This window comes from Crinia signifera, chromosome 1 (genome assembly GCF_055691185.1).
Source record: "Crinia signifera chromosome 1, ASM5569118v1, whole genome shotgun sequence".
Lineage (NCBI taxonomy): Eukaryota > Metazoa > Chordata > Amphibia > Anura > Myobatrachidae > Crinia > Crinia signifera.
This window is the reverse complement of record NC_139217.1, coordinates 262,676,100-262,748,188: the sequence shown is the minus strand read 5'-3', so window position 1 is coordinate 262,748,188 and position 72,089 is coordinate 262,676,100. Positions and strand designations below refer to the sequence as shown.

Genomic DNA, 72,089 nt, shown 5'->3' with positions numbered 1-72,089 from the left:
TATTTAATTTCTCAGTTTTTGATGGATTCTGTTTTTCCACCGTATTTCTACAGTTGATGCACAAGCCGCATCGATAAAAACCCTTTGATCTGTTATATCCTTTTCTGATTTGATCTCCTGTGTACAGACTATTTGTTAATTTGGTTTTTAAATTATCCGATTTTCTATATATATGTTTTGGTTTGCTGGGTAAGAGGTCTCCAATTATTGGGTCTTTTTTAATTATAGGCCAGTGTTTTTTAAAAATATTTTCTATTTTTTTATGCTGTGAACTGTATTTCGTTATAAAAGCCCATTGTGTGTCGGCTTTAGTTTCCTGATCTTTCGGTTTGGAAATTAATAGATTTTTTCTGTCCACTTTATTGGCCTCATCTAATCCTTTATTGACTGTTTCCTTGTTATAGCCGCATGCCAAGAAAGATTCCTTCATTGTCTCTGCCTGTTCTTTGAAGGTTTCAATTTCAGTACAGTTGCGTCTTAATCTTTTAAACTGTCCACCTGGAATGTTGTTCAGCCAGTTTGTATGGTGGCAACTGTCAGCATAAATATATGATGTAGAGTCCGTAGGTTTTTGAAAGGTTTTTGTACACAGTTTTCCATTTTCAATATAGATCGTGAGGTCCAAATAATTAATACTTTTTTTGTCAATCATATAACTGAGCTTTATACCATACGTATTGTTGTTTAAATATGTGCAAAACTCCAAAGATATCCTCCTTGCAAACCCCAACACAACACTACACAGGGAGTGCACGACCCAAACAGGTGAGGGAAGAGTACATGGCCTACTTTAATGGGGAGGGCGCTGTGGATTGGCAGGAGGAATCAATTAGATAGCCAAAAAAATAGACTCACTGATGCAGACTGCGAATTCTCCTCCTCCTGCGCCGTGACTTCTTGGTTTTCCTGTTCGACCATCAGGACTACTCCTGTCCTCATCGACTCCTGGCTGAGGGTGAACGTCAACCTATCATAGTACCAGAGCGATGTTTGATACATCTCGTCGACTCCAGCACCAGACTTCTTTGCAGCCTCCACCTTCTTGTGTTCCTTTAAGAACACCGTGCGCAGATTCTGGATGCGTTTCCTCACCCATTCAACATTGGCCTCTGGGTGAAATGGGAGACTGTAGCGAGCCAAGTCCTCCAAGGCTTGGTTTCTTTTCATTTTGTTTGAATATTCTTTGGATTTTGTTCGCCACAGGCATTCGTGTGAACGATATTTTTCTATAAACCCTTCTAAAAACTCTTGTTCCTTTGCGTTGGACATTTGGACTGTAAAAAGATAAAACCATTTTAGTTGTTATAGTTATATCCATGTTTTGTTTCATATTTAAATTTTTATAGTTATATCCATGTTTTGTTTCTGATTTAAATTTTTATAGTTATAGTTACCAGTTTACCTAGTTCTTATGTTTTAAGTATTTAAAATGTTAATAAACTTTTATGAAAACCACTATACATTTTATTGTGCAGATTGCTATTCACACACACACACACAGGTGAATGGGGCCTAGCAGAGAGGAGTGCATGGAATACTGCAATGGTGGACAATGGTTATATGTATATATACACAAACAAACACACACACAGGTGAATGGGGCCTAGCAGAGAGGAGTGCATGGAATACTGCAATGGTGGACAATGGTTATATGTATATATACACAAACAAACAAACACACACACAGGTGAATGGGGCCTAGCAGAGAGGAGTGCATGGAATACTGCAATGGTGGACAATGGTTATATGTATATATACACAAACAAACACACACACAGGTGAATGGGGCCTAGCAGAGAGGAGTGCATAGAATACTGCAATGGTGGACAATGGTTATATGTATATATACACAAACAAACACACACACAGGTGAATGGGGCCTAGCAGAGAGGAGTGCATGGAATACTGCAATGGTGGACAATGGTTATATGTATATATACACAAACAAACACACACACAGGTGAATGGGGTCTAGCAGAGAGGAGTGCATGGAATACTGCAATGGTGGACAATGGTTATATATATATATATATATATATATATATATATATATATATACACACACACACATGGGGCCCACCCGAGCAAACAGTGACATGGTCGGGTGCACGGTTGACAAACCAGTGCTCTATACACACTATATACATTGGTGGCAACAGTGGGCATGCATAGGAGAGCATTGGGAGTGCAAACATACCAGGTTGTTGTTCTGGGAGATGAGACAAGAAGGAGAGTCCAACTGCTGCGCCAGCGCTGTTTGCTATGTGGAAAAACATGGCGCCGGGGGAGTGTTTAGGAAATGCCACTCAAATAGGCTGGATCAAACGACGGACGCACCGACGGACGGACGACGGAGGCGGCAAAAAACACTCACGATCTGCATACGATTGATTGGATCTAAATTGACAGAATCGGGCCCTAGTCGTCCTGGTGTGTACCCAGCATAAGGGATCGCGCATTCAATCGGGCCTGCTGTCAATCACATGCAATTTGAGCACTTTTCATGTGATCGCTACAATCTCCTAAAAAAGTGCACAAATTGCATGTAAATCGCCAAGGGCATAACTACCATAGGTGCAAGGGGTGCAGCTTGAAGGGGGCCCATCCTAACTGTCTAAGTCAGGGGTGTCAAACTCAAATTCATCGGGGGCCGCATCAGCAGTTTGGTCACCCTCAAAGGGCCGGTTGTATCTATAGGACTATGGCCGATATGTAATAGGGTGCGATTTTTGGACTAGTCCAAAAATCGCACCATATCGCACAAAATCGCACCTTTCCAAATCGCATTTTTTGCCGCAAATTCGCATGCTGATAGTCCGGGGCTGTCCTCCATGCCCCTGGGCTGTGGGCATGGAGCTGATGATTTGTGTAAAAAAAAGAATGAAAACTATTGTTTTACACTGGCGAACTATGAGTCCCAGCAAGCCTACCCCGCATGCTGGGACTTGGGGAACCACAAGTCCCAGCATGCGGGGCATTAAAGGGCCCGCTGGCACTTGTAGTTCTGCAGTGAAAAAAATAGTGCACAAAATCACACTGACACCCTGTAAAATAAAACTTTAATACACACAAAACACACACACACACTGATACTTACCTACCTTGAGCCCGTAGGTCGGTCCCTGGATCCTGGGTCCGGGCTCCAGGGCAGAAGAGTCCGGTTCCGGGGCCTTGGTCCTGGTTCCGGGGCTGGTCCTGGGGTTCCGGGGCTCCTGGCGTGAAGAATCCGGGGTCCGGGATCCGTGGTAGTCCCCAGGGGTACCTAAGGAGGCAAATCCTACTCACCTGCTCCCCGGCGGCGACCTCCGGTGACAGCGCTGCTCCAGACTGGTACCCGGCTTGCAGGACTTTGCCCGGCGCTAAGATGTTTCCTCCTCGCCGTCTCTGAACAGAATGATTTCTCAGCCAATCAGGAGCCGAGAAAGTCGGCTCCTGATTGGCCAGAAATCATTCTGAATACAGACGCCGACGAAGTAACATCTCCGCTCTGCATTCAATTATTGTATACTCAGCAGTAGCATTTCCCTCCTGCTATTGCTGTGAACTGCAGTGCATTAGGGCACACGCTGCCTGCACAGGGGAGCAGCACTCAGTCTTAGGGCATATGTCCTGCTTATTATCATGGGACACACAGGCGCATTTCCCCCTTCCTCCAGTAAGTAGCGCTCCTCACACTATCTATCCAGGAGTGGGGGGCAGTGTGCTCCTGGTCACTGTGCAGTGCACACTCAGCAGTAAGTGACCTGGAGCGCACAGCAGCAGCAGCACCATTCACCACGACGGACCTGCTCTTTCCTCTCTCTGGCTCCTATACAGCAGGTGGGAGCGGAGGAGGGGTTGACGACCGGCGGCACTGCGCTAGAGGGCAGACGTTCTCTGGCTTGTAGGCTGCCGCGCATGCGCTGAAGAGGTGGCTTTCTTGTTTAAAAAATAAATCGAGAATAAAAGGTGAAGGCTGGCGGCAGCGGCTGCGCGGGCCACATGAAGAGGTCTGGCGGGTCGGATTTGGCCCGCGGGCCTTGTGTTTGACACCCCTGGTCTAAGTAATATGTTTTACATACATGTATAACCATCAGTTGCTAAATAGGGGGCCCTTACAAACTTTTGCTATGGGGCCCTAAGAATATCTAGTTGTGCCCCTGTAAATCGCTCTACTGTATGGGGATCTTTACATTGACTTAAGTGATACAAGCATTGGTGCCTTACATTCTGTCATGCCGGTCATTATTTGGGATATATGGGTGGGAAATGTCTATTTTCAGAGCCCATTAGCAGGTGGCAGATGGCCAGATTGTGTGCAATTTGTCCGCCCAAGTGTGAGGGCATATGGCCAAGTTCCAGCCATGAATTAGGCCAAATGGAATAGTTATACCAAAATATTTAACAATGGGTCATTTATTAGCTGAGTCGTAAAAAAAAAAAAAATGTGTTCTTCAGATTTGAAAGGTTATAGCTAAAAAAAAAAAAAATGATTTACATATAGCCACACGTGCACACTGGTTCAGCTGCAATGAAATTAAGGAAAGGAGTTGGGAAATATTTTCCTTCTAACAGTATATGGTTTTACAACATGATTTCATATACACCCATATGCTTGTCAGCATACTTCATGTTTATTGCACAATATTTTATCTTCTAGTTGAGCTATTTGTGGCTTGTTCAAGTGTGTTCAAACACATAACACTGACACACCTAATATCACCATGGTTTTAAGTTGTCTGCCAATAAATACAAACTCCCTGTCCTGTGTTTTTAATTGTAGAAAAAAAAAAGTTAGACCGTTGCAAAACACAGAAAAACAAATAAAAGTACAAACTAAAAATAGAACACACAACTAGATGGCAGCAACAGTCCACAGATCAACAGTGTCAAACACCTAACAACATTGTGACAATATAACTGGAATGAGAACGAACTGAAAAAAGAAACCAACCATGTAATAAAGTGTAAAATTGAAGGCAGCGAGACACACAAGGAAGTAACATGAGGGTTAGTGATAAGAGAACTCTTGGTCTATTTTGTAGAGCATCAAAGAGCCCAAAATCTATCCTATTTCAAGTGTATATAAACTTTTCATGAGGGACCGTAGCATTCACTAAACCTATACAGAAAGTGCAAGCAGGGGGCTGGTGGAGCCATCCAGGTTCTATACACACCTTAGCCAAGGTAAGAGGAACTGTGACGCATTTGTCTGTAAATGATTCAATGCATCCGCAAGGCACAATACAAAAAGTCTAAGGCCTGGTACACACCAGAACGATCCTGATTGTTAGTAGATTGTTAGCAGATTGTGTGATGCTCGCACGATCTGTTGGAGCACACAATCTGCTAACGATCTGCATCCAATCTGATCCCAATCCAATCTGAGTCTGTATCCAGTTGAATGGATCTTTTACAGATCCTCACTGCAGCAGGTAGGATCTGTAAAATGACCAAACGACAGCGGGGACGCGCGTCGGATTGGAATCAGATCGGAATTGGTCCTAAACATGCCCAATCTACATACAATCTGCATCCAATCGGTCGGAATTGGATCCAGATTGATGGAATTGAGCCCTAATCGTTTTGGTGTGTACCCCCCTTAGAGAAGACAGATCTATATTCCAGAATCCATTATGCAGGCCAGTACAGAAGGAGAGAATTCCCCACTTTAATTACTGGCTTGGTGTTCTGCTGTACAGTATGCTAAGGTGTGCAGTATTCCTGAGGGACAGCTTTAAATGCCCTCTTGATACATCTGTTCTAACTGCTTTACGCCTTAATGGTTCTTGGGCTAAGATGCAAATAAATGGTAGTGACCTCTTTTCTGTTCAATTTTTCACAATGGCACCCGTTCTGCTGTTTCAAAGGTTACCCTGTCCCAAAATGTCTTCCTAACCTTATTGGTCTTTTTTGGTTCAGTAGGCTGACAATACTATTTGTGTGTGGTTGAAATGTAAGCATGTGCGTATGTGTTTTTAACATGGTGCCTGTTGGCCAGAACGGCCGGGAAGTGACGAGCTCCCGGCTGCAGCTTGCCTCTTCCTGGCCGCAGCTCGTGGCCACACCCCCTTCTCGTCCCACTGAAGGTGGGACATTGAATCCCGTCTGCGTTTTCTCGGTTGAGCAGACCGAGAACGGGACAGGGTAACGGCTGTCGGGTCAGCTCGACAGCCGTGGCCCATGATTGAATACCCCCCTAAGTCTCAGTTATGTAGCACATTCCATTATTAGTAGCTAGGGCAGTGCCCAATCAAGATCTTAATGGGCCTGGAGCTGAAATTTATCAAGGGCCTATTATGCATAATAGGGGTTGTGGTCAGCACCTAATAATGTGGGGGGTGTGACCAGTGTTCTGCTTGTGCAGTTTAATGCATATCTTACAAATTACAACACTCACAGGATGCAGGGAGATATATTGCCGGGTGCACTCCAGAGGTGCACCTGCAGGACGTCTGTGTCCTAAGATACTTGCGGGGTGAGGGGGCACTCCAGTCATAAAAAAAAATACTGAAAGCCGAAACTTGGTAGACAACATTTCAGCACCTTTTATGTGGTCACCTAAGTTTAGCACACCATATACCCCTTATACAAATCATGTAACACAATAGTAACTCCCTTGTACTTTACTTGCCTCTTAGACATTATGCCACATGAAATGAGCCAAAATTCACACTGACTGAGCCAAAATGTACACTATGGCACACGGATATAGTCAAAATTGACGTTATGCCACACAGATGAAGGCAAAATACACATTTTGCTACATGGATTGAGCCAAAATACACACTATACTAAACGGATTGAGCCAAAATTCACAATATGTGTCACAAACACTTTGGCTCGCAGTAAAAATTTAGACCATAATGGCCATTACATGTTAAGCCACACACCATAATGTCCCTTATGTATTATGCCAAACATCATAATGCCTATTAAAAATTATGCTACAGAAGTGCTGCTTACCTACATGCTCATTGCCAGGGGTTCCATGCTCGTTGCCATATGGGATTACATGCTCATTGCCAAACAGGAATACATGCTCGCTGTAACTGGGGGACAGCCACCGCCGGGCAGAAGTGACAGCCAGGCAGAGAGCGGGGAGTTTCCCAGCTGTATTCAGAGCACTGCAGGCCCAGGCTATTTAAAATAATAACCCTTTCACACCAGAAAATGCAAGGAATTACCCAGGAATATGGTCGCAGGATCATGCAGGGACATTCCCCGGCTGGCCCTTTTTACACAAGCCTAGTCCCTGCATAGTCGCCCCCCCCCCCTTTTACCGGCTATATCATTTAACGGCTATATCTTCGGAATCAACTGACCCATTTATAGTATCATATTGAAGAACTTTTAAGTGGGCTTCAAATGATTTTGGTTACATGAAACTGGGCCATTTGGTTCCAGAGAAATCTGCCCTCAAAGAACATGAACAGCCATGAAATTATATTTCAGAAATAAAACAATTGATTTACCCACATTATCTCAGAACCAATTAACCCATATGAACCAGCCTAGTATCAGATTGAAGGCCCAGCGATTTGGGTTTGAAAGAGCTGTCAGAACTGGGTGAGGGTCGGAATTAGGGGGTCCCATGTTATCCTATCGGGAAAACGTTCCAGCTTTGCCCGGTGGTATCTCCGGTTCCTGGGGGGCTAGAGATGCGGGGCTGGGCTCATTGGAAAACTCTGGTCCTCATCTACAAAATGGACATGGAGCTGCAGCTCCATCAGGCCCATTGTTAATCCTGCCCTGAGCTAGGGTGTGTCCCCTCCTCCTGATTCAACTTTAAAAACTATACAGTCTATGGGTGGTACTCAATCCTCGTCATAAATTGCCAAACTGTCGTGTTGACTTGTTTTCATTTTGCTTGCCTGTCAAGTCTTAACTCAAGTCAAGTCTCCCACCTATTCACAGTTTGAATTGGTCATAATGCCTCCTGTCGAGTTTGGAGCAATGTGGCCAAAAATAAAATGAACTCCCCACGCCTCGACAGGTTCTATATAAATCCCTGCTCCGTATGGTTTGGTGCCATTTTGTCTAACTGCAGAGTTGTAATAGGAGCTATGGGGGGGACCAGAACTGGAATCAGATTAAGAACTGGGACTAGAACCGGGACCAGATTTGGAGCAGGATTGTGGATAGGTCGGAGAATACAAATCAATCAAATTATTGACATACATAGACTTATCCCAACAGAAAAAACTGTGCAGTTCAAATTGTCGAAATCATGACTAAAAACTGTCAAAAACAATTCGACAACTTAATATTGAAGTGGTTCATGACATTTTTCTAAACTCGACAAAATGGTAAAAAACACACATTTTGACCACCGACAGGATTCTTCCGGGATTGAATAACCCCCTATGTATTAACTGTGACACTGCTGTAATTTATTAACTGTCAGTTTCTGGGGGGGGGGGGGGGGGCAAGTTGGGGGAGCCAGTGATTATTACTGATTATATACAGCCACAGATCCCTGAGTGGATATTGTGCACATGCGCACAGCATTTAACACTGCGGAGAGGACAGAGGCTGCCTGGAGAGTGCTGTGCATGCGCCTCAAATGATGAAAAGGGGGAGGTTATGGAGATAAGCCATGTTCCCTCCTACAAAAGGCATAGCCATCCTTCCCCCCCAAGGCTCTGTCCCCTTTTCGTTGAGAGGTATGTGACACCGTGTACAGTGTCAGGTATGGGAGCTGTCCAGTAGCTGCAGGAGAGAGATTGTAAAGCAATTATTTTCCCATCATTTTCTGAAAATTGCCTAGGTAAATAGGCCACAATAGGCAGGGCGGCTATGAGAGGAGTACTACCAGGACTGCAGTCCTGGGATTGGACAAAAAATTGGGCCTGGGTGGCAGCAATGTGACTTTGGCTCGCAGCCAACCACCTGCAACCAATCTGAGTTGGTGCAGCAGTGGAACAAAGGAAAGACTTCTAGCATAGTTGCCTACCCTCCTGCATTCTGCAGGAGACTCCCTGAAATATCAGCAATCTCCCTCTCCCTCCATATATGGAGAGATTGGGAAAAGAGATTGTGAACGTGGCCCCTAGAAGCGTGGGTGTGTACTGCTACATCTGAGAGGAATCTTTTAAAATGACTTATATCCAAAGGTAGATGATCCCCAAAGCAGTTAGTAAGAGATACTATACTTGTTAAAGTGCTGGGAAATGGTGCAGATGATTCAATGTAAATGTATCTCTAGCTCTCATTCCTTTTTTCCCCAAAAAAATGTAACAGTGTAATGTGGGCTAGGTGAAATTAGGGAGATTGCTAGACTAATGAGGGAGGGAGGGAGATTGCTGTTATTTCAGGGAGTCTCCTGCACAATGTAGGAGGGTAGGCAGCTATGTATTAATGCCATATTTGCCTACTTTTGAAAACTAGTTTCAGGGAGATTTTAGCCATCTCATCGCAATGTTTCAATACCATTGATTTTTTTCCAATGGTAGTATTTTTATCATTCGATGGCGGCATTCCAATGTTTGTCGCCATCAAATGGTAAAATTTGATGTTGTTCCGATGGCCTAGATAGCTGTGTGGGCCTATACTCTTATGCAGCCCACACATGCACCGATTCCGGCGTGCGTTGTGGGCTTAACTAGCACACACAGCATCGCATCGTATGCCTTGTGCATACGATGTGCATGCGATGCGATGCTGTGCTAGAAAAAGCTAGTACAAAAAGTATGTGCAGCACATACTTTTTGTACTGTACGATGAGGTGCCGCGGGAGCGCGCACCCCATCGTACAGCATCGCACCGCCGGCATCGGCGCGCGTGTGGGCTGCATTAGGTTTTTTTAAGGGGTCAGTCACTTCCAAGGTATGGTTTTGCCTTTGGCTGGCATCCTGCAGGGCCGCCGGACTCCCATCACAATACATCAAGCCCCATGTCTGATAACCTGACAACCGCCCACCTCATCTCTCATTGAAAACCACTTCTGGAACCAATCACTATGATATGACTCCCTGGGATACAATAAGGAAGATGGGCGGCCAGGATGCTGGAAATCCCGACAGGTATAGTTGTACTTAACCTCCCCCTGCCCCCGCTAACCCTCCTTTTATGCAGCCCAACCCTACCCCCCACCTGCAGCCGACCCTAACACTCCCAATAGTGCCAAAACCTAACCCCCCCACATCCATTATACGTACATATATGTATATAAACCCCCCACACACAATCCATTAGATATGTATATATAGATATGTATATATATATATATATATATATATATATATATATATATATATATATATAAAACAATAGTCGCTGGTGGCAGCATACCTGTATTGTGGATACTGTCTCCGGTGCTTTCCAGGTCACTCAGAACGGAGTGAATATGTAGATAGTGGGGTGGCGGCACTTAGCTAAATAATCAGGATAACAAGAAAAAGTACAACACATACCTTATATCACCCCCACCACCAAGTGCAAATGCCCACGGGAAGCAGTGCCAGGGGAATGCGCCCACAGATTACGTCATCCCTCCCCATCGGTTACCATGGAAGTCAATAAACAAAAGATGCGGCAACAAGCAACAGACAACAGTGTCCATGATCATGTGCATAATAGCTGTCCTGTTCGTGCGCATACTATGCAGCTTGCCACCGTACCCGCAGCGAGCCCGCAAGGGGCTTCATTGCGCTCCCCCCGCTGTGCAGTCGGGATTCTGACGTCGGCGTAATGTCTGTCGGAATCCCGACTGTCGGTGTGTCATACCACACCCTTATACTGTATATTGTAACCTACATTGTGGTTCTGCCTGAGGCTGGGAGGATCCAGTCTCTGGGGCTGGAAGGATAAGCTCTGTCATTGGCCCCCATGTGGGAGTAGAGTCAGCCAGGCAGATGAGGAAGACGGGGATGGTGAAGGCTGAGTATCCTCCTCTTCCCTGGGGAGCGCAGTCACGGAGCTGCAGCCTGCCGGGCGTGTGCAGGGTGGAGGGTCCCCAGCTGATTATGGCTGCCCACTCTAGGCTGAAGGGGCAGCTGTCACCCTGCACTGTCAGCCGGACCAGGTAGCAGCAGCAGGCAGCGGCAGATAGACCTCTTGCTGCCTGTCAGAGAAGCCCCAGCCGCCGCTACCCATAAATACACTAGTGCCGGCTTCTAAGTAAAGTGAGTTTACGCGTCCCAACTTTAAACATTTGACAAGTTACCTCCTCGCGCATGCGCAGTCTAGGTTTCCGCGCTGGGACCCGCAAAAAACGGGAGGTTGATCAAGGTTTTGCGGGGCCCCGGGAGACTCTGGGCAACTCTGAACCTGCCCTTTGGGTGGAGCATGACACGCTCTCTCAATGGGGCGCTGTGCAAATATCTTTTACCAACTATAATCTCCCTGAAACTAGTTTTTAAAAGTAGACAAGTATGCTTTAGTGGAAGTGGGTCATGGTTAGTTAAGTTTGCTGCAGGGACACAGGGGAAGGAGAGAGGCTGCAGGTGGGACACAGGGAGAGGGGAGAAGTTGCTGCGGGGGGGGGGGGGGGGGGGTGCCTGCCTATTTTGTCAGTCCAGGGCCCCACATTTTCTGATGGAAGCCCTGCCAACTGGAACTTAAAGAGGTGCATTTTATAGCATAATGAAGTTCTGTCTAGCAAGCAATGCATGTGCACATTTGCAAGCATAGGTGCCAATTTATGTTTTTGCTGGTGGGTGCTCAAGCCAAAAAATGAGGGGAGTGGCTTCATGGGGAATGGGCGTGGCCACAAAATAATGCCAATTTATATTACGCAGCACAGTTGTCTACAGGGCCGGTGCAAGGCACCGGAGCGCCCCAGGCGAGTCGGGGTGGGGGCGCCCTGGTGCCGGGGGGATGGTACCTGTGGAAAAAACTTGCGCCCCGGCGTCCCTGCAGTGCTGGGGCGGTCAGGGGTGTCCGTGCCGTAGGGGTACCTGCGGCGTCGTCATGTGTATAAAGCTGGCTGCGGCCGGCGGGGTCCCTGCAGTGAATAGAAAATAACTTGCGCTTCCCGCCCCGCCGCGCGCATAGCGCTAGTTATTTTCTATTCACTACAGGGACCCCGCCGGCCCCTGTGCATCAGACACCGGTGCCACACAGCACGCACAGAGCACGCACAGGTTGGCCCGCCCCACGTCTGCATATTACTCCGCAGATGGAATACACTCTTCCCGCAGTCCCAGCATACTGTTTCCCAGGCGGCGGGTCTGGCGATTAGCAAGTTAATATGGTGGCCCAGCAGCGCGACTCGGGCCCGTGGGTGCTCATCAATTTCCGTGGGTGCTCGAGCCCTTGAGCACCCACAGAATCGGCACAGACATGGTGAAAGATTCAGCAGCAGCACATACAAGCTGAAGCCTGACCTAATTGCATGCAGTGATTAAAATGCTAAATAGCCATGCAGATATTTTTAAAATGGATGTGACACAAAATAAAATGCCATTGCACATATTGTCCACTGGATGGCATCACTAGAGCCATTGTCAACAGAGAATCCTGCAGCATAAGCATAATTATTTACAGAAAGAATAATAAAAAACAATTTTAAAATAACTATCTGCATGGAACAAATAGACAGGCCTAAATAATACAGACTTTTCCAGGGAGAAAGGACCTTGGGAATATTTTAGCAATGTAAGTCAGTGATCAGGGCAATTCCTAGGGATAGGGCCTATGATTGTAACTTCTGTAGGGGACATATTAACTAGTAAGCCCGCTCAAAGCAAAACCTTCAAAATCTAGTCTGCTACCTTCAGTATTTGTGCATGTGTGAGAAAGAGATGTAGTTTCACTCTCTGCCAGCAGATGGCAGTGTTTTGGAGACTCACGGACCCTAGACATATATAGAGATGATCTGGTTGTGCTCGGAGGTGCGTACACACTATGCAATATTTTAAACAATATCACAAATTTTGGCCCTACTGAGCTATATCAGCTGAAATATCGCGCAGTGTGCACGCTACCAATGACAAGCGATGCATGCTCCTACTGGTTGCTAACATCTTTCCCTCATCTGTACATGCAGCTCAATTTGAAATATTGTCAATGACTGAATGTACGGAGTGGGGACCTGAAGACGTCACATAACTATATCGTTAATGATATCATTTAGTGCGTATGCCCCAGATCATTCACCAGGAGTTTAAAAGAAAACAGTAAAGATATCGCTCACGGGGCCTATTTAACAAGGGTCACTATTTAAAGAATTTGCAACCTCAGCGATTATCAAACAACTGCATGTCTGATTTTCATTGCGCATGCGTGTACATATATTTAAAATAAATATATTTATTTTTTTATTAACAGTTTCTTATATAGCGCATACATATTCCGCAGCACTTATGCATATTAGTTTCATTTTATGGACTAGAACAGTGGTTCCCAACCTGGGGTACTAGTACCCCTGGGGGTACTCTGCATACCAGTTGGGGGTACTTGAAAATAATATTGATAATGGCGGAAGATGAAAAAAAGTATTTCATTGGCAGAAGAAGACCCATTGCCATGGTGAAGAACCATGTTTTGTCACTTATGGTTCTGTCTTTAGCGGCATCAGCATCATCAGTGTCTCCTGGTGCTTTTGCCTGACCAGCAATCCACGGGGAGCTTCCCATGCTGCCCTCAGACATCAGCAATCATCTGCCCTGCTCTGACACAGATGGAGGAAGCAGCGGCATTAATCCTACAGGTGTTAGTGGGAACCCTGGAGACAATATACAAACAGCGGCAAGACACAGAAGGGCACGATTCCTGTCCGTTACTCCTTAATAAGTATATGCATAAGGATACGCATACCGCTCACTTCCTCTCCACTCATAAGTACTGTCTATCTTTCAAATTGAGAGGGGGTACTCTTCAATAAAAAGCCTAATCAAGGGGTACAGGAGAGAAAAAAGGTTGGGAACCACTGGACTAGAACAAGGCATTTTTGGGGTGGTTCTCTGATCTCAGAGATGACCATTTCCAGCCTGGTTCTTTAGCAGATTAGTGAAAGTCTTAAGCCCCATACACTTGGGGTGATCCTGCTAAGCAATGTATGCGCATGCTCATAGTCCATTATGCGCATGTGCATCTACTGTGTGTGAGCGTCCACGGCGGATAGATTATTCGCTGGGCGTTAGAACACAACAGGTGCAGGTGGGGCCTGTGGAGCGGCGGCGGGCAGGGGGATTCGCCCATGGGAACACCCAGCGTTCATGGGTGTTCTCATGGTAATTCCCCAATCATGTGGGGGGGGGGGGACTGCTTCCCGCACAGGGGAGCCCACAGATCTGAGACACCACAGTGGTGTCTCAGATCTGTGAGTGCTGGAGAGTCGCCGACCATCGAATGATTTCTCCCCCCACACCCAAGGCTGCAAATGGATGTAAACATCCATTCACAGCCATCCATGGGGGACGGCTGTGCAAGCATCGTCTGGGGGACTCGCAAGGCTTTCTCCCTCTCTCTCCTGCCGTGGCATTGCAGCGGCACCAGCATTTCCCCCTCTCCCTACCTGTAAGCATTGCGCGATGGCTGTGAAGGCAGGTTTGGGGGTTGGGGAGGGACCCGGGACTGTTTCCAAGTGGACTCTCACTGCTCCGCATCAGGTGCTTTGGTTATTAGTTATAAAAGCCACCTGATGCAGAAGCTCTAATATCTGAGCTGACAGTTGTGATCGCGGGTAGCTCATGGTAATTGTAGATATGGAGACAAGTATGCCTCTCCAAAAAAACTATTTGGTTCATCGGGGGGGGGGGGGGGGGGGGGGGTTCTGGGTACTCGTAAACCCCTCTCCTGTGTGCCCTACTGGGGTGCACACACAGGCTCAGGCTGGACAATTTTGATTAAGTGATTTGGTTTAGTCCAAATCAAGATGTGTAGCTAAGCTGTCAGATATAAACCGCTACCACCCCCAGTCACTTAGCCAGTGTGTACAGTCCACATATTCCGTGGAGGTTATTCTGGTTGCTCGCATGCAAATTCACACAGGACGCGTTATTCTGCTTAGTGCGCGCGCACAACGGCCGCACTGTGCATGTACAACTTTATTCAGCCACCCAAGCTCGCAACCATTGCAAACAGAAATCCGGAGCAGTGCGAAAATGGGTGTAAATTGGGGCATATACAAGGGGAGTTGACCAACAGTGTTGGGTGTTGGCTTTGCAAAAAAGCATGTACACTAGCAGCAGTGGGAATGAAAATCCTTTGCAAATCTAATGAGTCTCAGGTCTCGCATGGCAGGAAGTAAGCAGACCAACGTTTGCACCAGCAATCAAGACGCTCAATGCACCACGCACAAGTTTTTCTCATTAACCAATTCTAAACACATCTACTGAATGCAGGCCCATGGTAACCACACTTTTTAGCTTACTCATATATCCCTTTCATGCTTCATATGTCATATACTGTACTGTATATGTCAGGGTTGACTACCTGACTGTCTCCTTCAGGGAGAAAATGCTCTGTTCCTGGGCTTCCCTGGAAATGTATAATTGCCATCACCTCATACTTGCCTACCTGACCCTCTCCATGAGGGAGAACATGCTCTATTCCTGGACTTGAAAAAATATATATGATACAGCGCTAGGGTTTTTTTCTGAAAGGAATTTATTACAATATCCGAATGTATATTTAATAAGAAATAAAAATAAAAATATCATATAAAATACATATCATATGAGAATTCTCATGAAAAAAAATAAAAACATGAAAAAATGACATAAAAATTCAATAGTAAATATATTGATATGCGTGGTTTTTCCAGCTAGCATTCAATATTGTAGAGGATTAGTTTTTGTGTCCAAATCAACACCTGTAGGTATATAATTACTATATAATGTGGAGATCCACAGGTGATGGAATAATCTCCAATAGTATGCTAGAACAGGATGCAGTTTCTCAACGCATTTCGGCGTATTCACATGCCTTCATCAGGAGCTGGATGATGTCAACACGCCGAAATGTATTGAGCCACTGCATCCTGTTCTAGCATAATATTGGAGATTATTCCATCTCACACCTTCTTCAATTAAAATCCTTGGAAATCCACATCATATCCTCTCCGGACCAGTTTTCACCACACCATCTTGGATCCCTAATATCTGCAGCCACCAAGCCACGTATTTGCTATACCTTAAGGACTGCATCCTTTAACCATCTCACCATTGTGTGTTATCTGGGAATCTACCACTGGGAAATCTCCGGGACTGAAAATTATTTTCCAAATAAGGATCTGCACATTATATGGTAATTATATACCGTATATATAAATCTAATGTAATTAAAAATTCAATAAAAACACAGACACACAAGTAAAATGAAAGTGTTTTACACCCAGAGCCCATTCGGTACTTGTTTCCTAGCACGGCCACAACGATTTAGATCGTTGTGGTCGTAAGATAAAAAATCGGATCGATCGCATCGCATGCGATTTGGTCGCATACGATGCGACCGATCCGACCGACCGATTTTTCACCCGATTTTTTTATTTTTTTCACCAGATTATTTTTAATTGCCCCCCCAAATGTTACTAAGTGGGCTAGACCCCACGATAGACGTCAACCCGAAGCGTGGCGAGCGCAGCGAGCCCGCGAGGGGCAGCGGTGCGCGTCCTCCGACCTTTTCATTCCCCTACTATCCACTAGGGCGTGGAGTGAGAATAGAATAGTGTGGCGAGCGCAGCGAGCCACCGAGCCCGAAGCGTGGCGAGCGCAGCGAGCCCCGCGAGGGGACGCGTATAACTTCACCGGTATACGCGTCCCCTCGCGGGGCTCGCTGCGCTCGCCACGCTTCGGGCTCGGTGGCTCGCTGCGCTCGCCACACTATTCTATTCTCACTCCACGCCCTAGTGGATAGTAGGGGAATGAAAAGGTCGTAGGACGCGCACCGCCGCCCCTCGCGGGCTCGCTGCGCTCGCCACGCTTCGGGTTGACGTCTATCGTGGGGTCATGGCGGGCACATAAAAAATGTGAAATGGGTCATATTGGCCCATTTCACCTTTTTTATCATTTTTCCCTATGTGAGATGGACTTAATCAAGTCCATCTCATCTTGTGCCATTATAATGGCACAAGACCGACAAGATCCTCCCGATTTCAATGTTAAAAGATTTTTTAACATTGAAGTCTATGGAAAAATCGGGTCAATCGGTCGGTCGCATCGCGGCCGATTTTAATTGGTCGCGACCGACCGATTGACCCGATTTCTGTCAATCAAAGTCAAAAAAGTGTCAAAAATCGGCCACATCGTGAGGATCGTGTCCCTTAATTAAGAGCCACGATCACTCACGATTGTGGCCGTTCTAGGAAACAAGTACCGCCCATTCATATTGATAATTACCTACCTTGACACATAGGTATCCTCAGTCCACTTGTCCTGAAGAAATCCAATTTGGGCAGCTGTAGAAGGAAACGCTACTCACGGGGGTCCTCCGGTGGAGATAGTGTCCTCTTCTTTCCAAGTAGGCATCCCAGGGACTTGGCAAAATAAACAAAAACATAGTACGCGAACCCACGGTGAATGGTGATTACTATTCATATTCTATAGATGGTGTATACATTCATATTTGTAAATACGAACATGCCATGAATACAAATAGGATTTCTCGTATTTTCGGCATAGTAAATTAGGCATATTTAGCTTAGTAAATTTCCCCCACTGTGTACACAAGGGGTGATTCTGGCTAACCTAGGCAATTTGGACTATCTAGTCAAAATCCCCTGTCCAAATCACCCCATGTGTACACGGTTTAAGGGATCATGAGAGTGACAAGGTTGATTGAATGTGCATTGTAATGCATGTACCTAGTTGTGTCCCAAGGCTAAACACAATAAACAAACTTTTACAACTCTAAAGACAAACAGGCCATTGAAAATCTTTGTGTACTGAATCTACATGATTGTGAAAAACAGATAATCACACCCTAGCACTGAGCTGTAGACTGAAACAATATAAAACAATAAGAAATGTAAAATAGACTGCCAGGGATTAGTGCTAGTCTGACACACAGTTTAATCTCAGTATTTCTCTCTTGTCTGTTGTCTACACATCAAAGTGAAGTGTCATTTTGGTATCTGTTTACCAAGGCATTCATGCAGAGTTTTCCAAACATTGCCACTACAGTCCTAGTTTTAAGGAAACATGAGCACAGGTAATTTATTTATTACCTTATCCTACCCCCAACGTGACCCATTCCATTAGGTACCAAAAAAGTGGAAGCTACATTTCAATCGACTGCATACCTCCCAACATGCCGACCACTGAATCCTCTAGGATTTATGTTCGCACATTTGGGTTTTTTTTTGGGGGGGGGGGGAGGGGGGTCAAAGACACTTACAATACTTAATCATTAGTACTTTTATATAGAGAAACGGCATTACCATAACAAGACACCTGGAAATGTATGCAATTGCTTTATTGATTCTCCTAAACAAACCAAGATGAAGCAAAAGCAACAGAATTTGAGAAATTAGTCGACACATTTCCATTTCATTTAGTTAAAATCTCTTCCTTCTATAATCTTAATGAATTAACTAGAGAAAAAGCTCTGAATGGGAGAGAGAATTAATAGCAGATTGTGAGTCAGAGGCTTTCATTACTCCACTAGATGTTTTCTAATATTAGAGACTAAACTAAAATAATTCTCAGATGGCATAGAATTCCAGCCAAGATGCATCATTTCACAAAAAATACGAAGTATAAATAAATAGTTGCCAGAGATGCAATCAAACCAACGCAGATATGCTTCACATATGGGCAGAGCGCCTGAGCATACAAAAAATTTGAAATAATATTATACAAAACATAATTTAGAATATTCGCTACTAATAGGATGCTGTTACAGCTTAAGGTATACCTTTTTTGGAGAGGCAAACCACGTTTTTAAAGGCACTGTCCCACAGCATACCTCCCAATATCCTCATTGTTCCATTGTGACTCCAAAAGTGGCCTACCGGGATGATGACCCCACGAGCCAAGCCTCTGAATTGCCATCAGAGCTAAGCAAAGCACCGAGTGACATGGTATATCCTGCCCCCCCCCCCCCCACACACACACACACACACACACTGTGGCCCGCAGATGGGACAGTGAGATAGTCCCCAGATAATGGGACTGCCAACTGGAAATCGGTACAGTTGGGAGCTATGCCCAGAGTACTGTTTATGTGTGTGTGTGTGTGTTGCAGGGAGGGGTGCAGAAGTTGGGAAGCTCCTCGTACTCGTTGCTTAGCTTAGCATAGTATTTAGTTGAATCAATGTTGTGCACATACATTTGGTGCCTATTCAGTTAAGGGAGGGACTGTGTACAGACCAACAGCTCCTAGAGCACCAGGCATGCCCACAGTGTGACAAAGATGACAGGCAAAGACCCAAAGATTCACTATACTAATCACAGCAGCCCTGCTGGTACAGGCCATCTGTAGGGCATTTGCTGTGCTTCTAGGTCAAGGATAGCCAACTCCAGCCATCGAGAGCTACCAACAGTTTTATGCTTTCCAGACCACCTAGCTGCTGCACAGGTGGAATCATTACTCATTGACACATTTTACAAGATTCACAGGTGGAGCTAATTACTTAACTTGTGATTCTGTGAGGAGACCTGGAAAACATTAACTGTAGCTCTCGTGGAATGGAGTTGGCTACCCCTGTCTTAGGTTGATCAGAGGAACCACCACTGCCTACTCTCTCCCACTATGTGACAGCAGGTGCATGGGTGGGGAGTTATTGCCGGCTGCATTAAGGACATGTTGTACTAAGCTAAAACACTGCTGGTAAGTGGTATAGTAGCAGCAGTTGTGGCTGGTGTGTCGGTTGGAATCAATATTATTGATGGGGCACCCACAACTTGGTTGCAAGCCTTAATGTGATACTGGTTAGACCAGCTCTATCTATTGTGCCTGAGATACTTTTGAGAACAGGCTTGTTTACATGGACACGCATTATTGCATGGCCCACATTTCGCCAAGATACCGTCAGTAAGCGCAGCTTACCGAGTCCCAGAGGGCCTGCCCCACCGCCCACTGAATAGGACTTCTCCAGGACACGCAAATATAACTCAGTGGAGTCATGTGACATCAGCCGCCCGGCACACCTCCTCCAGCCCACAATCCCATGGGAACACCCAGCATTTTCATGGGGACGCCCTTGAAACGCTGGGCATTTCCATTAGCATTTCACCCCAATGTGGTTCCTCAGAATAGTGGAGTTATATACTCTCATTTAAAAAGCAAAGCGCTTGAAATTTGCAGCACTATATTAGAAAGTGTTAACAAATCACCTCTGTCCCAAAACACTTATGGCTATAAGATTTGTTCCCTTTCTTAGTAAATTGTTCACAAGTTCCTGGACAACAGCAAGTAGTATGTTTTGCCATTCCACTTTATACTATTTTAGAATCACCATGGAAACATGACAGGTGCCATTGCTGAACTGCCACAATGTGCGTTGCACAGAGTTATCGAGAACATCTCTACACTTCTCAGTGTTAATGTGACCATACATTACAACTAGTGGACCCATGCCAAACTATCTGAAACCAACCCACAGCATAATGCCCCCCCCTCCATGCTTTACTGTAGGTACTGTGTAAACTCTAGTACACTCTAGGTTTGTAGTTTCAGAGGTCTTTCATTTTGCGGTGCATTCCTGCAATGACCGGTCTTCTTCCTCGCATTGATGATAAAAGACACAGTGGTTTAGATACCTTTCTAACATCCACAATGCTTCTCATAAAATACACAGTGGATTTAGGAGCCTTCCAAACATATACAATGCTTCTTACACTCATACCTCCGACTGAGCAGCCTACGGTGATTCCCATTTCATACTAGACTAGCTTCTTCTGGCGCCCTGGGGATGAATTACTTCACTCCAGTTGCTATGCGTCTCCTTGCCATTCTATACAGTGTTGGGGCTCCTCCTGCTCTTAATGCCAAGGCACAGTCTTTGTTTCCTGCTGGTTCCTTCACAAACCATGGGGGGGCCTCTCTTGCTGACTGCACCCGGGTAAGAAAATCTATGGAAACCTAGCCTATAAAATGGTTGAAATCTAACTTTGGTTAAGGTCCTAACTAGGGATGCCAAACCCGGGGCATTTTCCAGGGATTGACATCCCTAATTAAAAAAACATGGTCCATCCCCCACACCAGCCGTCCCACACATTTACTTACATGGATGGGAAGCCGGGAGCGGGGCAGACAGCAGCGGTGCGGGGGTGGCCGGTGCCTCCGGGAGTGAGCGGCAGGTAGCAGCAGCAGGGTGGTCAGCAGGTGTGGTCGGGAGCCGGGATGCGGCGGTTTGCAGCCTTGCAAATCCACCAAACCCCGCGACCATCGAAAGATGTGGAAAGTACTGTACAAGCATATAAAAGTGACTTTTAAGTCACTTACATATGCATGCACGCTGGCACGGATATGGGCAGGCAGCTGACATCCGATGATGTCAGCTGCCAGCCCCCCGCTTCCGCGTCACCGCCTCATTACCATGAGAACATCCAGCGTTCTCATGGGAACGCCCATGGAACGCTGGGCATTCCCATATGGTAATGGAGCAGCCCGTCGCCCCCTGCCCTTCTCCGCCCCCCTCAAGCCGTCATGGGTGCGTGCACCCGGCAAACCGAAAGTTTGTAGTGGGTGCACGCACACCCTACATCTGCACATGCGCACAAATGCGCCTGCGCATGTGCAGATGCACAACATCCGTCCTCCGTGCAAATGCACGGAGGACTAAAGGAACTTGAATAACCCCCAAAGTTTTCAGTGTTCACACAACTACGGATTATGTGAAGCAGGACATAAGCAAAAATATACCAGCTAGAAGAGATCATGCTATTTTGAAAGTTATGGTGATGTAATGTGAATAGAACAAATAACTTTTTAACCACAAGTGTTTAAAATTATAAATATTTGTAGTCTTAAGATATTTCTTTGAATATAACTAATAATTGATTAAACACAAAATGCTTTCAATTGCATTAAGCAATAGATGTCTTTGTGTTAGTTAGATGTTTTGCACGGTGACTTTAGTCCTTCACCTGTGTACACAAAATAATCCATCTTAACATGCAAACACTTCCAGCAGTATGACCTCTGCAGCTGTACAAGGCAACTCTTCCTTCCCATCTGTATCACCCATGTACCCATGGACATCCTTCACAGCTGCTGTTTCCTGCTGATATGCTTTCTACTGTCAAAGGAAATTATGTGAATATTATCTCATTTGGGATGTTTTATGCCCCTTTCGTAAGTGTCTTCATAGTTTAGATTATTGAAGAATAGTGATACTGTATCTTACAAACAGATTTGCCTCAGAGGAAATCAGATTTAGGAGTATATGGTGTAAATTTGCTATAGATGCTAAAAATTAAAAGGTGATGTTGCCCTTAGCAACCAGATTCTGTATATCATTTTCTAGGATGCAATAAAAAATGTTAGACATAATCTGATTGGTTGCTATGGGCAACATCATCTTTAGAAACGTTACATCTAAAAACTCACAATAATAAACATGACTTTAGGTATCATGGACATGGGATGTGGTCAGGATGTCAGCGTATATCAGCGTTGGCATTCCGGGTCATGACAGGAAGCCAAACGGTAGCATGCATGTGTGAAAGGGGAATTATGTTGAAGCACTAGTGTTAGGCTGCAGTCTGGGGGGAGTTTGGGTTAGGCTACAGGGAGGGAGGGAGGGTTACTTAAAGCCCTCATACACTTATCCAATTTGGGCTAATTTTGCCTGATTCCGATTGATCAGGCCAAGAAATCATCCCAAATCGGATGTGTTTGACACCTCATCTGACCCGATGCACAGTTACGTGCACATCAGGTTGGACCCTACAGATTGAACCTGCTGCAGGTTCAATCTGTCGGATCGGACCCATCAGTGGCACATTGCAAGTACTTTTTAGCACCAGCAATGTATGCTGTCCGAGGTGTGTGCGCCCCTCCTCTCTGCTGGGAGTGAAAGCAGGAGCAGTAGGGTCTAAGCGCTCATATGCTGATTGCTGGAAAATGGGTACTGCACTATTTTTTTTCAGTGATAACTGCAGCACTCCTGCTGCTGCCACAGGACTCCAGAGGGTAAGGATTTCCAAAATGGGTGTAGTGTGCATGGTGTGGGGGCCTGTTTGCACCGAGCACACTGCACCTATTATAGATACGCCACCTATTATAGATATGCCAGATTGCATGCAGACAACTCCCCTGCTTCTTCACATCTCAGCTGTATTGTGTACTAAGAATTGTTCTGCTAATTGTTACCGGTGCTCTGCCTTAAGCTGGGTACACATATATACAATCATCGGGCCATTCTTCCATTCTGGGATGAACGGCCGTTCGATTGTATAGGTGTGTATGCTGTCCCCATTCCCTCTGTACGTTCGATAAATGGCCAAAAACGCTCTTGTCCATCCTAACTCGGTCGGTCGAAGGTTCAGTGCTGTTTAATATTCATCCAACCGGACGGGCCCATATCAGAACAAAAGTGCAGTGTGTACGCACGGTCGATCGATATGCTGGCCGTTCTTGCGAGTATACTGGCAAATTTGGAAAGCCCATGTGGGTGTTCCATAGCTGCATGATCTCTCCTACAGCACAAGAAGCGTTCACCTCTCCCATGTATATTTAAAGAAATAATCATTGAAATATGTATGGCTTCATTCCCATTATTCTTTATAGCATTTCAATAGGGAGTGTATATATATATATATATATATATATATATATATGTATATCTGCTATGATCTGTTATCTATCTATATAGAAGTTTAGTCACCCTGTCGGCTGACTAATTAGACGCACACCCTGTCTTTATAGCAGTTTAGTCACCTTGCCGGCTGACTAATTTTTAGACGCGTACCCCGTCTTTATAGTGGTTTGCTATAAGCGTTTTCAAATACAGGGTCAAAAGCCAGTTTTGCAATCTGAAAGCAGTACATGGCTCCTTTTAGTCACGTTGTTTGTGCAACTGAACACGTGCATGGGCAGGACATTCGAGAGCTTTAAACCAATCACACAGTTTTCTCTGCACGCGTGCAACACGTTTTCTATGCGTGCGACACAAAAGAGTCTTCATTCGGCAGAAATACGTGAACGTAAACAGCAGAATACACATTCTTTCCCTTGGTGAGTACTCAACCACAGTTTATTGTTGTTATGACAAAGGCTTCATTGATGTATTTGTTGTGTGTATCATGAAAGTAATGTCCATTATGTTTTATTTTTGAACAGACATTTCGAAAATGGCTCAGAAGAATGTTGAATTTATGAAGGAATTCATTGAGACCTACAGAGACCAGAATTGTCTCTGGAATAGTAACTCCAGAGATTATTCCAATAGGCAGAAGAGAGCTGTAGCACTGGAGGAGCTGGTTAAGGTCAGCCTCCCTTACTACCCCACGGCAAACATTGAATGGGTGCAGGCAAGGATTGCTAAAATGAGGACAGTGTTCAAAAAGGAGCTGAACAAGAGGGAAGCATCCAAGAAATCAGGTGCCAGTACAGACCAAGTGTATGTGCCCAGGCTCTGGTACTATGATCTGCAGGCATTCACAGTGGACCAAGAGCTGCCGAGGGAGTCCATTGGCAATCTGCCTGAGGCCCAGGCTGCCCCATGCTCCACACCTCATATCCATGAACACAGTAAGTACACAGATTACACACATTTAAAATATTTATTGAAAATAAAGATAAAAGTACAAATAAAGTACAGTACAAAGGTAGCATGTAATACAATTTAGCAGATCATGTAATCCTGCCAATCCACTGCACCTACACCATTAATGTACTGCAAGTACTCTTCTCTTGTCAATTTTGCACGCATAGTAGCATTTCTTGTATTTAGATTGGTCTCCAAGCATGTTAAACCTACTGGCTCCACAACTGTTTTACTGTCATCCATGCTTGAAACATTGGGGTACGTGGACTGTGTTTTTCTGCGTAGATAGTTGTGCAGCACACAACAGGACATAACTACCTTGTCTATTTTATCTAGCCACAGATTTATGGCATTATGGAAAATCCTAAACTTATTGCTTAGTATGCCAAATGCATTTTCAACCACTCGCCTAGCTCGAGACAAGCGGTAATTGAAAATTCTGCGTTCTCTATTAAGCAACCTTTGTGGCAGTGGCGGAACTACCGTGGGTGCAGGGGATGCAGCTGCTATGGGGCCCGGCGGCTGGGGGGGCCCGATAGACAGCAAGCACTCCCCTGCACCGTACTTAGTTTTTTTTTTTTTTTTTCGCTGGAGGGGAGAGAGGCTGAGCAGCGAGCACAGTAAGGAGCCGGGCGGGGGGATGGGCGGGGGCGCTATTCCGGAAGACAGACTGCGAGGGAGGAGGGACTGTCTGCCTAGCGCACTAGCGCAGGCACGGCAGTGGAGTGCTACACTTCTCATTTAGTGCTACTGACGGCGATGCGCAGCCGAGTCCCAGTAATGTGCGGTGGTGGCTGTGTCCACGGAGAGGTACAGCCACTCACCACAGTAGTCGCCACCTCCTGCTCCCCGCCGGCTGCCGCCTATACCCTATCCTCCCCGCCGCCTACAACCCCCACTCCCCTACAGGCTCCTCGTGCTCCAGTCCCCACTAGGAAAACATGGACTGAGCTTCAGGAGCCTGCTGCTACTTTCTTCCCTAGTACTGGCTGTCTCTGCTCTGACAAGCAGATCGGGGACTGACAGCCAAACTTCTGGAGACAGCGCAGGGGCATTTTGACTTTGCTGCTGTCAGTGAGTGCTCACAGATAGGCAGTCATCCTGATTGGCTGCCTGTACGTGAGCTGTGATTTACTTCAAGAGAGCAGCACATTCAAAATGCTACTGCGCTGTCTCTACTAGTTTTGCTGCCAGCCATACTCAATCAGTCCCCAGTCAGAGCAGAGACAGACAGTCCTAGGGGCGGAAGTAACACTGGTCTCCTGAAGCTCGGGAGCTTAGTATCTGGGTCACCAATCTCCTGCTGTGCTGCCCGGGGGTCTTTGGGCCTGAGACACCAGTCCCATTTTCCATCTCCTGATGGTGGCCCTGCAGCAGCACGCACACCTGCCCCCCACTCCTGCTACTGTTGCATAATTAAATGGACCCCTATGCTCCCACATGCTGGTGTACAGGCCTCTCATACTCCCACACCTGTGAAGCAGAGAGGAGCCGCGGTGACTGAGGAGCAGCGTGGGACAGAAATGCGGTAAGTTTGTAATTGTTGCCTAATGTGTAATGGGCTTTGTGGTGTGTCACTTAATGTGTAATGGGCTTTGCGGTGTGTCACTTAATGTGTAATGGGCTTTGCGGTGTGTCCCATAATGTGTAATGGGCTTTGCGGTGTGTCCCATAATGTGTAACGGGCTTTGCAGTGTGTCACTTAATGTGCAATGGGCTTTGCGGTGTGTCACTTAATGTGTAATGGGCTTTGCGGTGTGTCCCATAATGTGTAATGGGCTTTGCGGTGTGTCCCATAATGTGTAATGGGCTTTGCGGTGTGTCCCATAATGTGTAACGGGCTTTGCAGTGTGTCACTTAATGTGCAATGGGCTTTGCGGTGTGTCCCATAATGTATAATGGGCTTTGCGGTGTGTCCCATAATGTGTAATGGGCTTTGCGGTGTGTCCCATAATGTGTAATGGGCTTTGCGGTGTGTCCCATAATGTGTAATGGGCTTTGCGGTGTGTCCCATAATGTGTAATGGGCTTTGCGGTGTGTCCCATAATGTGTAATGGGCTTTGCGGTGTGTCCCATAATGTGTAATGGGCTTTGCGGTGTGTCCCATAATGTGTAATGGGCTTTGCGGTGTGTCCCATAATGTGTAATGGGCTTTGTGGTGTGTCCCATAATGTGTAATGGGCTTTGCGGTGTGTCTCCTAATGTGCAATGGGCTTTGCGGTGTGTCTCCTAATGTGCAATGGGCTTTGCGGTGTGTCTCATAATGTGTAATGGGCTTTGCGGTGTGTCCCATAATGTGTAATGGGCTTTGCGGTGTGTCCCATAATGTGCAATGGGCTTTGCGGTGTGTCCCATAATGTGTAATGGGCTTTGCGGTGTGTCCCATAATGTGTAATGGGCTTTGCGGTGTGTCCCATAATGTGTAATGGGCTTTGCGGTGTGTCCCATAATGTGTAATGGGCTTTGTGGTGTGTCCCATAATGTGTAATGGGCTTTGCGGTGTGTCTCCTAATGTGCAATGGGCTTTGCGGTGTGTCTCCTAATGTGCAATGGGCTTTGCGGTGTGTCTCATAATGTGCAATGGGCTTTGCGGTGTGTCTCATAATGTGTAATGAGCTTTGCGGTGTGTCCCATAATGTGTAATGGGCTTTGCGGTGTGTCCCATAATGTGCAATGGGCTTTGCGGTGTGTCCCATAATGTGCAATGGGCTTTGCGGTGTGTCCCATAATGTGTAATGGGCTTTGCGGTGTGTCTCATAATGTGTAATGCGCTTTGCGTTGTGTCACAATGTGTAATGGGCTTTGCGGTGTGTCACAATGTGTAATGGGCTTTGCGGTGTGTCACAATGTGTAATAGGCTTTGCGGTGTGTCTCCTAATGTGCAATGGGCTTTGCGGTGTGTCTCATAATGTGTAAGGGTCTTTGCGGTGTGTCTCCTAATGTGTAACGAGCTTTGCGGTGTGTCTCATAATGTTCAATGGGCTTTGCGGTGTGGCATAATTTGTGTGGGGCCTTACCCTTTGAAGCGAGGCCACATACTTTTTTTATAGAATCTGTCCATTCTTTATTTTAGAAAATATATATATTGGAGGGGCACATTTTTTTCTGTTCACACTAATGGTGGCGACACACGGCGGGATGCGCACTGGTAGAGACCTGAGTTAGGGGGGGCCCCATTATAATTTTTGCTATGGGGCCCACAAAGTTCTAGTTACGCCTCTGCTTTGTGGGTAGGGTTTTACAACATTGGCGTGCAAGGCAAACGCCTCGTCAGCCACAAATACAAAGTTTAAACCATGCACATTCTGTGTCCGCTCTGGTAAATGAAGTCCATTGTTTTTCATGGAACATGGTTTTTTCCAAAGCCCCACCATCAGACACCCTGCCATTTTTTCCAATGTCCACAAAGATGAACTTGTATTTGGCATTGGCAATAGCCATTAAAACAATGCTAAAGAAGCCCTTATAGTTATTAAAAAAAGAACCACTATTAGCAGGGGGCATGATGATTCCGTCGATGGTACCACCACAATTGGGGAAATTCCAAAGATCCTTAAAATCTTGGCCAATAGCTTCCACTCCTCAGTAGTCATAGGGAACTGAAATATAGAAGTAAAGAAGTTTAAAAAAAACAAATCACTAACTTGGTTGTTACATAATGTTTTACAGTCTTCTCTTTTTGTGGAAGAGGAGTGTGCACAGACACTGGATGTGATATCACAGCTACCCTCACCGCTCCTCTGCTCTACACCCACACCCAGCACTCAGCAAGCCGTGCAGCAGCAGCCTGAACTTCCATCAAGGAGAGGCCGTAAAAGGCCACGGCAGACACCAGATACATCTGAGGTCATGACTCGCCAGATTCTGGAGTCTGCCATTCGACTGATGTCATTGGACGAGGATGAGCGGGACCATGTGGGGAGTGCAATTGCCAAAAAACTGAGAAAACTTGATCCTGCAACAAGGGCAGATGCTGAGCGGATCATTAGTGACACCCTGTACCGGGCCAGTGTCGAGACCCTTACCAGACAAACTCGGCTTACAGATGACCCCCCTATGTCACGGGTTGAATTCCAACCCATCAGCCCTGCCACAGTACCATACCACCAAATGTATCACCCAGGTCATTATCCCCACTATCCCCAGTATGATATGTGCACACATCCCACTTCTGCGCAACTACAGCAGCAACCAACTGAAGTACCTTCACCATTGCCAATAGCACCAGGTTCAGCCAGTGGTCCCTTCCAGGGTTTGCTGAAAAACACCATCTCCCTCCCAAACAGCGATGAATACAGAGCATTATCCTCTTGATACCTTCCATTATCAGAACCTTAAAAAAAATTCTAGTTGTTTTTTCTATATTTATTATAAAGCTTTTATATTCTAAATGTTTACAAGTTTGTTAAATTAATAATAAAACATTTTACTTTTAAAATATTGGCCCTTATTCAGATCTCATTGCAGTACAAATTTGTTTGGAAAATGGGCAAAACCATGCTGCATTGCTGGCAGATGTAATATGTGCAGAGAGAGTTAAATTTGGGTGGGGTGTGTTGAAACTGAAATCTAAATTGCAGTGTAAAAAATAATGCAGCCAGTATTTACCCTGCACAGAAATAAAATAACTCACACAAATCTAACTCTCTCTGCACATATTACATCTGCCTCACCTGCAGTGCACATGGTTTTGCCCATTTTCCAAACAAATTTGTACTGCGATCAGATCTGAATAAAGGCCATTATTTGGTGTTCGTGTCTACATGTAGTCAGCCAGCAGGGTGACTAGGGACAGATACGGCAAACTGCTATAAAGATGGGGTACGCGTCTAAATTAGTCAGCCGGCAGGGGTGCGTCTTTATTTACCTTCATGTATTGCTCCTGTAGAACTTGGATGATGGCATTACACGTCTCAGGTATTATTAGTCCCAGAGCTTGAGAGGATATAGCGGTGCTGTACTTCAGATCCGCAAGGGTCCTCCCAGTAGCCAGGAAACGTAGCGTTGCCACCAGTCTCTGCTCAGCTGAAATAGGCCTCCTAAAATAGGTGTCCTCTTTTGGGATTAAAGGTGTAACTATGGTCAGAAGCTGCATGAAGGTAGGGTCATCCATACGAAGATAATTCCTGAAGTCATCAGGGTTGTTCTCCCGTATCTCCTGTATCAATGGCATATGGGAGAAGGTGTCTCGCCACAGAATCCAGTCTCTGGTCCAGCAGCTGCGATTCTTGCTCATCTTTTTTTTTTAATAGACTGCAATGTTGTGGCCATAGCAGCAAGAATGCAAGCACGAACCTTTCTTTTCCTCAAGCTCATGATGAAAGTGGTAGAAAACAAACGGAACGAATGAACAAATGTACGTGTTCTCTGCACAGCCAGCACTGATGTAAAAAAGGAAATCACTTTTGTTTAGGTTCTGTACTCACGCCTCTTTGTTTTGGTATGCCCTTAACCCAGCCCATTATGATAATATTGCTTATATGTGATGTGTCAATAGCCAAAATCGGGAGAGTGTGCAAGGTGGTACAATCTTTTTCTTGCGACTATTTGGACGGGAGTAGATCGGACGTCGCAAGAAAAATTGTACAGGTGTGTACGCGCGTATCGGCTGGTGTTTGTGGCCGGTCGGTCGTGTGTATGGTCGATCAAACGCTCGCAAGAAAACAGGGATTGTATAGATGTATACCCAGCTTTAGTTCTTCAGTTACTGTTTGTTTAGAACTGTGTACCCTGTGTTGTTCTATTGTGTGGTATATGTACAGCGCTGTACAAAATGTAATAATAAATTTATAATCAGCAGCTGAAATATCTTATACATCTTCGCAGTTAATCAAGAAGATGTACAGGACTACACTGTACACACACAGCTCTTCCATACAGGCCTCCCAGCCCCCAAATACACACACACTGCTCTGCCTCCTGCTTTTACACAGTGCACTCTCCCTGATTTTACACACAGTGCACCCCCTACCCCTGACAATTTTACCTCCCACACAGTGTGTCAGCGATGGTGGGGTTTTCCATCCCTGAGGCAAAGCGGCAGCAGTCTTCCTACAGCAGTGGCCGGCCGGGTCTTCTCCATGGGGCAAAGCCACTCAGCTCTTCCCACACTTAAGGTACTTTGAAGGTAGGCGGTGTGCAGCAGTTGTACCATGACGTAAGATGGTCAGTCCGAGGTCCACAGATGCCTCTCAGCTCTGCCCTTTCCCTGATGCCAATCAGCTCTGCCTCGGCGCCTCCCCACTCAAGCCGGAGCTGCTCACACTGGAAGCCGGGGAGCGGCTCAATATGGTCGCGTCATGATGCCAAATGCAAATTAAGGCGCCGTCCACTCAGCACAGTGATGCCCTGGAAGCGGTGCTCACTGCTGCTGAGTGTCAGTCAGTACACACTAGCACTAGGACAAAATCGGCCCAGCTGGTCATCGGCCCTTCTGGCATTTGACAGAAGTGCCAGATGGCCAGTCCGGCCCTGACCGTGCGTATGACTGGGCAAGGACTAAGATGACAACTTGTAGTTACCAGGGCCTGTGCAAGGGTTCTTGGCACCCTAGGCAAAACTTCTGCCACCTCGTCCCCCCCCCCCCCCCCAACTCCGCCAATTATCCACTTTCCCGATCAGTCAGGTGAAGGGACAGTGTTAATCTGCTCACCGGGCTGACAATATGTGCAGCCTTAGCGAGCTGGTCTTAAGTATGCAGCTGACCACTACTTTTTTTTTTAAATGACAAAATAAATGGTCTCTTACTTTTGAAGAATGCAAAGCCAGGGGACAATAAGTCATCATCTTGCATGCCACAAGTACAATTTCCACAGTAAACCTTGTTTCATAATTCACAAAAAATTAAGTGTTATTCTTTTCCTGAATTTCTCTAACATTGCCCCCTCCGTGTCTCTACCATTGCATACCCTCCATGCCCCTTCACTGTAGGGGAGGTTAGAATTAGGCACAGGGGTGAGGGTTAGACTGTGGGAGGGGAGGTTAGAATTAGGCACAGGGGATAGGAGGTTAGGATTAGGCCAGATCTTTTCCTCCTGCACTGAATAGAAAAAAACAACAACACTACCTGAAAACCATCAATTTTGGAGAACCATCAGATCTCTTCTCCATTGATGGCAAAATTATTGACTATTCTTTGGTGGCAAACCATAGGTTTCTATGGGGGATGCGAAGCTGCCTGATGTATCAACATCGGGCAGCAGCGGTTTGCATCCCTGGGCTACCACCATTCTGAGATGGCGGTAGCCCATTGTAGCCGATGGGCTACACATCGCACTGCCGCCGGTGCAGAATAGTCAGTGGGTCGGCAGGGGTCAGTACTAACTGCACATGTGCAGACCCCCAGCTTCCGGCTGAGTGCATTGCAGGCTCCTTTCCTGCTGGCTGATAAATCGCTCAGTGCATACACACTGAGCGATTTTCACCCAGCCCAGCTATTTTCACGGGGAGGGTAAACCCCTGGAAAGTGGCGAGTTTAATAGAAACATGTACAGATCAGTGAGACTTGTACATGGTTCTGTCCAGTGGTTGAAGTGGGCCGAAATGCGGCAGTATGGCATACCGGCACTTCTTTTCCACAGTAGCAGCCCTGTACAGCAGGGAGAATGGCCAGCATGCTGTACAAAAGGCAGCTATTTTTAAAATGCTTGCTGTTCGTCCTCACCTCTCCCCTCATTAGTTGTAGCACCACTGGTACCGTATCTCCGGCGGATGGCCCGGCTCCCCTCACCCTCACCCTCCGTCCCCCACTGCATACCCGCCAGAAGGCTAGGCTGAGCTTCCTCAAAAATGCTGCTGGATCCACGGCAGGTGACCTGGCTCCCCTCCTTCCTGACACCGCTGCATACCTGCCGCTACATACCTGCCCGGCTCTGTCAATGCTTCTGCTGGAAGTGCAGCGTGTTGACCGGTCATCGTTATCCCTCTCCACCGCTGCTGCATACCCGCCAAGAGGCCAGGCTCTCTCCCCTGCTACTGCCCCAACAAGTTTGAAAAGTAAGTAGAGCTTCAGCACACAACTGCCTCTACACTTTGTGTCCCTGTGTCCTCATTATCCCTCTGCTGTCCCTGTCTCTCTCTATCCATATGTCCCTGCTGTCCCTCTCTCTTTCCCTATGTCCCTGCTGTCACTCTCTGTCCCTAAACTTTGGCTCATACTGTATGGCATAATGTGAATTCTTGCTCATTCTATGGGAATTATGCAACATGTCATTATGCATAGTGTGTAAGGGGCACCAGTACTAATTAGTATAAGGAATCCTACTATTGTGGTGTATGAGAAGTATATGGTGTGGTACACTACACTTAAGGAAACGGCCCCTTTTACATCACCAAACCCTCTTTGTGTGGCCACACCCCCTTTTTGGAGTGTGTGCCTTCGGTGCGCACACAAGCACATTCTTAACTTTTCCATACCCACATACCCCTGGGCTGTGGGTGGCCAGGCTGATTGTAAATTGTTAAAAAATAGATTAAAAAAATAACTTTAGATTGCACTGGGGAACTACAATTACCAACAAGCCTTCACTTACACGCTGGGACTTGGAGAACCACAAGTCCCAGTATGCGGGGCATTAAAGGGCACATAAATGCACACACACACACACACAAAGAGAAAAGTATAATTTTATTACCATACATTCATACACAAATTGACACGCCCGTACGTACGTATATACATACACATATACTTAAATACTGTCCTCCCCTCGGCTCCAATGCTGGTCGGTCCTCTTGTCCAGTAGCTTCCAGAGGGTTACAAAAACAAATGGCACTACCCAGCTTGGGAATAGAATTGCAGCTTGTGTGGATACTGCAGGCAATCCCAGTGTATAAAAATGTGTCAGAAACTGCCAAACGCTGCACCTACAGTATTTCTCACTTGGAACCAACCCCAGACTCCATCTTTGGTGGACACTAACAAGCCACTGACCCATGGAGTACCGCTGTTAATCCTCATACCTTGAAATCAAGGACAAGGCATTTTCCACCGACTGTACCATCAGGGCAGATGAAGCTGGCGAGATACCTGTGTCTCGAAACCCTGCACATACCTCTGTATGTAGCCTGCTCTGTGTCTCATAGCCCTTTTCAGGAGGAAGCCGGCGCGATACTTGTGCCTCCAGCACTGCACACATAGGCCCTTATTAAGATCCGATTGCAGTACAAATTTGTTTGGAAAATGGGCAAAACCATGTGCACTGCAGGTGGGGCAGATGTAACATGTGCAGAGAGAGTTAAATTTGGGTGGGGTGTGTTGAAACTGAAATCTAAATTGCAGTGTAAAAATAATGCAGCCAGAATTTACTCTGCACAGAAACAAAATAACTCACACAAATCTACTTCTCTCTGCACATGTTACATCTGCCCCACCTGTAGTGCACATGGTTTTGCCCATTTTCCAAACACTCGTGTACTAAGATCAGATCTGAATAAAGGCCATAGTATGGAGCCTGCTCTGTATTTCTACTAGAGAGTGTCATACAGGTGTCACACTTCTGTGTCATATTCTATTGCAGTCCTACACACTGTTTAATTTAGCGTGCGGCTCCAACCACGTGTAATAAAGTGGAGACGCGTGATACTTTGAGAACTGACACCTCTACCCATTTTTATGTGTATTATAGGCCAGTGCTTTTTTGCACAAAAGAGAGCAGTACATTGTTACTTATTGCAACCATCCATTGTTAAAAAATGGGGCAGACAGAATACTTTAGCTGTCATTCAGCCTCTGATTTGCAGCTAAATTGTCTCCACCTTTCTCTGCAATTGCAAGTTATACTCAGTACTTCAAATTAACCCTATGCTATTCAGCTAATATTGTGGGACAGAATATATTAAAAGTACTGAAAACATCAGCATGTGACAATTGACCACAACAACGCTGGTCCAAGATTTACATTGGTCATTATATGAATATTGAGTAATTAAAGTGTGCCACCTGCCCGCCACGGTGTGCTAGCCTTTTAATGGTAATTCAATAAAAGTTTTTTTTTTAAGGACAAACTCTTTTCTCTCCATGTGTATTTACATTCCTATGTCCAGTGGTAGCACACCCTCATAGCATACATATTTTAGCTATACTTATTGTGAGGTTCCTCATTCATTATATTTGTACTTTGTGACTAGCACCTTACCCTCTTTTGCTTCCTATTTTTTTAATATAAACATAATCAAATAGCGGTGCTCACCTTCCTGGTTTGTCTGCTTCATGAGCACTTCCACTGAAATGTCTTTCAAAAGAATGGTATCATTGTTATCACCGGTAATCACTAGGTAGGGACATTGTTTATTCATCCATAAAGATAAGCAAAAAATAGAAGGTGGTTTATTAAGCAGAAATGTAGAAGCTCCTGGACTCCCTCTATTGCTAATAGGGCAATACATCCCACAGATTGGACTTCCTCATTATATAAAGCGGCCTACACACGGGGAGATTTGCTGAACGTGTCGAGTGTTCCCACTCACACTACTGAGATCCCCATGACACTCAGCACACTCTGTAACAGGCAGGCCAGACAATCAAACAGCAACATTGGTGGCAGGCTCCTCACAGTGTACATGTGACTTCATGATGCCACCGACATGCTACAGAAGCTGGGCTTCTGAAACCCCAGATGCCATAACAGGTTTATTTTAGTGAAGTCATTTACGATCTACCTGAGGATGTCGCGTAAGCTAGTGGTAGATTTCGATCAACTTTTTGGCCAGGTCTACTCTACATCAAGGACATTGATAGATTTGCTAGAGCCCAGAGGTGGTATTGGTCTTGTGAGCAACACTTTATCAAAGCTGAAATGGCTGATAATGATCTCTGTTGGATCCTAACATATAGGGTGGTATTCAATGAGGCTGATTCGCCAGGTTTTTATGGCGATTTTGTGCTGTAAGGCGAATTTTTGACTAAAACGGTGAATCACCCTATTCAATGAGCAGATGGCGAATACATTTCAAGGTTTTTTTCGCCATGATTCACCGAGTAGCAATCGCTATCTTTTTATGGTGAAGTGGAATGTGAACTTTTAAAATAAAGTGTTTTGTTTTTACAATTGGTGTAAAAAAATCAGGAATTTTATTCTGAGGAGGGGCATGCTATTTTTATTCATGTGCTGTAAGCACATGAATATATATTTAATTTAAAATATATATTTTTTTTTTTACACAGACCAGCCAGCAGGGGGCCGGAGCCGAGCCGCTCATTAGATATTCATATATTCACTTCACCCGATCATTACATATGCATGATCGGGTGTAGTGAATATACCCGGTCCCCTGCTGGCACCCCCGGGGGGCAGCCTGTGCTGCCTGGCTCCCGGGGAGCCCACCTCCCCCCCCCCACAAATGTTCTGGGGCAGGCAGGAAGACTTCCATCTCCCTGCCTGCCACCGTCCTCAGGCTCCCTGCGGCGTCCACCGCAGGAGCTCAAATTCGCCGGTCAAGGGCAGCGAGCCCCTGACTCGTTGAATACTGGAGCCGGCGAGGCTCCAGAACGCGGCGGGCAGTGGTGAATGTGCAGCAAATCCTAAACAGGATTCGCTGCACGTCGTCAGTATTCTCATTGAATACTGCCCATAATTGGAGTGACAAGGAGTATGTGGTAATGTGTAGGAGAAAGCCATGCCTGAAAGATGGTAAACCTGCTAGATATTCTGGATGCTTGACCCGGTTATAGTCAGCATATACTGTTGTCAGCATATTCCACCCAACTGTGAATATTCTACTATCTTTTACAAGAATATTATTGTACCATACCATCAAACATCAATACAAATTGTTTTACTAGCTACAAACTGATTGGTTGTTATCGGCTACTTATCCACATGTCCTTTTTAGAAGGTTTGATATCCCTCTTGTGATGCAGAATATGTTAGGATATTAACTGACTTGCCATATAACATCATCAAATAGCGGTGCTCACCTTCCTGGTTTGTCTGCTTCATGAGCACTTCCACTGAAATGTCTTTCAAAAGAATGGTATCATTGTTATCACCGGTAATCACTAGGTAGGGACATTGTTTATTCATCCATAAAGATAAGCAAAAAATAAAAGGTGGATTATTAAGCAGAAATGTAGAAGCTCCTGGACTCCCTCTATTGCAAATAGGGCAATACATCCCACAGATTGGACCTCCTCATTATATAAAGGGGCCTACACACGGGGAGATTTGCTGAACGTGTCGAGTGTTCCCACTCACACTACTGAGATCCCCATGACACTCAGCACACTCTGTAACAGGCAGGCCAGACAATCAAACAGCAACATTGGTGGCAGGCTCCTCACAGTGTACATGTGACTTCATGATGCCACCGACATGCTACAGAAGCTGGGCTTCTGAAACCCCAGATGCCATAACAGGTTTATTTTAGTGAAGTCATTTACGATCTACCTGAGGATGTCGCGTAAGCTAGCGGTAGATTTCGATCAACTTTTTGGCCAGGTCTACTCTACATCAAGGACATTGATAGATTTGCTAGAGCCCAGAGGTGGTATTGGTCTTGTGAGCAACACTTTATCAAAGCTGAAATGGCTGATAATGATCTCTGTTGGATCCTAACATATAGGGTGGTATTCAATGAGGCTGATTCGCCAGGTTTTTATGGCGATTTTGTGCTGTAAGGCGAATTTTTGACTAAAACGGCGAATCACCCTATTCAATGACCAGATGGCGAATACATTTCAAGGTTTTTTTCGCCATGATTCACCGAGTAGCAATCGCTATCTTTTTATGGTGAAGTGGAATGTGAACTTTTAAAATAAAGTGTTTTGTTTTTACAATTGGTGTAAAAAAATCAGGAATTTTATTCTGAGGAGGGGCATGCTATTTTTATTCATGTGCTGTAAGCACATGAATATATATTTAATTTAATATATATATATATACCGTATATACTCGAGTATAAGTCGACCCGTATATAAGCCGATGCACCTAATTTTACAACAAAAAACTGGGAAAACTTATTGACTCAAGTGGGACCCTCACTCGAGTATAAGCCGAGTCGGGCTTTTTCAGCATAAAAAGTGTTCTGAAAAAGTAGGCTTATACTCGAATATATATGGTATATATATTTTTTTTTACACAGACCAGCCAGCAGGGGGCCGGAGCTGAGCCGCTCATTAGATATTCATATATTCACTTCACCCGATCATTACATATGCATGATCGGGTGTAGTGAATATACCCGGTCCCCTGCTGGCACCCCCGGGGGGCAGCCTGTGCTGCCTGGCTCCCGGGGAGCCCACCTCCCCCCCCCCACAAATGTTCTGGGGCAGGCAGGAAGACTTCCATCTCCCTGCCTGCCACCGTCCTCAGGCTCCCTGCGGCGTCCACCGCAGGAGCTCAAATTCGCCGGTCAAGGGCAGCGAGCCCCTGACTCGTTGAATACTGGAGCCGGCGAGGCTCCAGAACGCGGCGGGCAGTGGTGAATGTGCAGCAAATCCTAAACAGGATTCGCTGCACGTCGTCAGTATTCTCATTGAATACTGCCCATAATTGGAGTGACAAGGAGTATGTGGTAATGTGTAGGAGAAAGCCATGCCTGAAAGATGGTGAACCTGCTAGATATTCTGGATGCTTGACCCGGTTATAGTCAGCATATACTGTTGTCAGCATATTCCACCCAACTGTGAATATTCTACTATCTATTACAAGAATATTATTGTACCATACCATCAAACATATCCAATACAAATTGTTTTGCTAGCTACAAACTGATTGGTTGTTATCGGCTACTTATCCACATGTCCTTTTTAGAAGGTTTGATATCGATCTTGTGATGCAGAATATGTTAGGATATTAACTGACTTGCAATTTAACATCATCAAATAGCGATGCTCACCTTTCTGGTTTGTCTGCTTCATCAACTTCCGCTAACATGTCTTTCAATAGAGTGTTATCATTGATATCACCTGTAATCTCTAGGTAGGGTCATTGTTTATTCATCCATAGGGATTAACAAAAAATAACAGGCGTTTTATAAACAGAAATGTAGAAGCTCCTGGACTCCATCTATTGCAGAAAGGGCAATACAACCCACAGATTGGACCTCCCCATTATATGGGTTATTCCATTTGCTCAAAGAATATACAGTAAGGAGGGTATTCCATCCCGGGTTTTGACTGCGGGGACCCTGGCCCGTTTTCAGTCCACTTGTCAGTTTATTGGCAGGTGGGACTCAATGTACTGCCTGCCGATCGGCAAAAAGAGGGGGTGTCTGCAAAAACGACCGTGAATTGTCGAGATACTGCCATGGGGGGTTATTCTAATTGAATCAGTCCCCCGCGCATTCGCACAGGGGACTAATTGTTTGCACATGTGCAAAGGTTTATATGTGCATGTGCAGCCGGGGAATTTGCCTATGGGAGCACTCAGCAGTTCATGGATGTTCCCATGAGAATGCTGGATGTTCCCATGATAATTCCCCAATGACGCGGGGAGCTAATGTCAGCAGATGTCCTCGTAAAGGTGCCCGCAGATCAGAGACACAATAGTGGTGTCTCAGATCTGCGAGCGCTGAAGAAATCATTCAATGGCCGCTGACCATCGAATGATTGCTCTCCCATGCCCAAAGCTTGCGAATGGATGATTATGCAAATCATCCATTCGCATGCCTGCAGGGGTTGGGGGTGGGGGTCTGCCGGCTGCTGTGCAAAATTCACTGCCTTGTGAGATAACCAGAATAAGGACCATGATCTCTACAATCCATGGCCGTTTTCGGCAAATTGAGCCCGACTGCTTTTAAAGTCGAGTCCGTTCTGACGAGCTGCCTCTTAATGCTGTCTGGAATGACAGCATTGAATAGGCGACCACCACTATTTCCACTGGCGGAAACACATCTGATGTCCTGATCCAAGTTCTGCGCAGCAGCTGCGCCCTCTAGTCCGGTGAGCCATATTACATGTGGAAATCTTAGCCACATGTAATATGCAGTTGGTTGTCATTTGTCTGCTGAGATTCTATCCTTTGAGGAATTCATTTGGGAAAAAAATCCTCTCAGGACCTGCTTTTAAAAGGGAAACATAAGGAAATTGATGCGGTTATGCATCAGTTTTAGGATCTTCAAGGGATCCATTTATACATCTTTTACATCCGGTCGGAAAGATTCATATCTGGAGCTAATATGCATTGTTGAATTACCTACGGAAAGTTACCCCTGAGGAAGTCGTTTTGACGAAACCCGTTGGGTGTTTTCCTTGCTATACTGAACTGAATTACTGACTACATAAGGATGAAAATGTTTTTATTGTAGATGTAGCTTATCTAGACTTTAGTAAGGCTTTTGACACTATTCCACATTGCAGACTGTTAAATAAACTTGAAAGCTTGGGATTGGATTTTAAGATAGTTGAATGGATAAGAGCGTGGTTGCAGGACAGAAAACAGAGAGTTGTAGTAAGCGGAGTACAGTCAAAGGAGGGAAAGGTTACAAGTGGGGTACCCCAGGGATCTGTACTTGGACCAGTGGTTTTTTATATCTTTATTGGTGATATTGCAAATGGAATTGAGGATAAAATGTGCCTTTTTACAGATGACACAAAGGTATGCAACAGGGTAGACACACCAGTAGGGGGAAAACAAATGATTGATGATCTAGGTAGATTAGAGGAATAGTCAAGAGCATGTCAACTACAGTTTAATGCCAAAAAATGCAAAATCATGCACTTAGGACTCAAAAACCCAAAGGCTCAATATAGTATCAAGGGTACTATAATGGAAACTACTGAGGAAGAGAGGGATCTACTGTAGGTGTCACTATTTCAGGGGACTTAAAAGCAGGTAGGCAATGTAACAAAGCAATGAAGAAGGCAAGTCAGATGCTTGGTTGCATAGGGAGAGGTATCAGCAGTAGAAAGAAAGAAGTAATAATGCCACTGTATAGGTCATTGGAACAACCTCACCTAGAGTATTGTGTTCAGTTCTGGAGGCCATATCTCCAGAAGGATATAAATACATTAGAGACTGTTCAAAGAAGGGCAACTAAAATGGTGCATGGCCTACATCACAAAACATACCAGGAAAGACTAAAATATCTTAATATGTATACTTTGGAGCAGAGAAGGGAAAGGGGGGACATGATAAAAACTTTCAAATATATCAAGGGCTTTAACAAGGTGCAGGTGGGAGACATTCTTCACAGGAAGAGGAGCAGCAGAACAAGAGGACATGCACTGAAACTAGAGGGAGGAAGATTCAGGGGAAATGTGAGGAAGAATTACTTCACAGAAAGAGAAGTAGATAAGTGGAATAGCCTCCCATCAGAAGTGGTAAAGGCAAATACAGTAGTACAATTTAAACATGCTTGGGATAGGCATATTGATATCCTTACAAAAAAAAAGCATCAAATATGGGCCCTTATTCTGATCGGTGCGGCCGGATCCGAATATGCGGCCAGGACCGTGCGTGCGAAACCCCGCCTTCCATACGGATCGCCAACTCCGTCTGTACGCGGTAAGAAGCTGGCCGAACGGACCGCACATGTATTTTTCACGGAATACGCCTCCTCCATCTCAGGGAACCTCCCCCATCATTCGATGGTTGCAGACCATCGAATGCAGGACCGAGTGGTCCACCAGCTCCCGCAACCTCAGACCACATGGACATTTTTCCGTGCAAAAGCAGGGATCTGGGCGGGCAGCTGACATCCGGCGATGTCATATGTCCGCCCCCTACACGTGCGTCACGGCCGCATTACCATACGTACGCCCAGCGTTTGCATGGGAACGCCCATGAAACGCGGGGCGTATGCATATGGTAATGAGCCCAAATAGCCCTTCATGCCCCTCTCCACCCCCTGTTCAGAGTGTTCACATTTCATGCGGGATTTGGCCGTACGCCCCGCTCGCACATGCGCAGAGACGCCTCTGCACATGCGCAGACACAAAACATCGGCGGCACGAACGCACGCGGATATTACCGCACCAATCAGAATAAGGGCCATGGTTTGAGGTAACATGTTTAAAAAAGGGGCAGACTAGATGGGCCAAGTGGTTCTTATCTGCCGTCAAATTCTATGTTTCTATGTTTCTATCCATCAACGGGGTACTGCAAAACAAAAGAGACACAACTCAGACAGCAAATGATACCCTTTCGGTGCATATCACCTTAATCCTGGGCTGTATATATAGAGAGAGAATAACTGAAAGGCTGATTCAATGCAATTCAATGAACTGATTCTAACTTGTAGAAGAAGAGAGGTGCCCCCTTAGGAGCAGGAGCCTGGTGGTAGGTGACTCCATTGTCTCCCAGAGTTCTTCCTCTGTTGTCATTGTATTTTTGTACTTGGCTGTTGATCTGTACAGTGGGAATGCACTCAAGGTGAACTTTACTGGCCCCATCAGTGTGCTGTAGAAATCTTTGCTATTGTTTTGCAATTTCCTGTTTATATAGCAGATACTATTATGTCAGCAGAGGGAGGTGTTTCATTAGGTGGGGGAGAGACTTCAGCCTTATATATATATATATATATACATAGAAGCAAAGCTCAGGGAATCACACCTGGCATTCAACATGATGGCACCACACATTTTATCTGCTTTGGTAGTTGTTCTTTGTATAACATCTAATGGTAAGAGAATCATCATCATCATCATCATAATTAGAAGTGTTTAGGTTGTATCTAACAGCAGTTATAGAATACAGTATACTGTAGTAGTTTTCAAGTTCTAGTTTTATTTTGTATGTAATACTGTAGATACCTATGTGTGTATAGATACTATAGAATAGGGCATTACAAATGCTATAACAGTTACATATCTGTCTCAGTGTGCAATAAAGTTCAAGTCATATTACTTAAAGTCTTTATTTAATTAAGAAACAAAGCATAGTAGAGACTAGTTACATATTCATATTAAATGTGAAATCTAAATCCAAAGAATATTATGGCAGCAGTTTGCACACATGAAAAATCAACTGTGTGTGTGTATATATATATATATATATATATATATATACACATATATATATATATATATATATATATATATATATATATATATATATATATATATATATATATACTCCTTAACCCTGCTCTCCTGGCATGTCTTTTTCCAATTTAATTATTAGCAGAGTGGCAATCTGATGGTGCTGTCTTTGCTGCCATTATATATAAGGCATCAGTGTAGTATTCATTTTTGTTTAACTTTTCAATATGTTACCCTCATTTTCTACTGTGATTGCTGCTCTTACTAATGTATTACTGAGAGGTTGCTGTGATTATTCACATTGTGGCACAGCACCACACTGCAGATTCCTGAAAAGCAGTTTAGCTGCGGCTGAAGAGGAGCAACCAGAAAACCTGGAAGTAGGTCAAGGGTAGGGGTAGCCAACTCCAGTCCTCCAACAGTAACGTTTTCCATGTCTCCTCACAAAATCACAAGTGAAGTAATTATCTCCACCTGTGGATCTTTAAAATGTGTCAGTCAGTAATGAGTGCACCTGTGCACCTGCAAGGTGAGATGGAAAACATGAACTGTTGGTAAATCTCGAGGACTGGAGTTGGCTACCCCTGGTCAAGGGTTTGAGGGGTGGAGCCAGAGGAATGCAGGGCTAGAGAGATGAAGGGAGCTGGAGAGACTATGTGGGATCTGCTGAGATACTGTTGGGTCTGGAAAAACACTGTGTAATGGGGATTATACACTTAGAAAATGCCCCTACATCGCTCTGTGTGTGGTAGCCATAGCAATAGTGATGCACAACCCCTTGCATCACTATCGCCCAGTGATTAATATACAGCATGCTGGATCAGGGCTGCCACTAGGAATTTCGGGGCCCGAGACTGATTTCCAGTCTGGGCCCTTCTGGACCCCCCATCCCCCTCCCCTTACTTACCGCCCGACTCCTGCCACAGGTCCCGAAGCACAGGCGGCTTCAATGCTGGACACAGGCAGCCAATTAAAATGCAGCACCGGCTGATGAGCTAATCAGAGATTGTGTACTGGCAGCCTCTCTGATTGGCGAACGGTACACAGTATTTTAATTGGCCGCTGGTGTCCTGCATTGAAGAAGCAGGCAGCACAGCGGAGGAAAGGGAAGGGTGCGGTGGGCAAAATGAGCTGCCCGGGCCCTTCCAGAGGCTGGGGCCCGGGACAGCTGTACCCACAGCACCCCCTTGTTGGCGGCCCTGTGCTGGATATTAATCGGTCAGGGCCAATGTTCTCACCAGAGAACACTGTAGATCACTCAGCACACATTGCTGTGTGCTGATCGATCTTGCTGAGCAGTCTGAGCAATCTAGCATCGCTCAGAACGCTCAGCACATCTCCTCATATTTAGGCCATTTAAGACACTGACACACTACCACACATAGGTAATGCAGACTATCAAGCAAATGGCCCATATATGCCAGGAAACCAGGTATTAGAAGGCACCAAAATGTGGGCGTACTAAACCACAAGATTTCTATTGCCACTCCTGCTCACAAAGATTTATCTTTCCAATCTGTCTGGTGGTAAAAAAAATCTGTTAATGTATGTGAGCAAATAAGTATCAAACATTTCCTCCCAAACACTGGAAAACAGACAATGGTCATTTAGAGAAATTGGTTAAATGCATTGGATTTAACAAATTCATCCAAACAATACTTTAGGGTTGCCAACTTTAAAAATCTCCTCTCCAGGAGAAGCCTGGAGAAGAGACTTTCAGGGGGTGTGGCTTGAGTGTGGCATCCTTAAGCCCCGCCCCATTATGCAAAATAGCCAAATCCACGGATCTCTGTGGGGGGCGGGGCTAAAATGATGCAATTGTGGCATTTTAACTCCGCCCCCTCCTTTGAGACCCGCGGATTGCGGCATTTAAATGCTGACGACGGGGGAAGACGGCCGTGATCGGGGGGGTGTCCCCCTGAATCCGGGAGGGTTGCCCACCTTTCCAGGGGGGCCAGGAGGGGGGCCCAATTTTCGGGAGACTCCCGGCCATTCCGGGAGGGTTGGCAACCCTGCAATACTTTTGACAATTTCCCTGTGTTTGGGAGCAAATAGCTGATTGTCATTTGCTCCCATACATTACCAGATCTTTGTTTGCACCAGATAGATTAGACAGATACATCTGTAGGTGTGTAACCAGCTAAAGGCCCCCATACATCCTAAGGACAAGTCGGACCTAATTTCACCCTGCAGCTCCCCGGGAGGGGGACACACGATTAGGCACTTGATGTGCCAAGGTGTGCATATGATAAATCGCATGGATTTATCATATGCGGTCCCCGGGGAGCTGCAGGAGGAGGGAGCCGTGCGGGGGATGACAGCGGGCGGGGGATGCCGGCTAATAGAGAGCCGAGCAGGGGGAGGCTGCATAGGGAGCCGGGCAGGAGGAGGGTGACAGTGGGAGAAGCAGGGTGCCGGGCAGGGAGGATGACGCTGGCTGCCGGGCAGCGACGGGAGCCGGGAGGAACACAGATAACTTAAAAATAAAAAAGCCCATACAGAATGACTAGCAAGCCATTGATTGGCTGAGACCTCTCTCAGCCAATCGCTGATTGGCTGAGAGAGGTCTCAGCCAATCAATGGCTTGCTAGTCATCTTTATGGGCTCTTTTTTTTTTTCAAGTTAGTGTGTTCCTCCCGGCTCCCGCCGCTGCCCGGCAGCCAGCGTCATCCTCCCTGCCCAGCGCCCTGCTTCTCCCGCTGTCACCCTCCTCCTGCCCGGCTCCCTATGCAGCCTCCCCCTGCTCGGCTCTCTATAGCCGGCATCCCCCGCCCGCTGTCATCCCCCGCACGGCTCTGGGGCTGGGCTGCACATAAGATTTAGCAAATCTTATGTGCAGCCCGTCCGACCTCCCGACCCCGATCCGATGCGCACAGGACCGCGCATCGGATCAGACGGGGTGTCTGCAAGTGCGATTTGGGCCGATTTCACGGCCCGATTCATCCGAATCGGGTGAAATCGTGCCCAAATCGCATAGTGTATGGGGGCCTTAAGATTGAAGGTTCAGGAAACAATAAATAATCCATTGCTTAACTGGATCTCTGCTTGAAATAAAAATGAGCCTAGATAAAACCTTTATTTAACAAACACTTGGCAGAGCACTGATCTACCCTACCTTTTTACACCGTGCCAAAGCCTCTCGTTATATTTGTATTGCTACCATAACATAAAGTAATACATTCTATTTGTTATTGTATTACTTTATGTTATGGTAGCAATACAAATATAACGAGAGGCTTTGGCACAGAGTAAAAAGGTAGGGTAGATCATTCTATTTGTATGTAGCTGCAAATGATCTTTTTATTAGAGATGAGCGGGTCCGGATCTCCGGGATCTGACAGATCCGAACATCGCGATCCGAGTCAGGCTCGGGAGTTCCCAACTGAATTCCAGACCGAAAACAAAGCAAAACGTCATCATCGCGCTGTTGGATTCTCGCGGGATCGGGATGTTATTTAAGACACACACGCGCCCCGCCATCTTCACTCCATTATAGGAGAGGGAAGAGGGTGGGTGGGAGATCTGTGCTCCGTCCTCTCTGCTCTTTGCTCCGTGCTCCATGCCCCGTGCCCTGTCCCCTGTGCCCTGTGCTGTGATTTATTTTGTGTGATTTTTTATTTTGTTGTAAACTAGGTGCTGCAGTGCTCACACGCAGGGGCTGCAGTGCTGCTGACTGTACACTCATAATACAAGGGGCTGTGTCCAGTGTGTCAGGGGCTGTGTCCAGTGTACAGGGGCTGTGTACAGGGGCTGTGTACAGGGGCTGTGTCCAGTGTACAGGGGCTGTGTCCACTGTCAAGGGGCTGTGTCCAGTGTCCAGGGGCTGTGTCCATTGCCCAGGGGCTGTGTCCATTGTCCAGAGGCTGTGTCCATTGTCCAGGGACTGTGTCCAGGGTGACGGGCTGTGTCCAGTGTCCAGTGTAACGGGCTGTGTCCAGTGTGACGGCATATATCTAGTGTCCAGTGTGACGGACTATATACAGTGTCCAGTGTGACGGACTATATCCAGTGTCCAGTGTGACGGACTATATCCAGTGTCCAGTGTAACGGGCTGTGTCCAGTGTCCAGTGTGACGGCCTATATCCAGTGTCCAGTGTGACGGCATATATCTAGTGTCCAGTGTGATGGCATATATCCATTGTCCAGTGTGACGGCATATATCTAGTGTTCAGTGTGACGGCATATATCTAGTGTCCAGTGTGACGGCCTATATCCATTGTCCAGTGTGACGGCCTATATCTAGTGTTCAGTGTGACGGCCTTTATCCATTGTCACGGCCTATATCTAGTGTCCAGTGTGACGGACTATATCCAGTGTCCAGTGTAACAGGCTTTGTCCAGTTTCCAGTGTGACGGCCTATATCCATTGTCCAGTGTGATGGCATATATCCATTGTCCAGTGTGACGGCATATATCCATTGTCCAGTGTGACGGCATATATCTAGTGTCCAGTGTGACGGCATATATCTAGTGTCCAGTGTGATGGACTATATCCAGTGTCCAGTGTGACTGACTATATCCAGTGTCCAGTGTAACGGGCTGTGTCCAGTGTCCAGTGTGATGGACTATATCCAGTGTGACGGACTATATCCAGTGTAACGGGCTGTGTCCAGTGTCCAGTGTGACGGACTATATCCAGTGTAACGGGCTGTGTCCAGTGTCCAGTGACGGACTATATCCAGTGTCCAGTGTAACGGGCTGTGTCCAGGGGCAGTGTCCAGTGACCAGGGGCAGTGTCCAGTGTCACAGGCTGTGTCCAGTGTAAAAATAAGAAAAATAAATAAAAGTATTAAAATAAAAACAAATTTTTGGAGGTTGATGGAGGAGGAAATAGTGGGAGATCAGCAACCTGATAGAAGTACTGAAGCTGCTACCATCAGTCAGATTCATGATGGCAAGGCCGATGGTCAAAGGCCTAGAGGCCATGTAAAAGCAAAGCATAAATCTCATTTTACAATGGTCCATAAAAAAAAAATAAAGTCACCTGCGGAAAAAAATAAAATTGGCAATATGCCATTCACCACACGCAGTAGGATGGAAAGGCTACGGCCTTGGCCTTTGTTTCTGACTGATGGTACAGCATCTCAGAATAATGATGGTAGCCCTTCTGCTACTACAAAAAAAGAAGGAAAGTTTTTAAGACAAAGGCGAGTTCACAAATGTCACAAATCCCAGAGGAGAGTCTAAGTGTGTCCGCGGATGCCATATGTGAGCCGGAGCTTTCAAATACTGTTCATGAAGAGGAGGTTCATTCCACCATTTGCATGCCCTCTGCAAGTGTGTGCAAGAGCATCCACAGTCAAGATGCTGACTTGGTTATTGCGGATGCTTCTGCGGAATTGGATGAGGATGTGGATTCTGTTGGTGTAGCTGGCACACAGAGGGATGCGGATGATGACGATGTTGAGGATGATGTTGTTTGTTTTAAGGCACCGACGGAGATAGTTGTTGTCCGGCGTATGGAAAAGCCCATTGTCATGCCAGGGCAAAAGACAAAAAAATCCACCTCGTATGTATGGAATTATTTCTACCCAAATCCGGACAACAACTGTCAAGCTGTGTGTAGCGTTTGCAAAGTTATAGTAAGTAGCGGTAATGACGTGCAGCACCTTGGGACCTCCTCACTGTTACGTCATTTGCAGCGCATCCATCAGACGTTTTTGTCAAAAGAAACTGTGAACAAACATGTAGCAGCCTGCCCAGCGTCACCGTCCTGCTCCCCTTTCTCTGTTAAATACAAGGGCCTGCAATCTCCTCAAACACCTGCATCATCCACATCCTCAGAGATTATGGGATTGGGAAGTAGTCCTGCACCCAATGTCATGATCCTGACTGAATCCTCTCCTATCCTGGATTCCTCAGAAGTATCTTTAACAGCTACACCTGTTGCTTCTGCTGCTGCTGCTTCCAGGAAGGGGACCAGGAATGCTAGTCCTGATCAGTTAACCAAGCAACTGACTGTAAGACAATCCTTTGCAAGGGATGAAGTATGCCAGCAGTCACCCCCGTTGCAAAGCGTATTACCGACGCCATAACAACTATGTTGGTATTAGACGTGAGTCCAGTATCCGCAATCAATTCTGTGGGTTTTACCCAGTTGCTTGAGATCCTGTGTCCCCGGTACCGAATTCCATCTAGGTTCCACTTCTCCAGGAAGGCAATACCCAGACTGTACACGGACATTAAAAAAAGCGTTGTTAGTGTCCTTAAAAATGCAGCTGTACCGACTGTCCACTTAACCACGGATATGTGGACAAGCGGAACAGGGCAAACTACACACTACATGTCTGTGACTGCTCACTGGGTAGATGTATTGCATTCAGCATCAGCACCAACAGCAGCAGCAGCAACATCATTTCCCATTGTTATTCAGAGGCAGGCTACTCTGTGTATCACCGGTTTCAGTAAAAGGCACACAGCAGAAAACCTCCTAGAAAAACTACGGGAAGTCGTTGCGCAATGGCTTACCCTACTTGGACTCTCCTCGGGATTTGTGGTATCCGACAATGCCACCAATATTGTGAGTGCATTACATCTGGGCAAATTCCAACATGTCCCATGTTTTGCTCACACATAAAAATTTGGTGGTGCAACATTTCTTGAAAAAGGACAGGGGTGTTCAAGAGATGTTGTCAGTTGTCCGGAAAATTTGTGGACATTTTCGCCATACCACAAGTGTGTGCAGGAGATTGCAACACTTGCAAGAAATTCTAAATTTGCCCTGCCATCAGCTGAAGCAAGAGGTTCGTCACGAGGTGGAATTCCACCCTCTATATGCTTCAGCGGATGGAGGAGCAGCAAAAGGCCATCCAAAGCTACACCTCGACCTATGACATAGGGAGAGGAACGGGAATGCACCTGAGTCAAGCTCAGTGGAGAATAATTTCCGTGTTGTGCAAGATCCTGCAGCCCTTCGAGGCTACTACATGCAAAGTTAGTTCTGACACTGCCAGCTTGAGCCAGGTCATTCCCTTGATAGGCATTTTGCAAAAGCAGTTGGAGAAATTGAAGGAGGAGTTGAAGCAGAGTGAATCTGCTAAATTTGTAGGACTAGTGGATCACGCCATTAATTCACTTTGCAAGGATCCAAGGGTCGTCGATCTCTTAAAATCAGATCATTATATTTTGGCGACAATACTGGATCCTAGGTTTAAGTCTTAAGGTGCGTACCCACGGTAAGATATAGTGCAAAATCTAGCACACTGTCTAGCTAGTTTCGAATAGCATGCTAGATAGTGCGCTATATCTTACCGTGTGTACACACTATCCGACGTACGATGCACGCTCCCGACGGTCGTCTGGCAGGGAGCTGCTCGGGTGAGCATGCAACTCAATTCTGGCTAGAATGCATAAAATACAGTGCATATCGTACTGTACACTGTATCGTATGCTTTCTAGCAAACAATGTGCGTCATCAGCGGCACACCCTGGCCACTTCCTGGACACTGCCCAGACACTCCCCATCAGCCATTCCGTGGCACACGCACCCAGAGAAGGCCAGAGGAGCTGGTTCGCCTTGCCCTATTGCAGCCTTTTCCTTTATCATCATTAGAGCTCTCCCTCTCTGCTAACACAGCAGCTCCTGCATACACTGCCAGCAAATTATAATGAAAAGGATCCATTATCACCTTGGAAAAGGTTAATTAGCACACAAGCTGCAAAAATCTGGAGAAGAAATCCAAACTATTCACTCTGCAGAAATGCAATGATTTTAAAATGGCGGCTGAGCCTTGATACAACCCTACAAACATAAACACCCACTTCTACAGCCTGCCAATGAGGGTGTTGTTATTTTTTCAAATCCCTGCCCATTATGCAAATTGGTTAGGAGACTGTGATCGTCCAGAATGTAGCCTACTAAGCTGTGACGTCAGATCGTATACGATATCGTTTTCAGATCGTACATTACTTTAAGTCAGGCATGTCCAAAGTCCAGCCCGGGGGCCAATTGCGGCCCGTGATGTCACTTCAAGCGGCCCGCAGCCTCCAGCCAGAAGCGAGTGGCTGGAGGCTGACGTGGGACGCACAGCACAGGACTCTAGAAGTGGGACCTCGGCGAGCACACCTTTACCTTGCTAGCTTGCTGTCTGCATTGGTGAGGGGTTGCCAGCTGCCACTGTGAGACGTGTTTGCCATCTTTCAGATGAGTATGTGTCTAACTCCTGCTGCTGCAATAATATATTACCCTCCACTGCGATCACAGTGACAGCAGTGTGCGGCGAGGGGGGGAGCAGCAAAGGGAAAGCTTGCTCCCATAATATGCAGAGCGGAGAAGGGCGGCAGTGGGAGCCCAAGCATCTGTGAAGGGAGGAAGTATGTGGTACATTCAGAAAAGGGGGTCAGGCAGGGGAATATACAGTGAAGGAGGGGCATGCTGGGGGACATTGCTGAAAAATAGCACTGGTCTTACTATGTTATGTGAACAGTGAATGGGGGCAGAGTGGGGGACATACACAGTGAATGGGGCAGAGTGGGGGGACATACAGTGAATGGGGCAGAGTGGGGGGGCTTACAGTGAATGAGGCAGAGTGGGGGACATACAGTGACTGGGGCCAGAGTGGGGGCATACAGTGAATGGGGCCAGAGTGGGGGCATACAGTGAATGGGGGCAGAGTGGGGGAAATATAGAGAAGAGGGGTCAGGCAGGGAATATACAGTGAAGGGGCCCGCTGGGGGACATACAGTGAGTGGGGGCATGCTGGGGGACATACAGTGAATGGAGGCATGCTGGGGGACATACATTGAATGGGGGCAGAGTGGGGGACCATTCTGATGTGATTAATGGTTCAAAGAATGTCAGCCTGAATGGTCGGCCCCCACACATTTTCAAGTCACCATATCTGGCCCTCTTTGCAAAAAGTTTGGACACCCCTGCTTTAAGTCCAAATCTGATGCTTTTCAGCCTATAGTGTGTTCCTGTGAAATTGTATACGATATCGGACGAGATAAGAATCATACCGTGGGTAAGCATTACATTGTGTCTTTGTTACCAATGTGCACAAATCTGCAGAGGTGCATAGACCTCTTGGTCCAAAAATTGTCAGCTGAAGCGGAACGTGGCAGGCACACAACTCCTCCTTCAATTTCTACCACTGGGGTTGCGAGGAAAAAACTACATTTTCCTAAGAGACCCACTGCTATTCAGTCCGGAAATATATTTGACATCTGGACCGGACTGAAGGAGCTTCCTAGCATAATGGACATGTCGACTGCTACTGACTATGATGCTATCACAATTAATAGAATGGTGGATGACTACTTTGCCGATAGCATCGATATAGGTATGTCAGACTGTCCATACTATTATTGGCAAGAAAAAAAGGCAATGTGGTGGCCTTTGCACAAACTGGCTTTGCTTTATTTAAGTTGCCCACCCTCCAGTGTATATTCTGAGAGAGTCTTCAGCGCAGCTGGGAACCTTGTTAGCGATCGGCGTAGGAGGTTACTTCCACAAAACGTGGAGAAGATGATGTTCATAAAAATTAATTTCAAATTCCACCAACTGGACCTCCTTCACCAGCACTTACGTCCTCCTAATACACACAGTCCTCCTGTATTGGTTGATTCCAGCGGTGACAAAATAATTGTGTTTGAAGAAGAGGATGAGGGTGAGGAATCGGATGCTGAGGATGACATATTCTAATACCAGTTTGTGCAGTGCCTAAGGACAATTTCTTGCACCTCTTTGTATGTTTTTGCTCTTTGGAGCATTATTTTTAAGAATGACATCTTGTAAAGCCAGTTTGTGCAGGGCCAAAGGTCTATTTCATCTTGCAGTTTTTTGTATTTTTTTGGTCTTTGGAGCATATTTTTCTTTTTTAAGAATGACATCTTGTAAAACCTGTTTGTGCAGGGCCCAAGGTCAATTTCATCTTGCAGCTTTTTCTATTTTTGGCTCTTTGGAACATTTTTTTCTTTTTTAAAATGACATCTTGTAAAGCCAGTTTGTGCAATGCCCATTGCCAGCTTGCTTTGTGGGGTCCCAAACAAACCAATCATTTCAGCCACATATGACAGTCCCTGCCGCTGAAGTCCTTGTCACTGAAATTATTGGTTTGTTAAACTGTGCATGTCCTGTATGAAACATATGGGTGGGAGGGCCCAAGGACAATTTCATCTTGCACCTCTTTGTATTTTTTGCTCTTTTTTGGGGGGTAGTTTATTAAAATGCTACCCTGTCTGCCCCTGCAGTGCTGCTCTGCTTCCAAGATGTGCCAGGTTGGAAGTGTAGGGTCCACATGTATGTGATGCCCACTGCTGTCGCCTAGCTTAGTCATCCAGTTACCTCGGTATAACCTTTTGGCCCAACTACAGTAAATGAAAACTATTTTGTGAGCTGTGAAGTGATCAAAATTGACTAGAAATGAGTGGAAATTAATGTTGTTGAGCTTAATAATACTTATGGGGCAAAAACAGGCACAAAATCTGTTATTTTAGCAATTTTTAGCATTTTTCCAAAAAAATCCAGAACCAAAACCAAAACCCACAAGGGTGGTTTTGCCAAAACCAATCCAGATCCAAAACACGAAGGGAGATCCAGATCCCGAAAAAGTGCCCGCCGCTCATCTCTACTTTTTAGGTTGCAAAAAGTAACATATTCAACCTGGCCTTACATAATGGTTAGAAAATTGGTAGAGGAGTTACTTCTAAAGATTTATAGCTCATTAATTGTAGTGTATTTTAAGACAATATTGCTTGCTTATAAAGCCATTCACATGTCTAGTAAATTGTAACATTTTGCATTGGACTTATTCAACATAATCACATAATAACTTAAAAATAAATACTGTTCACAAATAGCTTGAAAATCATTTTAATTGTGTTAACTATATAATAAACTATTATTTGTACTGTGGCAATATATAAGGCAACATTGTACCAGTCCCTTCCCCACGGCTACATTTTTTACCACATAAACACTTAAAGGGGCCTACACACGGAGCAACACTGTTGAGGGATCTGTGTAACGTAGATCGCTCAGCAAGATCACTCAACACACAGCGCTGCATCACTGCTTCCCATGCTAGAGTATAGGACTTTGCCCGTGCTCTCCCCGACTTTGCAAAGCTTCAAACGGACACTGAAAACTCACCTATTCATCAAAGCGTACCCTTCCACTGCTTAACTTGAGGCTTGTCCTCTGACCCCTGCAACACTCCTTGACATTCTCTACCTGCTTACATCCTGCTATCAACCCACCTCCCACTCTCTTGCACCTCATGTAATCTGTCTGTCTGTCTCCACTTCCTACTAGATCAGTGGTCAGGGAACTCGGTCCTCATTACCCCACGCAGTGCATCTTTTACAGGTCTCCTCACAGAATCACAAGTGAAATAATTAACTCCACCTGCGGACCTTATAAAATGTGTCTGTGAGTAATTAGTACACCTGTGCACCTGCTGGGTTACCAGCAAAACATGCACTGTGTGAGGTAATGAGGACCGAATTTCCCGACCACTGTACTAGATCATAAGCTCTTCAGAATAGGGACCTCGTCCCTCTCTTCACATTTTACTCACAGCTCTCCCATACTCAAACACTCAGCGACCATCTTTGTCCACATACTCACCTCCATCTTTGGCCACCAGTCTCTAGTAGTACATTAATCAAGTCCTCACTACCTACATCTAAGCTGTATTGTGTATTGAATTGTGGTGCTCATTTTACCTGTACTCTATTTTTGTTATATATTTACTGTAATGTTAAGTTTTGTCTCCCTGTACTGTTCCTTTGTACGGCTCTGCGAAACACTTGTGGCGCCTTATGAAAAAATTTGGGTATTGTAATGTGTATACCATGGGAGCCAAACTTTGTTTTACTGTTTTACGAACAGTGTTGTTTTGTAGACTTGTTATATATTCCATCTTAGCAATGAACCACACTCTGGTAATTAGTTTCTGTCGGCTGGGGGCGTTAGGATTTTCCCACTTGCTGGCTATTTGGTGCTTAGCCGCACAAGCAACATCCAAAATTAACTTGTTCGATTCCTTAGAGAAGTGGTCAATTGGGGCGCATAAGAGTAGGTTAATGGGTTCAATAGGAGTGGGAGGGGTGACGAGTCGAGAGAGGAGAGAGAGAACCATCTTCCAGAATTGTGCTATAAATGTGCAGGACCACCAGATGTGATAAAATGTCCCCCTCTGCCCGCAATTTCTCCAGCACAAATCTGAAGAATTTGGATATATACAGGCGAGGCGAGTTGGGACCATGTACCATCTGGAATAGACCTTGTAGCTCGTCAAAAGTTTTAGAAGCACAGTCCCCAGATATGTGGTAAATTCTAATGATACCTGCTCGAAGCCAGGGAGAGGCCATCAGGGGACTGAGGCCCGGTGGAAATGAAGGGTTACTCCATAAGGGGGTTAGAGGTGATGGGGATGATGAAAGTTTATATTTTTTATTGAGTTTCTCACAGATCTTTAAAGTCAATTCTACTGTAGGAGAACTAAAGGAAAAATGTGGATGTTTTTTACAAGGCAACCAAGGGAGATATGACATGGAAGGGATCTCCACCAAGTCGCTTTCCAGATCTACCCATCTTTTACTTTTAGCGGGAGAATGCCAGGCTATAAGGTGGCTGAGCCGAGTAGCTTCGAGATAGCGCTGTAGTAAGGGCAGGCCAAGTCCCCCATCCTGGGAGCGTGTAGATAGAATATCTCAATGGATCCTGGGTTTCTTGTTGTTCAAAACAAATTTACAAAGAGCAGATTATATATCGGTGATCGTGGACGATGGGATTGGGATCGGGAGGGTTTGAAATAGATAGAGCAGTTTAGGGAGTATATTCATTTTTATAGCGGTGATGCGGCCGATCCATGAGAGGAAATATGATTGCCAATGTTGTATATCTTTAAGGATCAATCTTATGAGTGGGGGTCAGTTGGCCTTATAAAGGGAGCTATAAGATTTAGTTATCTGAATTCCTAAATATTTGAGGGAACATTTCCTACAATTAAAATTGAAGTTTGCCTGTAAGAGTTTTTTAGATTGGTCCGTGAGGTGGAGTGGGAGAGCTTCCGACTTTGAGTTATTAATTTTGTAGCCCGAAAGGTTTCCAAATGTTGTGAGTTCTTGAAATAGGTCGGGAGTGAAATTAAAGGGTTGGTGAGAGTGAGGAGGATGTCATCTGCGAATAATGAGAGGGAGTATTGATTATCTTTAACACGGATTCCCGTGATGTCTGGGTTGGATCTGATGCGGCTTGCGAGAGGTTCAATTATTAAGGCAAATATTAGGGGTGAGAGGGGACATCCCTGTCTTTCGTAATTTGAAAGGGGGAGGAGAGCAGACCGCCCACCAGAACCGCAGCTGAGGGGCAGTGTTATAGTGCTTGTATGGCTTTAAGAAATTTGCCCTGGAGACCGAATAGTTGAAGGGTTCGGGTCATAAAAGGCCACGAGATTCTATCAAAAGCCTTTTCGGCATCCAGGGCAAGGAATAGTGAGGGAGTCTTACTGGTGTTAATATAGTGGATGATGTCGATGGTTCTCCTAGTGTTCTCTAAGGCTTGTCTAGATGGGACAAAGCCTACTTGATCAGGGTGAATCAATGATGGGAGGAGTGGATTTAGACGGTTGGCCAGAACTTTGGCAAATATTTTTAGGTCCGCAGTAGTGAAATGGGGCGGTAATTAGAAACAAGTTGGGGGTCTTTATTAGGTTTGGGGATGACTGTGATGGTGGCAGTTGTAGTGGCTGGATGAAATCAAGCTCTATCAAGTATTTGATTAAACATCTTAGTTAGGTGAGGCACTAGCGGGGCTTGAAATGTCTTATAATACGAGATCGGAAAGCCATCTGGGCCAGGGGCTTTTGATGGTTTTTGTGTTTTGAGTGCTGCCATGACTTCCTCGTCAGTGATGGGCCTATTTAAGCTCGTAAAGGTTTCTATATCTAGGCTCCGGAGGTTACACGATGATAGGTAATCTGAAGTTGATTCAGGATGTGGAGTATTTTCATCTAAATGGTCATTTAGGTTATGTAGGCGTTCATAGTATGCTTTAACGAGAGAGTTGATTTTTTAAGGGTTATATTGCAGTGTATTCGTTGTGTCCTTGATAGCTTGTATAGCTGTCTGGGCCTTGCAGGCCTTTAATCTATTTGCCAGTAAAGAGTCTGCTTTATTACTTTTCTCGTAGAAAAGTTGTCGTAGTCTGCGTAGGACCCTCTCCGTCTGCTCGGCAAGTAAAGCATTGAGTAAAGCATTGAGGGACGCCTTAGCTGCAGTGAGTTGCCTGTAAACGGAGCTAGAGGGGTGATTTTTGTGTTGAGCTTCCAACATACTAACCTCATTGGTGAGAGCAGTGAGTTTTATTTTCTGTTCCTTATTTCTAAAACATGCGTAGCTTATAATATGACCTCTAACAACAGCTTTGTGTGCTTCCCACACCAAGGGAGAGCAGGGGGTATCATCAGTGTTGAGGGAGAAATAATCCGTGATGGCCACAAGTATTTTTTCTTGGAACTGAGGGATTTTTAGCAGGGTCTCGTTCAGTCGCCAGGAAGAGCGGGAAGGGGGATTGTCGAGGAAATCAAAAGTGGCAGTGAGTATTGAGTGAACGGGCCATGAGTTGGAAATGATTGAGGATTGTACAATATGTGGAGTAGAGGGGCAAAAACATGTCGATACGGGAGTAAGACTGATGCGGTATTGAGAAAAATGTGTAATCTTTGGAAGTGGGATTGTGTGCTCTCCATACATCAAATAAGCCCGATTCTTTTATGCATTTATTTAGTGAGCGAGATATAGCGTTAGTCTGTGGGCTTGTTGATAGGCGAGATTTGTCTAAGTAGATGTCTAGAATAGCATTGAAGTCCCCACCCAGAATTAGACAGCCTTTTCGCTTCTCCTCTAGTTCCGAGAAAAAGGCTCTAAAAAAAGAAGATTGACCCGTGTTTGGGGCATATATGTTTGCAATTGTACATTCTAAGGGCATATATGTTTGCAATTGTACATTCTAAGTGAGCTATCAAGCCATTGAGAATAATAAATCACCCGTCAGAATCAGTGTGGATTGAGTGGAGCTTAAAGGGGACCTTACTACTTATCATAATGGCCACTCCATTATGTTTAGCTTGACTATTTGAATAGAAGACCGTAGGAAAGCGTCTGGAGCTGAGTGTGGGGTGTGAGTTAGCTTTAAAGTGGGTCTCTTTTAGGAATATGATATTGGCTTTGACATTGTGTATTGTGCGAAACAGAGTGGTGCATTTTTGAGGCGTGTTTATTCCCTTAACAACATTCATTGAGGATAATGTTAGAGGCATGTTAGGAAGGAAAAGGATAAAAGTAAATGCAGAAAGAAGGAAGAGAAAGTCGCAACTCGTCACTGGGGGGGAGGGGGGAGATGGAGCAGGTAATCGGGTGTTTTTGTAGGAGGGAGGAACTGGGATGGTGGGTCTCACGACCAGTGGAGATCAACCTTCCCAGAGTTTAGGACCTTTGGGTCCGGATTGGGGCAGCCTGGGAAAAGTGCCAAGCCACCTCAATACTTAATTAGGTAATAAGTTTAAAGGTAATTTTGCTGAAATAGAAACAGCGCGTAAATATACAATAAAATAGAAAAACTTGTAAACACTGAGATAGAGGGTAACATCCCTCCAGTGGTACTCCCATTACACTTATTTTTGCAGTGTGAAAGACAATGGAAGCACCCAGACATGCAAACAAGAGGAATCCTGGGCTGAGCTTTATAAGGCTGCAAATTAACAAACATGCCTTTGTGCTTCTTACATACACATACAAATCTAGGGTCAAATGTAATAGGGTATGAGAATCAGAAAGTGAGAGATTTTGGGAGAGTTTTCCCATTTTTTTTAAAAGCAGCTTTCAATTACATGGCAAAATCAACCTGGTTATTTGGTGTAAATGATTGCCACTTTAAAAAAAATGTGAAAACTCTCCGAACATCTCTCACTTTCAAAGGGCGGTATTCAATGAGCCTGATTCGCCATGTTTTTATGGCGAATTTGTGCTGTTTGGCGAATTTTTGACTAAAACGGTGAATCACCCTATTCAATGACCACATGGCGAATACATTTGAAGGTTTTTTTCGCCATGATTCACCGAGTAGCAATCGCTATCTTTTTATGGTGAAGTGGAATGTGAACTTTTAAAATAAAGTGTTTTGTTTTTTACATTTGGTGTAAAAAAATCAGGAATTTTATTCTGAGGAGGGGCATGCTATTTTTATTCATGTGCTGTAAGCACATGAATATATATTTAATTTTAAAAAAAATATATATTTTTTTTTTTACACAGCAGCCAGCAGGGGGCGCCGGAGCCGAGCCGCTCATTACATATTCATATATTCACTGCACCCGATCGTTACGATCGGGTGTAGTGAATATACGGTCCCTTGCTGGCACCCCCGGGGGGCAGCCTGTGCTGCCTGGCACCCGGGGAGCCCACCTCCCCCCCACAAACGTTCTGGGGCAGGCAGAGAGACTTCCATATCTCTGCCTGCCACCGTCCTCAGGCTCCCTGCGGCGTTCGCCGCAGGAGCTCATATTCGCCGGTCAGGGGCAGCGAGCCCCTGACACGTTGAATACCGGAGCCTGCGAGGCTCTGGAACGTGGCGAATGTGCAGCGAATCCAAAAAAGGATTCGCTGCACCTCGCAGGTATTCTCATTGAATACCGCCCAAAGTCTCAAACCCTATTACATTTGACTCCTGGTTTCTTTATACTGTATTTATGCAAAAAAAAAATGTTACATATATTTACACATTTTTGTATGCTTCACACTTATTTATGCAGGAATGGACTTTAAATGGCACCGTGCTAGAGACACGTGCGTCTATTTTTAGTTCATTACCCAAAACATGGGCATTCTTTAAGAACCTTTTTAAATATGAACAAATTATTGTTATCTATGTTTACTTGTGAAATGATTTTTTTCCTTACAGACTGCCGACCCCGTGGACGAATCTTGGGTGGGGCAGAGTCCCGTTTACATAGTAGACCATATATGGTGTCAATACAGGTGAATGGAACCCACCGATGTGGGGGGCTGTTAATCTCTGATGAGTGGGTGCTTAGTGCAGCGCATTGTGCAACTGACAGGTAAACATCATTCCGTAATACCTTTATACATCATAATATACACCCTAGTGTTACATATAAACCATACTTGCCTACCTGACCCTCTCCATGCAGGAGAAAATGCTCTGTTCCTGGACTTCCCTGGTAATGTATGATTGCCAGCACCTGTGGGGAGCTAGGTAAAGGTGTTTCACCACAGGTGATGGCAATCATACATTACCAGGGAAGTCCAGGAGCAGAACATTTTCTCCCGCATGGAGAGGGTCAGGTAGGCAAGTATGATATAAACATGTTATCCAGAATTGTGCTGTCATTATGATGCCTGTAGAGAAGTAATTACATGTATAAGCATACTACAGTATACAGTACATAGGCCACTACATGGCTCTAGGACCACTGCACTATATAGTCCATATTGCACCGTGTGTACACAGCTTGCAATGCAGATGGACGCCCCCGCAGGTTCAGTATCAAAACAGAGGCAGGACAATTTTAATTAGAAAGTGTATAATCTATAGTATAGTATCGTGAAAAGTTTACATAGTCAAAATCTTACATAAGTACCCCACACACGATCAGATTTTATGAAAAATCCAATCTTTCACCCAATTTCAGAGCACTCCTGGCCAAGCGCTACTATGTACACCAGTGCCTTATTAACCAATAGGCTGATTTTATTGCAGCCTAGGGCGCCAGGATTGGGGGCTCTCTGCACATGTTACATCTGCCCCACCTGCAGTGCACATGGTTTTGTCCATTTGAGAAGGAATTTGCCTCTAAGAGTGAAACAGAATAAGGCCCTAGAACCTACATGCCAGTTGTATAACCTTTATTACATGCACATAGGCAGTATGAATGGAGAGTCGATGAGTACCCACAGGGGCTGGCTGGCAACTTTTAGCCTGGGGGGCAAGTCCAGAGCACCGGCCCATAAGTAACAGCGTATCGTTAAATGGAGGTTTTTCGTATATGTATTAATAATAAAAAAAACAATAATAGGACACCACAGGCTGCTCCCCTGTATAATATCAGGAGCCCCACAGAATGCTCCCCCTGGCTAGTTATGCCAGAACCAGTGGCATTACTAGCCACTTTGGTACCCTGTGCCAGAAAGGAAATTGGTGCTTGCCCCACCACCACACTAAAAATAGGAGAGTGCGCGCCGAAGGCGCGCGGCAAAATGTAGGAGCGATACTTTATGGGGAAGAGGCGTGGCCCTATAAAAGTACTAATAACATCATAATGCCCATAACACATTATACCACACACAGTAATGCCCATTATGTATTATGCCACACAGCGTAATGCCCCTTACACAATATGCCACACACCATAATGCCCATATGATATTACGACACACATTATGCTCCACGCAATGCCCCGAGTACACCTGCATATGACTACATAATGGCCCAGGGTTACCGACAGTAGTAGCGCTGTATATATATATATATATATCGCACACAGTTACCGACAGTAGCAGCGCAACTTATATTGTACATAACGTCCACATAAGTTGCCGACAGTAGTAGTATCACAACTTATACATAATGCCCACACCAGTTGCTGACAGTAGTAGCACTGCTTATAGGTAACACCCACACCAGTTGCTGACAATACTAGCGTTGCCTATACATAACAACCGCACCAGTTTCTGACAGTAGTAGTGCTGCTTATACGTAACACCCACACCGACACCAGACGCAGCAGCAGTAGTGCTGCCTATACATATGACCCCACCAGTTGCCGACACTAGTAACGCTGCCTGTACATATGTCCACACCAGTTGCCGACACTAGTAACGCTGCCTGTACATATGTCCACACCAGTTGCCGACACTAGTAGCACTGATTATACATATGCCCACACCAGTTGCCGACACTAGTAGCGCTGATTATACATATGCTCAAACCAGTTGCCGACACTAGTAACGCGCCTGTACATATGTCCACACCAGTTGCCGACACTAGTAGCGCTGCTTGTACACATGCCCACACCAGTTAAAGTACACTCACATTTTACTTAACTGGTTCAGGGCACTTCAGGCTGGCAGCTCATCATCTCCTTCACAGTCGTGTAGCTCCGCCCCCTCCGGACGTTAGCCCCACCCCCTTTTCGATCCTTACAGGGACGCTGACCAGGAGCAGGGAGGGATCCTCTGTGCTGTCCACGCTGCTGCCTGTAATGCAGTGTGATACAGGCGCAGCAGCTGCTGGCAGCCACAGAGGACTGATCTCCTCAGAGAGTCCACAGCCACTCTCTGTAGCGGCCTCCTGCACTAGACGTCCTCAGTGCAGGAGGCCGGCGGCCATGTTTCCGAAGACCAGTCGGAGACTGGTTAGCCGTGGCTGCAGCAGCAGCCTCAGAACCAAACAGGCGGCCCGCACACAATAGATTGAGCGGCCTGGGGGGCACATGGCACCCTGTCCCCCGGCCCAGCCTGCCCCTGAGTACCCATATACGTGTGTTTACAGCATTACAAGGGAAGCTACATGTGTATTAGCCTAGGGCACCTGAAACCTTTAATCCGGACCTGATGTACACACACACAGAATGATTGTGTAAACGATCAGAGGATATGATCAGATAGTACGATCAGATAATTCGATCAGATAATAATGATAATTATTAAAACATCATTGGCACATCATTCATGGCCATATCCTGCAAAACAGATTGTTATATTTCTGCATGCTGAAGGGATCAGCTTGCAAGATATATTAGTGGCAAGTACATCATTGTTATTATGACCACACACGGACAGTTTTTAAACAATAGGTCATTTCAATTGGGCAAGAACAGCCATATACCTTAAAAAAAAAATCTATCCATGTGTAGGCACCTATAGTCAAAATCGCACTGTGTGTATGCACCTTTAGAACAACAGTAATTACAGTAGCATGCTTATAGCCTTTAACTGTTAGAGAATGTTCCCCAGCAGCTCTGATTTTGTGTAAATCACAACCAATGGAGCCAGGCAGCAATTCCTACTAGCCTCACAAGAAACTGTGGAGGCACCAGCAAACCCCTGCTGGAAGGTATGTGGGGCGCTAAGGGAGCTGCCCAGTAAGCCCATGCGTTAAGCTGGCCCTGCATATAGCATACCTCCCAACGTGAAGAATCTGATTGGTTGCTACAGGCAACATCCTATGGTGAATCACCTTTCTCATCAATTAACTAGTTCAACACAGGGGAAAGCAACTATACATTAACAGGGAAGTCCAGGAAAAGAGCATTTTGTACTGGTCAAAGGGGTGGGTTGGGATTGTTTGGTCTACAAGAAGTTGGTCGACAGTCATTAGGGTGACATATGAAAAGATCAACCTGGTTCTAGGTTGACATGGGTTTAGGTCGACAGTGTCTAGGTCGACAGTCAAAATGTCGACATTGGGTTTTTCACTGTTTTTTACCCCAATGTCGTCACAGTAGTAGTAGTAGTAGTACGTTTATTTATAAGGCGCCGCAAAGTGTCCGCATCGCCGTACATAGCAAACAAAAAACAAATTACAAGGTAACGTACAGGGTGTGTTGAAAAATACAGTATAAATAGGGGTATAGCTGGTAGAACTAAAATCAGCATCAGTTCAGAAGTAGGTGTCAAAATTGTCGAGGAGACTGAAGATGAAGTAGAGGAAGGGAAGAACAGGACAGGAGGACATGTGAGGTCTACATGGACACACTTTCCAGTGCACCGCTGCGCTCGGCACACCTTTTTATTCTCCCACCACGCCCTAGTGGATGGTAAGGCATGAAATACCGCCTGTTGGCACATGTCGGCTCCAAAAACAGTGAAAACCCCATGTCGACCTTTTGACTGAAGACCTAATGCTTGTGTCGACCTAATGACCTGTTGACCTAACCCATGTCAACCTAAACCCATGTGGGCCTTGACCCATATCGACCTATCCCCATGTCGACCTAACGGTGTCGACCTAATGACTGTCGACCAACATCTTGTAGACCCAATGACCGTATCCCGAAGGGGTCATGTTGGAAGGTATGTAACAGGAGGGAATTTCACACAAAAAATGGAATGGAACAGAACAAGGCATACAAAGCTTCCTCGTATCAAACCCAGAGCACTGTGGCCCTCAGAATATAAAGATAGTAGTGTGACATACCAACTCTCAGAAGGGCTATTTCTGCACAGCAAACAACAAATGATCAGTATGCCATTAGTGGTGCTTGTTAGTTTAAGTGGCTATTATTATTATTATTATTATTTTTTATATTATTATTATAATTTATTCAATTAAACTGACAACAGGATACATAAGTGCAAAATGACTATTACAAACAGTATATAAATTCATTTTATAGGCAAATGCAGGGGGAGGTGGGGGGGGGGGGTGTTCTGGTTGCCCAGAAACCCCCCTCCTCTTGGCAAGTGCTTTAAATTATGACAACATTAGCACTGGTATACAATATGTCAGTAGAACTGCCACCACACCATGCAGTGTAAGGGACAGAGCAGAGCTGCTGCACATGCCCAGTGTACCAGCTTCATCTACCACATTTACTGTATGTGTGGATCTGAGCCCTCAAACATTACAATGGACCAGAGAGTAGCTGCCAGGAGGAACAGACAGGAGCCTTACCATGAAGTGGGAGATTGTGAGCTTAGAAAGTGCAGTATTGGTTCTATTACTGTATGTTTTGTATTTATTTATTATGATATGTTTAAACATTTCCTGACAATTTTATCTGATTTAAAACAGCCTATGCTATAGATCATCTGTACTGTAAAATAGTAATACTGTATTCCGTACAGTATCCAGTGTATAAAAAGATACATTTTCAGGGATGTTACCACTCCCCTCAGACTCCCGTACTTCAATGCGCTGCAGAGTGGGAAATTTCGATTACATTTGGAAACCTCCCTCTAAAAATCCTGTTTGCGTATCAGTTTGGAATTAGTATAATGATGTAGAGAGAACAAATAGTAGTAATATAGGGTAGTGGTTCCCAACCTGGGGTACTAGTACCACTGGGGGTACTCTGCATACCAGTTGGGGGTACTTGAAAATAGTATTGGTAATGGCGGAAGATGAAAAAAAGTATTTTGATGGCAGAAGAAGACACATTGCCATGAAGAAGAACCATGTTTTGTCACTTACGGTTCTGTCTTCAGCGTCATCAGCATCATCAGTGTCTCCTGGTGCTTTTGCCTGACCAGCAATCCACGGGGAGCTTCCCATGCTGCCCTCAGACATTAGCAAGCAATCATCTGCCCTGTACTGACACACTTGGAGGAAGCAGCGGCATTAATCCTACCGGTGTTAGTGGGAACCCTGGAGACAATACACAAACAGCGGCCAGACACAGAAGGGCACGATTCCTGTCCGCTACTCCTTAATATAAGGACATGCATAAGGATATGCATACTGCTCACTTCCACTCCTAAGTACTGTCTATATTTTAAATTGAGAGGGGGTACTCTTCAATAAAAAGCTTAATCAAGGGGTACGGGAGAGAAAAAAGGTTGGGAACCACTGATATAGGGGTATGCTTGATGTAAAAGTACAGGGAGGGAGGTATAGAGGTCAGACAGTGTGGTAAAGGTGTAGGAGTATATGAACAAAGAATAAGGATTGTTTCTCTTCCAGTAATAATTACACTCGTGCTGTTGTGGGGACAAACTCTCTATCTGACTCTCCTAAATTTACTTATGAAATTGAGATCCAAGTCACTCACCCGCAATATAACAAAACTACCAAGTACCATGACCTACTTCTGCTAAAGGTAAGAATTATAACGGAACTTTGTCTATCATTTATTTATTATTATTATTTATTAACAGTTTCTTATATAGTGCATACATATTCCGCAGCGCTTTACAGAGAGTATTTGAACATTCACCAGTCTCTGCCCCAGTGGAGCTTACAATCTATATTCCCTACCACATGTACATGCACACACAGACATTCTAGGGTTGATTTCTGTTGGAATGCCAATTGACCTACACTATATTTTTGGATTGGATTGTGGGAGGAAACCCGGAGGAAACCCACGCAGGTACAGGCAGAATATTCAAACTCCACACAGTTAGAGTCATAGTGGGAATAGAACCCATGACCTCAGTGCTGTGAGGCAGTAATGCTAACCATTACACCATCCGTACTGCCCTATAATAATATTATGCAATACAAAACCAATTTAGCATAGCTAGAAACAAAATATCATTATAATATTCTATTTTTTTTTTTATTATACAGATATTGAATGAAAGACACAATAGACCTCATTCACATATGGGTATAAATGCAAGCGACATTTTCACCTGCAACTGTGTTTCTTTTTAAGCACTTGCAACTTTCTGCAAGTGAGCCAGGTTGGGGGCAAGGATGACTCTTCCATTAGGCAGCTGCCTAGGGGTTTCAGAATCTGGGGGGCACGCCTGACTCTTTCCCAAAACTAAGGATGACTCTGAGGCTGGCATCCCTGTTGGACTTAAATCAAACAGTAGGTGTTGAACTTCTAAGATGCCACCTACACACTTTCAGCTGGGGTTTTGGGAAAGTCGGTACTTGTGTGTGAGTGGTGGGAGCAGTAAGCTGAATTTTTTTCTAGGGTGCCTAAAAAACATGCACCAACCATGGCTCGGGGTTGATTATGGGTGTAAATGTGGCCAAAGTGTACTAAAGTTGGGCAAACAGTGGGCGATTTGCCATCAAGGTGGTTGCCAGTAACTCGCATTTGCACCTACTGTGAAGGCTTTTGTATGTTTTGACAACAATCGCAATGTCAATAGTCATTATATAGTTATATAGTTATAGTTCCAAAATGTTACAAGGTACATGGCGCCTAGTTTAGCCTGGATCGCAAAGCACATTTTTTCTCTAATGGACAAAACCATGTGGGGCAAATGTAACATGTACAGAGAGTTATGCAGGGTACACACCAGGACGACAAGGATCCGATCCCATCAATCTAGATCCATCTAGATTTCGACCGACTGGATGTAGATTGTATGTTGATTGGGACCTTTTCTGTCCTGTTCCATTCCGATCCCGATCGGATGTGTGGCCCCGCGGGGCGGTTGTTATTCAGATCCTACCTGCAGCAGGTAGGATCTGAAAACTACCATAAACCCGGGTGGGGGTCGCGATCGGATCGATGCACATCGTGAGCGGGTTGTGCGCTCCGCGTGATCGTGAGCGGGTCGGACGAGACACTGACGACCTGCTCACGATGTGCGGATCGTCCTGGTGTGTACCGGGCATTAGATTTGGGTGCAATGTGTTCAAATGGTAATCTCAATTGCAGTGCCCATGGTTTTGTCTATAAGCGATAAAAAATTGTTTTGCAATCTCATCTGAATTAGGCCCCTAATGTAGACAACCAATTTTACGCCGAACCTTAAACCAATCATTTCTATTGCCGACATCTTCACTGTGTCTGCATTTCATGAGATACCATTTTTGACATTTATGCAGGTGTCGACTTTTAACCATGTTGACAGTATGATATTTGATATCATAAAAGCAGCCTTCTGTTCTGTATTTTGCACTTATATTTGTGTTTAAATCCAAACAAAGTCCAATAACTTCAAAAAAGATAAAGATCATCCTGGGTGAAATGTAATAGGCTGAGAGAATCAGAAACCATCTGGTTCTCCCCATCAATCACAAAACTATACTACATCGGCCATAAACAATCGATGATGGCCATCCCTAGGAGGAACTAATGTGAATTACTGAAATATTCTTTGTAAAATCATTATGGAATAAGGGCTGATTCGGAGATGGGCGGATCGCTGTGAACTGAGGCATACTTTGTATACAGCAAATGTTAATGCAAATTTAAATATCAGCTCCTTAGTTTAGTGTACACTTTATAAATAACTTAAAAAAATAACGTGTGCCTGCTGTAAATCTGGTGTATATGCTTCTGGTGCAGTCTAACACATACCTCCCAACTTTGGTAGTGTAGGAAGAGGGATGCTTGCATGCGCCAGAGGCCATGCCCCGTTTTTGCCGCTGTGGGGACATGGCCAGCCCTAAATGAGCTGCTGGCCATGCCCCCAGACCCTCTGCCTGCCTGAATAGATGCAGAGCAGCGGTAGACAGGGAGGACTCCCAACTGCTCCCTACCGCGGGACACTGCCAGCCTGTGTGGGATGTGGAACCTTCCCAAAAAACAGGACGCTCCTGTGAAAATCGGGACATTTGTGAGGTATGCACACAGCCTTCAACTTTGCATATTCACACAATTTCAGTTTTCAGGCATTTTACGTATTCAAAGCAACATCAGACCGATGTCCCTATTAAATTAATCTTGTGCTTTTGTTGCATGTTTACTAAGGTAAAACCTAAGGTCCCGCTCAGCGATACAGCGAAGCCTCTGCAATTCCAAACTAAAGATACTGTGATTCCTGGCGGTATGTTGTGCCGCGTAGCTGGCTGGGGGAAGATATCGCGCACAGGAAGGAAGCCAGACATGCTGTATGAGGTCATGGTCCCTATAATCAGCAACGAGATATGTAATGGCCGAGCCTACTACCAAGATAAAATCACTTCCAACTTGATGTGCGCAGGGGACGGTCGAAAGGATTCGTGTGATGTAAGTATGAACAGCAGCAGTGTGTAAGTAGCCCCCTCAGGGAGTTACATATTACATGTAGAACTGTGCCACACCTTTTCTGCAACACTAGACAGACAGAAGGTTTATCTGATACCACCCTTCCCAGGGTGTTAGTAATGTAAAGGAAAACATATCTCTGTAAGAGATGTGCAAAATATCTGCTAAGGGTCCCAGCATAGCTCACATTTGTTATATAAATTGAAATGTAAAAAGTTGTGTAAAAAAAGATTACATTTCCTATATAAGGTAAACATTACAGGTCATTAAGGTGAATAAAAATTGGCAATTTTCACACCTATTTTCACAAATTCAATTGGCACTCAAAGGGTTAAGACATGAAGGGGCCTCTGTGAAAATGTGAGAAGGTGACAGAGACTGGCACCAATCATCAAATATTTCCGAAGGCATCACTGGAAACAGGGCCCTTTCGCCCTGCGCACTAAGGGTAAACATACGGGTTGGAGCACCCTTAGGCACAACATTAAAGGCCTTATCCCTTTTGCATAATTTTATTATTTTCATTGACTGGTTATAAGACCTGATTTGAGTTTGCCAATTTAATATATTACAGGTCGAGTATCACTTATCCAAATATCCGTTATCCAAATTATTCCGAAATCCATACATTCCAGAAAGTGAAAACATTTTTATTTTTTGCTAAAAGCACTACTGGGACATCTGTAATCACTAATGAGGACATGATGTGTAACTGGCACTAAATATGTGCAAGACAAGGATTAGTCAGTATCTGAGATAGTACACAAACTTTGTTCCATATTTTGAAACCTTGTTTTATGCACAAATAAAATATATTTGTGTGTATTTCATGTGGTTGATGTGTTTATACAGCATAAATGCAAGATACCTAATTGAAATATAACAATATTGTGAAATACAGAGTAATCCGTTATCCAAAATTCTTCTGGTCCCGACCATTTTGGAAAGGGATACTCAACCTGTAACAAAAAGGCAACTTAATTTTTTTTTTATTACAAGTATGTATACATATTTTATCAAGTAGTACAGCTTACAGGGGCAGTGTGTGTCTGCCCTACCCATTTACACTCCATTCAAGTTGGCATGCAGTACAGTACAGTGGAAATACTTAGCAACTACTGGTACATTTCAGGCTGACCGTACCAATCCAAGTGCTTCCCTGCAACATCTGGCACCCCTAGGCATGTGCATACATTATAAATACACCACTGCCATGTGCACTGCACCCCCTGCACCTATTATAGATACACCACTGTTACTAATACCCCTTTCACACAGAAAAGCAAATTACTGGGTTAAACATTTCTACCCGGTAATTTGCTGTTCAACACAGGTCCTTTTTCTGTGTGAAAGGATTAACTCAGATTTTCGATCCCGGTTGACCCTTTCACACGGAAGTAATACCCGTGTAAATCAGCAAATTAATAGGTAGAAATGTTTAACTCGGTAATTTGATTTTCTGTTTAAAAAGGGGGTCAGATTAGACCTGCAAAATGACCCGGCATTCAAATGCCAGGTAAAAGCCGTGATTTTTAGACATTTCTGCGGTATGTTTGTTACCATTGTCTCTACTATCTATGTATCGGTCCATCAGCAGCAGGTGTAGTACCGTTTATTAAAAGAGATCCCTAACAACATGTAGTTGTCCAATTTTCTTTGGTGTGGAAAAGAAGGATATGAATGTAAATGAAACATTTTAAGTAATAAAATGCCAACTCTGCTGTCAACTAAGGAGGAGGATATATTTACAGTGTGAGGATATATACAGTAGTAGTAATGATTGTTCATTTTTCCATCAGGGGGACTCCGGAGGACCCTTAGTATGCAATGAAGTGGCGGAAGGAATAGTGTCTTCTGGTTTTAGCGTCTGTGGCAATGCCAAACGGCCTGGCATCTATACTCGCATTTTTCCCTACATAGATTGGATTAATGAAATCATGCTAAATGCCACCCTGCCCGTAACAACAGTAGCAACAATGGTGCGACCCTAAACGATATCAGAACAGGAAAACAAATACTATTATGTAACACAAAGTATTGTACCCAGTTAAATAAATTTGATATTTTTAATCCAACTTTACCTCAAGTAGCAGATCATTTTGTGTAAGTAACAGGTTATAGACACAGTTGTGGTTCAAAATGCTAAATACTACAAACATCACAAGGTGCTTACAAGTCGTATATGTGCCCTGTTTAATGCCATAATGCCATACTTTAAAAAAAATACTGAATAACATATACTTAATGTAGCACACAATAGCATAAAAAGTGCCAGGGCAACATAGAAAGCACCAATCAGTGTCATCTGTGCATTTGCAAAGAGCCAACCACAAGCAGTTCACTAGTACTGGAAACTGTCATTATCATTATGTGTCATCTACATCTATCTACATCTGTCATCTGTAATTGACCATCTACAAATAACACAGCTTTCTCAGAAGTAATATGTGTTTTGGACTTTGGTCTGTATTTGCTCACAATTACACCAAAATAAGGATGGCCATCGATGGTTCACAACCATCATTGGTTAATGACCGATGTCAAAATGTTTTGTCATAGATGGGAGAGAACCGAATGCTTTTTCTTTTCTTTTCTTTTTTGCAAGGTGGCGGGACAAGGAGCGCAGCCCTGCCCCCAACACCCATGAAGCCCTGCCCCAGTCTGAGATTTTCCAGCGGGCCATTCATTGAAAGAACAGGGATGACCATTGATAGGTGAAACCATCATGGCCTCCCATGTCATGGTTGGTGACCATTGATGACCACTCCTAGTTTCGATCAATGGCAAGCATCAATAGTTGGCACACTGATGGCCATCCCTACACCAAAAGGCTTTTACCATTCTCCATCAGAAGCACTATCCTGTGAGCCATTAGGCCAAAGAAGGGAAGCACATAACAACAGCTAGCAATGCTACAGTAGGACTATTTTCTACTATTGTGATTTTTATTTTCTTTCAAAGATATTCCATTATGTTTTCAATAAAAGACAGACACCTTCTGTACCAGTGGAGAAGCTACCAATCAGCTGCTCTGTATAATTTGAAAGTATGCAAATGATAAATGTTACTTCAATGCTGATTGGTTGCCATGGCACACATCTCCACTCTTATCACAGCTTTATGTATCTAGTCCACAGTTAGGACAGGATCTGGTTAGTTCTGTCAAGCAGGGAAACTGGGTGAAAAGTGTGAATTCTTCAGGGACGTGCAGTCAGGGGAGGCAGGGGAGGCAGAGCCTCCCCTGTCATTTAGGTTTAATATAATAACACAATACAAGGAAAAAACTTATGACACATATTATGTGTCATAAGTATATGCTTTGTATTATTAGAATCACTTTTACTCGTTTATTTTGTATTAGCTAAGGAGGCACCAAGAGCAGTGCCTCCCGCTGTCCATATTAAATGAACTGACACAGGGGCAGGCAGTGGGCAGGGAACTGAGCTGTAAAAGCGCATTTAAAAAAATGTGTATAGGCGGCACCTATAGCAGTGCCTCGGTGACAGGGAGTGCTTTTCTACCTATATGAAAGCACGCCCCTGTCACTGAGGCAGCTGTGATTGGACACAGTGGCGCTGTCTCAGTGACAGTAGAAGCTTTCATAAAGGCAGAAAGCTCATCCCTGAACCATGGCACTTCTATAGGTGAGGTGCCACTTATAGCACATTTAAGTTTTAAAGGTGGACGAGCTGTGCAACCGCTGCACAGCTCGTCTACTGACTTGTATTGCCGGGGGTGGGGGGGCGGAGCTGTGCCGAGCCGTTCAGGCACCAGGCACCGGCACATGCTCTGCTGCTGCTCCCCTTTACTGTCCGGGGCCGGGCGGGTCTCTCTTCTGCCTCCCGCCCGGCGCTCTTGTTCGGTGTCTGGCTGCCTGTCCCAGGAGACGCTGCACCGGTCACTGCTGCCAGGCTGCCTTGATATACGCTGAATGGTAATTTGTGGAGGTTGGGGGCTGTGTTTTTTTT

The 72,089-nt window shown here is 45.2% G+C and overlaps 1 protein-coding gene across 1 annotated transcript; it reads left to right on the top strand.

Moving 5' to 3' along the window:
* Window positions 1-42,015: 42,015 nt before the first annotated feature.
* On the top strand, window positions 42,016-70,196 carry LOC146074244 (serine protease ami-like). Its single transcript, XM_083182137.1, has 5 exons — window positions 42,016-42,142; window positions 59,406-59,562; window positions 65,148-65,283; window positions 67,846-68,103; window positions 69,921-70,196. Exons 1-5 carry the CDS (start codon window positions 42,085-42,087, stop codon window positions 70,110-70,112), a joined length of 801 nt encoding a protein of 266 aa, XP_083038263.1. The 5' UTR covers window positions 42,016-42,084; the 3' UTR covers window positions 70,113-70,196.
* Window positions 70,197-72,089: the final 1,893 nt, after the last annotated feature.

Excerpts from the sequence above, each read along its gene's own strand:
- LOC146074244 (XM_083182137.1), top strand. The coding sequence starts at position 42,085 with ATGATGGCACCACACATTTTATCTGCTTTGGTAGTTGTTCTTTGTATA. Across the intron at positions 42,143-59,405 it reads TCTTTGTATAACATCTAATG|ACTGCCGACCCCGTGGACGA; the intron begins GTAAGAGAATCA and ends TTTTCCTTACAG. Across the intron at positions 65,284-67,845 it reads ATGACCTACTTCTGCTAAAG|GTAAAACCTAAGGTCCCGCT; the intron begins GTAAGAATTATA and ends ATGTTTACTAAG.